Source organism: Meriones unguiculatus, chromosome 3 (genome assembly GCF_030254825.1).
Source record: "Meriones unguiculatus strain TT.TT164.6M chromosome 3, Bangor_MerUng_6.1, whole genome shotgun sequence".
NCBI lineage: Eukaryota > Metazoa > Chordata > Mammalia > Rodentia > Muridae > Meriones > Meriones unguiculatus.
This window is the reverse complement of record NC_083351.1, coordinates 166,633,784-166,705,037: the sequence shown is the minus strand read 5'-3', so window position 1 is coordinate 166,705,037 and position 71,254 is coordinate 166,633,784. Positions and strand designations below refer to the sequence as shown.

The window sequence follows — 71,254 nt, the reverse complement described above, 5'->3', positions numbered from 1 at the left end:
CAACCTGGTGCTTTCTCAGACAACTGGGAATAGTGCTACCTGAAGGACATTTAGATTTATTTGTGATAGTCAGAATCTGGAAACAACCCCAATGCCCCTCAGTTGAGGAATGGATACAGATATTGTGGTACATTTACACAATGGAATACTACCCAGCAATTAAACACAAGGAAATCAAGAAATTTGCAGGCATATGGTGGGAACTAGGAAAGATCATCCTCAGTGAGCTATCCCAGTAGCAGAAAGATACACATGGTATATACTTACTTATAAGTGGATAATAGACATATAATATAAGATAACCATACTAAAATCTGTACACCTAAAGAAGCTAAGGAAGGAGGACCCTAGGAAAGATGATTAATCCTCATTTAGAAAGGCAAATTGGATTGACATTGGAAGAGGGAGGAAAAAGGGAACAGGACAGGAGCGTTCCACAGAGGGCCTCTGAAAGATTCTACACAGCAGGGTATTAAAGAGATGCTGAGACTCATAGCCAAACTTTGGGCAGAGTGAAGGGGATTTTATGAAAGAAGGGGGAGATAGAAAGACCAGGAGGGAACTGGTGCTCCACAAGGAGAACAACAGAACCACAAAATCTGGGCCCAGAGGGCTTTTCTGAGACTTATACTCCAACCACAAACCATTCATGGAGATAATCTTAGAACCCTTGCACAGATATAGTCCATGGCATTTCAGTCCTCAAATGGGCCTCCTAGTAAGAGGAACAAGGGCTGTCTCTGACATAAACTCAGTACCTGACTCTATGACTACCTCCCCTGCTGGGTAGGGGGGCAGCCATACTAGGCCACAGAGGAAGAAAATGCTGGCAGTCCTGATGAGACCTAATAGGCTAGGGTCAGGTGGAAGGGGAGGCAGACCTCCCCTATCAGTGGACTAGGGAATGGGCAAGACAGGAGAAGAGGCAGGGAGGGTAGGATTGTGAGAGGACAAGGGGGAGAGCTACAGCTGGGATAAAAAGTGAAGAAATTGTAATAAATTAAAAAGTAATATTGAAAAGGGGGAAATATGGTTCCTATCATTCTGAGAAATAATCCATTGTATTTTATTTGACTTTCTTCTATAAATTCTTATGGATAACTATGGTAATAATTTTGAAAGGCACCCCTGACTCTGAAATAATTACAAACACATCATAGGTAAAACCACCTCAGAGTTCACTACCCACAATTCTTTTTCAACTATGGTTTTAATAAATGGTTGTTGCTGACGACAACAACAACAACAACAACAACAAAAACATGTTCTAGGTGTTCAATACATAATTCAATGGAGAAGAAAACAATTGAGAAATATATCATTTTATTGATATCTTATTATACAGAAAATACAGGGCATATAATGGCTAGAACAAGGGAGATTTTTCTTCTTATATACATCAATATAGAGACCACAACTGAAGACATAAAATAAACATCTTTTGTAAATAAAATATTTTCTGCAGGACAGGGACTTATGTGGTATCAGACACCTTTATATACACTATGGCTACTTCATAGAGTTTGGGAGTCCACAGGAATATGGTCCTAGAGACATGTGGCATGCGGGATGGATGTATTGGTTTATGGTTATAGTCTCACCCAAACAAGATCAAGGTTAGCCCGGAGTACATGAGGCTTTCAACTAAAAAGGAAACTAGGTTTTAAGACTGGAAGGAAAATAAGCATTGAAAAGCCTGTTCACTCTTTCCTGTATTGTCTTCTCCTTCTCTTCAGTCACCTCTCATGGGTCCATGGTGCCTTATGGCCTGAGTCTACTGGATATTAATTGTCTGTGATCCATTAATACCCCCTTCATATTCACAGGAGCTGTGTCTATGTTGCTCACTTTAGCTTTAAGTTTTAGAGCATGTGAAAGAACCACACAAGACATTTGTAACTATTGTGCAGGCAGGAAAAGGACATGAATGAAAGAAGTGTCACCGAAATTGTCATTTTTATGGATGCCAAATTGGCCAGGAACTTTGTCTCACTCAATCTATATATATATATCAGTGTTTTTCCATCCATTGTGTCATGGAACCCTCCAGATCATGGCAATGAGGGTGATAACTGAAACAATAGCCAGGAGGTAGAACATCCAGGTTTACAGTTGCAGGACAAGGCCGCTGGCTACCCCGTCCTGACAGAACTTACTTATAAAGGCAAAACTTTCTTTCTGACTCATCAAAACCCCTGTTCCCAAAGTCCCATTGTTCTCAATGTTCCCTGCTGTCTCCTATATCCAACTCAGCAAACATCATTTGGATTCTAAACTTGAACAGAGCCTGAAGCCACAAGCTCTGGACATCCAAAATGAGAGATGTGTCCCAAGCCTCCCACTGCTTCAAATGCAGAAGTTAGGTTTCTCTATTCACCGCTGCCTCCTCTGGCAAAGACACAGTCGGAATCCCACGCCATAGACACAGCGCTCTCCACATCTAGGGCACATATGTGTAGCAAAGGAGATGCACTTGGGCTGCCGTATGGCCCTGAGTCTATCTATTTGCTCAGCACATAGTTGGGCAAATCTTTCTGTGGAGACATAACCGAAGTCATCATAGCACTCAAGAGGGGCAGGGTACTTTTCCACATTCATCTTGCTCAAGTTGGCTGTGTGCTGCAAAAGGTTCCTCAGGATGGGCATGGAGAAGTCATTGCAATAGAAATTGACCTTGGCCAGCTGGGAGCTCTTGCTGAGGGCAGGTATGAGCACAGTGAGATGAGAGTCCTTCATCCTACAACATTTCAAGTCCAGGGACTGCAAAGTGTCTGCCACCTTCTCTAGGAGGACTCGGAGAGGCATAAGTTCCAAAGCCTTTAAGGGCACACCTTTCATGTCCAGATGTTTCAGCTCAAAGAGCTTTGAACACTCAGAGAAGTAGTTCAGGTCTACCTGTGAAATGTCACAGTAAGTCATGGACAGGGTCTCCAACGGGGTCATCAGGCATCTAGGGATATAGACCAGGAGGTTAGTTCTGGAAAATGATGTTGGAGAGTATAGGATGGGATTTACACAGAGGTAGAAGCAGCCCAGTGACCCGAGGTAGATTCAAGGGCATCATTTTAGATGCTTCCTGTTGGAATCTCCTCTATCAAAACAAACTGACATTTCTTCTCTTGGCCTTACTCTCAAGCACAAAACCATTTCAGCCCATAAGCCCTGAAAACACACATACGGAGTTCCAAACCATGAAAGTCCTGGCAGGCTCTAGGGACACTTCTTGTGTGCTCACTGCACTCTATATTCCATCAGTCTGCACAGTCACACTTGTAGTAATTTAACATCCTCACTATCCCCATTGTCCCAGGCACTCATCTCTACTTAAGCTCAAAACCTGTCACCCATGGGAAATTTGGGGAGGCTGATGCTGATCTCACAGACCTGAGTTCAGAGCTCGCCTCAACCACTGTGCTTGTGAGTCCACCAATTCCTCACTACACTCTCCCCTTCCTGTTCCCTTTCCATTGGATTGGGTGGGCACCATTCCAAGAATTACATCCCATCCTTACTGAAGCTGACCTTCAGTCTTCTGATTCTTGATAGCTTACTTGACACACTGATTCAATATACATAGAAACAACATATAACTTGTGTATTCTAGAGGCCTAAGTGTTTGTTCCCACTGATGTGCAGGCCTCATAAATGACTAATCCTTAAAACTAAATAGAAAGGTCAGCTCTGGTAGCTGACACAGCTCTCTATCCTTCCTTACCTGAGGAGCTGATTGATGCGGTCTCTGAGAAAGTAGACACTCTTTAAGGAGAGGTGCTGAAGACAGTTGAATCTGGAGAACTGAGAAATGAACTTGTGGATACACTTGTCTTCCCTGTCTGTTGTCCTGTTGCTAATCTTGAAGACATTCTTGGAGATGGGTGCCAGTAAGAGTTTGTGAAGATTTCTCATCTGGCCCAGGCAAGGAGCAAAGTCTGCCAGCATAAACACATTCCAGTGTGTGTTCAGTTCGAATTCTCGGATATGCTCTGGATGAAAAACATTCAGGACCTCTTTAATAACGTGGATAGGCTGAGCCCAGATAGTCATTTGTGGACAGCAGAACTGGATGGAGTCCTTTCTCTGCTGGGCCCACTGCAAGAAGCATGTTTGTTCTTCATCTACACGTGGCCTGAGGCAAAGGTCAGCTACCACCTTCAGGCACCGCCTCAGTGCATATCTGGGAAGGACCTTCACTACTTGCTGCTCATCTGGGGTCTCTGCTGAGCAGTCACCATCCTCTTCACCAGTCCATATGCTCCAGAATTCATGGTGCTTCTTCCTCAGGTCAAGAACCTGAAGTTTTCCCCTCCTGTGGGTAAAACATGTCAAGTGTCAGCTACATGGCAAGACCCCACACTGACTCAGCATTTCCTCCACATCTCTAAACTCAGCTCTAACTCCTGCCAAGGTGGGTGTTTTTTCATCAGCCACTTCCCACCCTGCAGAAGCTTTCCCTTTGCTGCACAGATAGCCCTGGTAACTTTCCTTGATCTAAGTAACTCAGTTTCCCCTTAGTCCCATTACTACTGATTGGGGCAGGCCAGGGATTGCTCATTTTCCTGTGTGGCTACATCTGCTCCAAGCTCTGATATAGGCAACAGTCCTTAGCACAAGCAAAGAACAGCTTCCAAACGCCCTGTATCTCTATCCAATGATCAATCAGGAGCCTCTGATACTCTCAAGAAGAAGCCATTCTCCCTGACCCCACAATATCTTCCCTCTTATCCATAGGCTCCATTCCACAGAACTTGCTTATTGCTTACCTGGGGTGAAACTTTCTTTGCAGCCATGTATCTACTCCTGATAGAACTGCCTTGAAGGTTTCCAAGTAAGGGGTCTTCATCAGTGCCCCCACAGGGAGACAGGGGAAAGGCCAGGCTGCCACCATTGCCTTCACAGTTGTAGTGTGTCTGCCAGTCAAGGCCTCCTTGAACAGTGCTGGCAAGAGCTCCATGGGCAGTTTGTCCAGAGCTGACATGTCCAAGGTCTCATCTCTCAGCAGAGCCTGCCTTGCCAGCTTCAGGAGTGTGGGTGGTGTCTGAGCACTCATCCTGGAAGGTCTTCAGTCAGAAGAATCCTGGGGAGGCATTTAGGGGAGAATACATTGTCACAATCCAGTTTAGAAAAGCCCCTCACTATTAGAAAAAACACTCAAAGTCAGAGTTACTGCTTTGATGATGGTGGAGACATCAGCTTAAGCCATTGTCCTCATAGGAGGTCTCAAAGTGAATCTCCCTCACTGAGAAGCACAGCCAAGATTACACATTCCCCAGTGTTCCATCCAACCCTTACCAATGCCCCACTCAATCACATCCCCATTGGGCAGGGGTCCCCTGTAGTCTGAAAGCTGAATACCATCTTTGTGTGCAAACCAGACATAGATCATGTCTCAAGTCCTGGGACAACAGAACATGGGAGGTTGACACACCCATCCTACCCATAATTTTTCTAAAACATGGAAACCGCCTGTGAAAAAACTAAGAAGATCCTGGAAATGGGGTTGATACTGCATCCTGTATTAATTAAAGTTGTGTCAAGAATATGAATTTAAATCTAAACCTTGTCTTTAGCAGGTTCATATGAGGAGACAGGAATGAAAAATACTGTCACAGAAAGCCATCAAAGAGAACTTTTCAACATCGCGTGGTAAGGATGCAGAAGTTTAACACTCTTCAGTGGATGGTTCCTGACTGGGGGCAGGTAGGGAAGAACTTGTGATTCTTCAAGAGGCTGGCCACCTGAACTTTGAGCATGTTCCAGTGAGTGTATTGGCCACACAAAGTGATTTTTTTTTTTGATTGGTGGGATTTGGGGAGGTTGACCTGTGTGAACTGGGAAGTGAGTGTGCTCAGGGTTCAATGACGTGAAATTGCCCAATAATCAATAAAAATATTGCAAATTTTAAAAGTAGTTTTAAATCATATACATCCAGAAAAAAAGGCTTTAGAAACTTAAGTAAGTAAATAAATAAACAAATGAATAAATAAATGACTTCCCCATCTTGGGCCTAATCTCTCTGTTTCAGGAGCCCTGGTCCTTTGGATCAAAGTGATTTACCTCTTCTGAGCACTGATAAGCACAGGGTCTCTGGATCCCAGCAGAGCCAGGCTGTCAGAACAGTCTTCAAGTCACTGAGGGAATGACTCCTCTGTCTCCCATTAAGCCTTTATATACCACCCTGCCAGCCCCTCCCTATTTCAGCCCCACTTCCAACCACAAGCTGCCATCTCCTTGCATATTTGAGTCCACACACTTAATCCCACCTTGGGTTTTCCCATTCTCTAGATTGAATCAAGCATCCAGTGTCAATGCAAACACAACCAAGAATAGGATAAAAATCATGAGAACACATACTAATTCCTGAACCTTGAATTTTGATTTGCTTGCTTATTCATTTACTCTTCTATTTGCTCTTGTTGTCCTTGTTTTTGAATTGTGTTCTGACAACATTGTTCTGTAAGTAAGGTTAATTTAGAATTCCAATTCACAGGGATCCTCCTGCCTCAGCCTTCCTGCTGGGAGGATTACTATATGAGCCAACTACCCTGGCTGTGTTTATACATTTGTGACCACCATGGTTCAGAGTGGGAGTCAGCAGGGTGCAGGAAGTGTTAACCTGTTCCTAAAATATACACTTACTTGTCTACTCTGCAATCGAGAGCTGAGCTTCATGCTTTGCCAATCTTTTTGTTTGGTAGCTACTCAGAGACTTACATCAATTAATAATGTTATTACTTCAGAAATAGCCACACAGTGACCATTCCAACACCACACTCAGATTACATCATTTTAACCAGATAAACATAATCGATTATGTCCCAAGTGTATGGCATTGTATCTAGGAGGCGAGGCAAAGCACTTTAAGCTAATTGGCTAGGATTAGGGTAGGGAATGTCATAAGTGCTTTCCAGCTGTGTGGAAATAAGGAATATAGCAAAATGTTGTGATCTTTAACACAAGCAGAACATGCATTTGTCATCTATTGTTTGATTCTAAACAGCAAGTAGGAACTATTGAATTGTATTCTGGTGTCAAGCATGGAGGGATTGAGAATTTGGTCTTAATTTCACCTTACAATCAAAATGGAGACTTGAAGATATAATGGCTTCTGATATGCTGAGAGACCAAAAGATTAAAAATTAACAGCTATTATTAATATTTAAGGCCTGAACTAAGTGGGTGGAGAGGTCTAGTAATACCTGCCATACTGCATTCTTTTCCCACTCACTAGAGATACAATTGCTAGGAAAGTGGACCATCCCCCCTAGGGAGGGACACCAGATCATTAATGGTTTGGGGACCTTCATATAGCTAATCAATTCAAAATACAGCATTTTGACCAATAGATGCTTGCCAGACAAGAATCACCCCTGCCTTGGGCATTCTGGGAGGAACCAGAATCTTTAAATCACCCAACTATCCTGAGCCCGGACTCTTGGCTCTCACCACTATGGTGGTGGGGGGTGTGAGCCCAAGCTGCAGCTTGTAATGATTTGCAATTTAAAAGATCCTCATATGGTATCAATGGACTCGGCTCCTGGTGGTGGTCTTACGGGATATCAAGATTCGGGCAAAACGGTGAAAAAGGTGACAGCAAGAGTTAACTGAGGAGCCACAATCATGCTAAGGACTAAAGTAGGTCTCTGCAGAGGGGCTTTAGAGTGTAAGCAGGTCATAACAATATTTGGCAGGGTGTTCTGTGCCAGGAATTCAGGTAGCACAATCCTTGCTTGGCATTCACAAAACCATAGGTGATATCTAGACTTGAACTACACAGGTTGGAACATGCCTATCCTCTGAGAATGTGAGAGTTTAAGTGTACAGGGCTCAAAAGTTCAATGTCTTCATTGACTATAATTGGAAATTTGGGGGTGCACTGCACTTTCTCACAACATTTCACAAAGTGTATCAGGGAGGTAAATGCCACCAGTGGTTCTGAGGAAGTTGGGTGTTATTTCAGAAAGGGAGGATCACCAGACATGGAGAGATGCTCCATGGTTAGGAGAGCACTCTGCCATTATAGAATGCCCAATTCATTGCCCAGCATGTATGGTGGTGCCTTGAAATATACTATAACTTGAGTGCAAAGGAATCTGCTGACTTTTCCTGGACTTAATGGGCACAATTATGTTCATGTGGACATGCACACAAGCACACACACACACACACACACACACACACACACACACACATACAAACACAAATGGAGAGAGAATTATGAGCCTGGAAAGAGAGAGAGACTTTGACACACTCTGTACTAATTGGAACATCTCTGTCAAATCCTCCCCTCAGGGATCAGGGAACCCTGTGGAAGAGGAGGAAGAAAGACTGTGAGAACCAGATGGAATGGAGGACACCAAGGAAACCAGGCCTTCTTAAACCAAGAAGAAGAATGCACATATGAACCAAGAGAGAATGAGGCAGCATGCACAGGACATGCAAGGGTCTGTACCACATGGGGTGTCAGTGTGGAGAGGAGTGGACAGCAGCTTCCATACCTAACCTAGAAGCAAGGGATAACCTATTGCAAATGGGAATTGAGTTCCTTCAAATGGAGTCTCCCCAAGAATACAAACCCCACTCTGACCAGCAGGCCCAGTGACAAACTATTGATGCCAACACAAAGTGAACTCAGTGGCATCTTTGGAGTTTCTTGGTCTCATAATGGTTTATCGGGACCTTCCTTTACTTTTTATATTACATTCCTTGTATATTATGTCTACCAATTTTGTGGTTTTCTGTTATTGTTGTTTATTGTTATTTATTTATTTATTGTTTTTGTATAAGGAGAAGAATTGGGAAGAAGAGTGAGTGGAGAGGAGAAATGGGAGAATGGTATGGTGCCCCACCCCCTGAGAGATAAACAACAAAGAGGAGGGAGGTGGAAAGAAACTGATGCAGAGAAAGCCAGTTTTATGTTTTCACGGGATTTGTTTATGTGCGAAAGTGTCCTCTATCTGCATCTATGTGACTCATACTTTTTTTAAGACACGGCTTCTCTGTGTAGCCTTGACTGCCCTGGATCAGACTGGCTTTAAACTCACAGGGATCTGCATGTCTCTGTCTCCCTGAGGGCTAGGATTACAAAAGAGTATCACTGTGCCCACCTCCTCAAGATCTATTCTAGAATTTTTTTCCTTTGTTGGTTTGTTTATTTTCTCCTATTCCAATTTGTTTGTTTTTGTTTTATTTTCTTATAATTCTTTTTCTGTTTCTATGTTTTTTGTTGGACTTTCAAAACATGGTTTCTCTCTGTAACTCTGGCTTTCCTGGAACTCACTTTGTAGCACATGCTGGACTCAACTCAGAGATCTCCTGACTCTGCCTCCTGAGTGCTGGGATTAAAGGTGTGTATCACCACACCTGGCTCCCTCCCTCTCTCTCCACTTTTTAAGATTTAATTATTGTGTATGTGAGTGCATCTCTGCATGTACATCTGCAGGATAGAAGAGGACAGCAGATCACATTATACATACGTTGGCTGGAAATTGAACCCAGGACTACCGGATAAACAAACAGTGCTCTTAACCAGTGAGCCATCTCTCCTTTGACCTGGATCCTTATTATTATTCTTCAAATACCTGTTTTTCTACTTAGGGAAGAAAAGAGAGTGTAAATTGGGATGGAAGGAAAGGTGGGGAGGATCACAGAGGACCTGGTTGACAAGACGCCATAATCAGAATGTATTGTATGAAAAAAAATCTATTTTCAATAAATGAAGAGCACTGAAAATACCTGAGGCAATGACTGAGCAGTCAAAAGCACTGGCTTTCTTAACAATGAGCCATTTCCATTTCCCAGCATCCACATGGCAGCTCTCAAATATCTGCAAATCAATTTTTTGAAGAAAACTTCTGACCTCCAGAAGACACAAAACTAATCTGTTTTGTTCCAAGTATATCTAGGAGGGTAGACAAAGCACTTTTAGCTAACTGGCTGGGATTTAGTATAGCTCTTGAGGGTTTTTCAGCTTTCAGAGAGTAAGAAACATACCAGGCTGTTGTGATCTTTAACACAAGCAGAACATGCATTTGTCATCTATTGTTTGATTCTAAACAGCAAGTAGGAACTGCTGAATTGTATTCTGGTGTCAGGCATGGAGGGCCTGAGAACTTGGTCTTAATTTCACCTTACAATCAAAATGGAGATTTAAAGACAACATGGCTTCTGATATGCTAAAGGTGACAGCAAGTGTTAACAGAGGAGACACAGTCATGCTATCAACGAGGGTAGGTTTCTAGAGAGGGGCTATAGAGTTCAAGCAGGTCATAACAATATTTGACAGAGCTTTCTGTAGCTGGAACTCAGGTAGTGCAATCCTTGCTTGGCATTCACAAAACCATAGGTGACATCGAGACACGTTCTATACTTGTGGGAACATGCCTGTATTCCCAGAATGTGAGAGTTTGAGTAGAAAAGGGTTCAGAAGTTCAGTGTCACCTTCAGCTACAATACGAAGTTTGAAACAGCCTGGATTGGACTACACTTTCTCACAACATTTCACAGGTGTATCAGGGAGGGAAATGCCACAGGACATTTTCAGGAAGTTGGGTTGGATTTCAGAAAGGGAGGATCACTGGACAGGGAGAGAAGTTCAGGGGTTAGGGGAACACCCTGGTATTGCAGAATGCCCAAGATCAGTGTCCAGCACATATGGTGGTAAGTTGAAATTTCAACAACAACTTGAATGCTGACCTTTCCTGGATTTAATGAGCACAATTACATTCATGTGAACAGGCACACAAACACACACACACACACATACAACACAAATGGAGAGAGAAAGATGAAGATAGAAAGAGGAAATCTTGACATACTCTGTAATAATTGGACATCTGTGTCAAATCCTCTCCTCAGGGATCAGGGAACCCTGTGGAAGAGGAGGAAGAAAGACTGTGAGAACCAGATGGAATGGAAGACACCAAGGAAACCAGGCCTTCTTAAACCCAGAAGAAGAATGCACATATGAATCCAGAGAGACTGAGGCAGCATGCACAGGGCCTGCATGGGTCTATACCACATGAGGTGTCAATGTGGAGAGGAGTGGACAGAAGCTCCCATCCTTAACCCAGAAGCTAGAGATAAGCTATGGCAAATGGGAATTGAGTTCCCTCAAATGGAGTCTCCCTGAGGATACAAACCCCACTCTGATCAACAGGCCCAGTGACCAAATGTCGATGCCTACACAAAATGAACGCAGTGGCATCGTTGGAGGTTGTTGGTCTCATAATGTTTTCTCAGAATTTTTCTTTACTTTTTATATTATTGGACCTTTGCTTGTTAGTTTGTCTACCAAGTCTGTGGGTGTTTTTTGTTGTTGTTGTTGTTTTATTTTTTATTTCTTTATTTAGTTTTTGTTTTTGAGTAAGGAGTGGAAAGGGGAAGAAGAGTGAGAAGAAAGAAGAAATAGTAGCATGGCGGGTGGCCTCCTTAAAAAGAAATATCAGAGATGAAGGAAGGGGAAAAAAAATGAAGCAGAGAAAGCCAATTTTGTGTTATTTCGGGATTCATGGTGTGTATGTGTGTGTGTGTGTAAGTGTCCTGCACCTACATGTATATGACTCATGCTTTTTTGTTTTCTTTGTTTTTCAAGACAGGGCTGCTTTTGTATACCCTTTTCTGTCCTGGCCTCAGGCTGACCTCAAACTCAAAGAGAACTGCCTGGCTCTGCACCCCTGAGTGCTGGGATTACAGAAGAGTACCAACTCCTCGTGCTTTATCCTTGGATTATGTGTTTGTTGGTTTCTTCTTCGTATTCTCCTATTCTGATTTGTTTTTGTTTTATTTTCTTATACTTCTATTCCTGTTAGTGTGTTTGTGTGTTGGTGTTTCAAGGCATGGTTTCTCTGTGTAACTCTAGCTGTCCTGGAACTCACTTTGTAGACCATGCTCCACTCAACTTACAGAGATCTCCTGAATCTGCCTCCTGGGTGCTGGGATTAAAGGTGTGTACCACCAAACCTGGTCTCTCTCTCTCTCCCTTTTTGAAGATTTAATTATTTTATGTATGTGAGTGCTCCTCTGCATGTACATCTGCATGAGAGAAGAGGACATCAGATCACATTATACTTGTGGTTGCTGGGAATTGAACCCAGGACCTCTGGAAGAACAAACAGTGCTCTTAACCACTGAGCCATCTCTCCAACCCCCTGGATCCTTTGTCTTCTTAGGGAAAAGAAGAGAGTGTTGATTGGAATGAAAGAGAATGTAGGGAGAGTCACAGAAGAGCTAGTGGACAAAAAGCCATAACCAGAATGTAGTGTACAAAAAATATATATATCTATTTTCAATAAATGAAGAGCAGTGAAAAAGGCCTGGAGCAATGACTAAGTGGTCCAGAGCACTGACAGCTCTTACAGAGGAGCCAGGTCCATTTCCCAGCATCCACATGGCAGCTCTCAAATGACTGCAACCCCATTTTCTGAAGCTAAGTTCTCACCTCCAGAAGATACATATAATTCTCCATGGTGCACAGACAATAACTGTTTGTTTTGTCTTTTTTTTTTCCTCTATTTTTTTGTGTTTTGTTTGAGACAGGGTTTCTTCTGTAGACCAAGCTATGCTCAGTCTCACAGAAATCTGTCTACCTTTGCCTCTCCCAGTGCTGGGATTAAAGGCACGCACCATCATACCAACTTAAAGCTGTTAAAAAGAAATAGTTTAAACATTACATAAATATGTTTTTGAATTTTTGATATAACTAATTACCTTGTATTTTATGTGCATTGGTGTTTTGCCAGTATGTAAGTCTCTGTGGAAGTGTTGGATCCCCTGGAACTGGATCACACACAGTTCTGGGCTGTCTTCTTGTGCTGGGAAGTGAACCTGGGGTCTCTGGAAGAGCAGCTAGTGCCCTTAAGTGCTGAGCCATTACTCCAGCCTCTACTATGTAAACCTTAAGAAGAAATTAGGAAGGACTAGCGTGGCACATTGTCTAGACATGATGCCACCAAGAATGGGAGCTTGACAGGGAGAAGCTTCATACTACAAAAGGAGGCAGGAGGCTGGAGAGATGACTCAGTGGTTAAGAGCACTGAATGCTCTTGAAGAGGACCTGAGTTCAATTCACTGCACTCATAGGACAGCTCACAACTGTCTGTAACTCCTGTTCCAGACTCCAACAACTTCACACAGACATACATGCAGTCAAAACAGCAATCTCACAAAATAAACATAAATAACTTCTATGAAAAAAAAAAAAACGAAAATCATGTTCTGCCTTGGCATGATTAACACAGTAAGAGTGGCCATCTTTCCAAAAGCAAACTAGAGATTCAATGCAATTCCCATCAAATTACCAACACAATTCTTTACAAACCTTGAAAGAAAAATTCTCAAATTCACATAGAATAGAAGAAAAGCAGAATAAAAAAAAAGTTCCTCTACAATAAAAGAGTGTCTGGAGGTGTCTCTATCCATGATCCTGACCTATACTGTAGGACATCAGTAATAAAAACTGCATGGTGCTGACAGAGAAAGATTGGAGGATCAATGGAATGGAATAAAAGGCTCAGAGACAAACCCACATACTTATGGAAACCTGATTTTTGACAAAGATGCAAAATCCATGCAAAGGAAAAAGACAGCGTCTTCAACACATGGTGCTGGCTTACCTGGATGTCTGCAGGCAGAAAAATAAAAATAGATCCATATATATCACCATGCACAAAACTAAAGTTGAAGTGGATCAAAGACTTCAACCTAAAACCAGACACACTAAATCAGTTACAAGAAAAGTGGGGAAGAGCCTAGAACTCATTGGCACAGGAGACAACTCCCTGAACAGAACACAAACAGCACAGGCTCTAAGACCAACAATCAATAAATGGGACCTCATGATATTGAAAAGCTGCTGTAAAGCAAAGGATACTGTCATCATAACAAAATGACAGCCTACAGATTGGGAAAAGATTTTCACCAACCTTAAATCTGACAGAGGGCTAGTATCCAGAATATATAAAGAACTCAAGAAGTTAAACAGCAAACAATCAAGTAATCCAATTATGAAATGGGGTACAGAGCTAAACAGAGAATTCTCAATAGAGGAATACTGAATGGCAGAGAAACACTTAAAGAAATGCTCGACATCCTTAGTCTTCAGGGAAATGCAAATCAAAACGACCCTGAGAGTTCACCTTACACCCATCAGAATAGTTAAGATGAAAAACTCAAGTGAGAACACATGCGGGAGACTTGTACAACCATTTTGGAAATCAACCTGGTGCTTTCTCAGACAACTGGGAATAGTGCTACCTGAAGGACATTTAGATTTATTTGTGATAGTCAGAATCTGGAAACAACCCCAATGCCCCTCAGTTGAGGAATGGATACAGATATTGTGGTACATTTACACAATGGAATACTACCCAGCAATTAAACACAAGGAAATCAAGAAATTTGCAGGCATATGGTGGGAACTAGGAAAGATCATCCTCAGTGAGCTATCCCAGTAGCAGAAAGATACACATGGTATATACTTACTTATAAGTGGATAATAGACATATAATATAAGATAACCATACTAAAATCTGTACACCTAAAGAAGCTAAGGAAGGAGGACCCTAGGAAAGATGATTAATCCTCATTTAGAAAGGCAAATTGGATTGACATTGGAAGAGGGAGGAAAAAGGGAACAGGACAGGAGCGTTCCACAGAGGGCCTCTGAAAGGTTCTACACAGCAGGGTATTAAAGAGATGCTGAGACTCATAGCCAAACTTTGGGCAGAGTGAAGGGGATTTTATGAAAGAAGGGGGAGATAGAAAGACCTGGAGGGAACTGGTGCTCCACAAGGAGAACAACAGAACCACAAAATCTGGGCCCAGAGGGCTTTTCTGAGACTTATACTCCAACCACAAACCATTCATGGAGATAATCTTAGAACCCTTGCACAGATATAGTCCATGGCATTTCAGTCTTCAAATGGGCCTCCTAGTAAGAGGAACAAGGGCTGTCTCTGACATAAACTCAGTACCTGACTCTATGACTACCTCCCCTGCTGGGTAGGGGGGCAGCCATACTAGGCCACAGAGGAAGAAAATGCTGGCAGTCCTGATGAGACCTAATAGGCTAGGGTCAGGTGGAAGGGGAGGCAGACCTCCCCTATCAGTGGACTAGGGAATGGGCAAGACAGGAGAAGAGGCAGGGAGGGTAGGATTGTGAGAGGACAAGGGGGAGAGCTACAGCTGGGATAAAAAGTGAAGAAATTGTAATAAATTAAAAAGTAATATTGAAAAGGGGGAAATATGGTTCCTATCATTCTGAGAAATAATCCATTGTATTTTATTTGACTTTCTTCTATAAATTCTTATGAATAACTATGGTAATAATTTTGAAAGGCACCCCTGACTCTGAAATAATTACAAACACATCATAGGTAAAACCACCTCAGAGTTCACTACCCACAATTCTTTTTCAACTATGGTTTTAATAAATGGTTGTTGCTGACGACAACAACAACAACAACAACAACAAAAACATGTTCTAGGTGTTCAATACATAATTCAATGGAGAAGAAAACAATTGAGAAATATATCATTTTATTGATATCTTATTATACAGAAAATACAGGGCATATAATGGCTAGAACAAGGGAGATTTTTCTTCTTATATACATCAATATAGAGACCACAACTGAAGACATAAAATAAACATCTTTTGTAAATAAAATATTTTCTGCAGGACAGGGACTTATGTGGTATCAGACACCTTTATATACACTATGGCTACTTCATAGAGTTTGGGAGTCCACAGGAATATGGTCCTAGAGACATGTGGCATGCGGGATGGATGTATTGGTTTATGGTTATAGTCTCACCCAAACAAGATCAAGGTTAGCCCGGAGTACATGAGGCTTTCAACTAAAAAGGAAACTAGGTTTTAAGACTGGAAGGAAAATAAGCATTGAAAAGCCTGTTCACTCTTTCCTGTATTGTCTTCTCCTTCTCTTCAGTCACCTCTCATGGGTCCATGGTGCCTTATGGCCTGAGTCTACTGGATATTAATTGTCTGTGATCCATTAATACCCCCTTCATATTCACAGGAGCTGTGTCTATGTTGCTCACTTTAGCTTTAAGTTTTAGAGCATGTGAAAGAACCACACAAGACATTTGTAACTCTTGTGCAGGCAGGAAAAGGACATGAATGAAAGAAGTGTCACCGAAATTGTCATTTTTATGGATGCCAAATTGGCCAGGAACTTTGTCTCACTCAATCTATATATATATATCAGTGTTTTTCCATCCATTGTGTCATGGAACCCTCCAGATCATGGCAATGAGGGTGATAACTGAAACAATAGCCAGGAGGTAGAACATCCAGGTTTACAGTTGCAGGACAAGGCCGCTGGCTACCCCGTCCTGACAGAACTTACTTATAAAGGCAAAACTTTCTTTCTGACTCATCAAAACCCCTGTTCCCAAAGTCCCATTGTTCTCAATGTTACCTGCTGTCTCCTATATCCAACTCAGCAAACATCATTTGGATTCTAAACTTGAACAGAGCCTGAAGCCACAAGCTCTGGACATCCAAAATGAGAGATGTGTCCCAAGCCTCCCACTGCTTCAAATGCAGAAGTTAGGTTTCTCTATTCACCGCTGCCTCCTCTGGCAAAGACACAGTCGGAATCCCACGCCATAGACACAGCGCTCTCCACATCTAGGGCACATATGTGTAGCAAAGGAGATGCACTTGGGCTGCCGTATGGCCCTGAGTCTATCTATTTGCTCAGCACATAGTTGGGCAAATCTTTCTGTGGAGACATAACCGAAGTCATCATAGCACTCAAGAGGGGCAGGGTACTTTTCCACATTCATCTTGCTCAAGTTGGCTGTGTGCTGCAAAAGGTTCCTCAGGATGGGCATGGAGAAGTCATTGCAATAGAAATTGACCTTGGCCAGCTGGGAGCTCTTGCTGAGGGCAGGTATGAGCACAGTGAGATGAGAGTCCTTCATCCTACAACATTTCAAGTCCAGGGACTGCAAAGTGTCTGCCACCTTCTCTAGGAGGACTCGGAGAGGCATAAGTTCCAAAGCCTTTAAGGGCACACCTTTCATGTCCAGATGTTTCAGCTCAAAGAGCTTTGAACACTCAGAGAAGTAGTTCAGGTCTACCTGTGAAATGTCACAGTAAGTCATGGACAGGGTCTCCAACGGGGTCATCAGGCATCTAGGGATATAGACCAGGAGGTTAGTTCTGGAAAATGATGTTGGAGAGTATAGGATGGGATTTACACAGAGGTAGAAGCAGCCCAGTGACCCGAGGTAGATTCAAGGGCATCATTTTAGATGCTTCCTGTTGGAATCTCCTCTATCAAAACAAACTGACATTTCTTCTCTTGGCCTTACTCTCAAGCACAAAACCATTTCAGCCCATAAGCCCTGAAAACACACATACGGAGTTCCAAACCATGAAAGTCCTGGCAGGCTCTAGGGACACTTCTTGTGTGCTCACTGCACTCTATATTCCATCAGTCTGCACAGTCACACTTGTAGTAATTTAACATCCTCACTATCCCCATTGTCCCAGGCACTCATCTCTACTTAAGCTCAAAACCTGTCACCCATGGGAAATTTGGGGAGGCTGATGCTGATCTCACAGACCTGAGTTCAGAGCTCGCCTCAACCACTGTGCTTGTGAGTCCACCAATTCCTCACTACACTCTCCCCTTCCTGTTCCCTTTCCATTGGATTGGGTGGGCACCATTCCAAGAATTACATCCCATCCTTACTGAAGCTGACCTTCAGTCTTCTGATTCTTGATAGCTTACTTGACACACTGATTCAATATACATAGAAACAACATATAACTTGTGTATTCTAGAGGCCTAAGTGTTTGTTCCCACTGATGTGCAGGCCTCATAAATGACTAATCCTTAAAACTAAATAGAAAGGTCAGCTCTGGTAGCTGACACAGCTCTCTATCCTTCCTTACCTGAGGAGCTGATTGATGCGGTCTCTGAGAAAGTAGACACTCTTTAAGGAGAGGTGCTGAAGACAGTTGAATCTGGAGAACTGAGAAATGAACTTGTGGATACACTTGTCTTCCCTGTCTGTTGTCCTGTTGCTAATCTTGAAGACATTCTTGGAGATGGGTGCCAGTAAGAGTTTGTGAAGATTTCTCATCTGGCCCAGGCAAGGAGCAAAGTCTGCCAGCATAAACACATTCCAGTGTGTGTTCAGTTCGAATTCTCGGATATGCTCTGGATGAAAAACATTCAGGACCTCTTTAATAACGTGGATAGGCTGAGCCCAGATAGTCATTTGTGGACAGCAGAACTGGATGGAGTCCTTTCTCTGCTGGGCCCACTGCAAGAAGCATGTTTGTTCTTCATCTACACGTGGCCTGAGGCAAAGGTCAGCTACCACCTTCAGGCACCGCCTCAGTGCATATCTGGGAAGGACCTTCACTACTTGCTGCTCATCTGGGGTCTCTGCTGAGCAGTCACCATCCTCTTCACCAGTCCATATGCTCCAGAATTCATGGTGCTTCTTCCTCAGGTCAAGAACCTGAAGTTTTCCCCTCCTGTGGGTAAAACATGTCAAGTGTCAGCTACATGGCAAGACCCCACACTGACTCAGCATTTCCTCCACATCTCTAAACTCAGCTCTAACTCCTGCCAAGGTGGGTGTTTTTTCATCAGCCACTTCCCACCCTGCAGAAGCTTTCCCTTTGCTGCACAGATAGCCCTGGTAACTTTCCTTGATCTAAGTAACTCAGTTTCCCCTTAGTCCCATTACTACTGATTGGGGCAGGCCAGGGATTGCTCATTTTCCTGTGTGGCTACATCTGCTCCAAGCTCTGATATAGGCAACAGTCCTTAGCACAAGCAAAGAACAGCTTCCAAACGCCCTGTATCTCTATCCAATGATCAATCAGGAGCCTCTGATACTCTCAAGAAGAAGCCATTCTCCCTGACCCCACAATATCTTCCCTCTTATCCATAGGCTCCATTCCACAGAACTTGCTTATTGCTTACCTGGGGTGAAACTTTCTTTGCAGCCATGTATCTACTCCTGATAGAACTGCCTTGAAGGTTTCCAAGTAAGGGGTCTTCATCAGTGCCCCCACAGGGAGACAGGGGAAAGGCCAGGCTGCCACCATTGCCTTCACAGTTGTAGTGTGTCTGCCAGTCAAGGCCTCCTTGAACAGTGCTGGCAAGAGCTCCATGGGCAGTTTGTCCAGAGCTGACATGTCCAAGGTCTCATCTCTCAGCAGAGCCTGCCTTGCCAGCTTCAGGAGTGTGGGTGGTGTCTGAGCACTCATCCTGGAAGGTCTTCAGTCAGAAGGATCCTGGGGAGGCATTTAGGGGAGAATACATTGTCACAATCCAGTTTAGAAAAGCCCCTCACTATTAGAAAAAACACTCAAAGTCAGAGTTACTGCTTTGATGATGGTGGAGACATCAGCTTAAGCCATTGTCCTCATAGGAGGTCTCAAAGTGAATCTCCCTCACTGAGAAGCACAGCCAAGATTACACATTCCCCAGTGTTCCATCCAACCCTTACCAATGCCCCACTCAATCACATCCCCATTGGGCAGGGGTCCCCTGTAGTCTGAAAGCTGAATACCATCTTTGTGTGCAAACCAGACATAGATCATGTCTCAAGTCCTGGGACAACAGAACATGGGAGGTTGACACACCCATCCTACCCATAATTTTTCTAAAACATGGAAACCGCCTGTGAAAAAACTGAGAAGATCCTGGAAATGGGGTTGATACTGCATCCTGTATTAATTAAAGTTGTGTCAAGAATATGAATTTAAATCTAAACCTTGTCTTTAGCAGGTTCATATGAGAAGACAGGAATGAAAAATACTGTCACAGAAAGCCATCAAAGAGAACTTTTCAGCATTGCGTGGTAAGGATGCAGAAGTTTAACACTCTTCAGTGGATGGTTCCTGACTGGGGGCAGGTAGGGAAGAACTTGTGATTCTTCAAGAGGCTGGCCACCTGAACTTTGAGCATGTTCCAGTGAGTGTATTGGCCACACAAAGTGATTTTTTTTTTTTTGATTGGTGGGATTTGGGGAGGTTGACCTGTGTGAACTGGGAAGTGAGTGTGCTCAGGGTTCAATGACGTGAAATTGCCCAATAATCAATAAAAATATTGCAAATTTTAAAAGTAGTTTTAAATCATATACATCCAGAAAAAAGGCTTTAGAAACTTAAGTAAGTAAATAAATAAACAAATGAATAAATAAATGACTTCCCCATCTTGGGCCTAATCTCTCTGTTTCAGGAGCCCTGGTCCTTTGGATCAAAGTGATTTACCTCTTCTGAGCACTGATAAGCACAGGGTCTCTGGATCCCAGCAGAGCCAGGCTGTCAGAACAGTCTTCAAGTCACTGAGGGAATGACTCCTCTGTCTCCCATTAAGCCTTTATATACCACCCTGCCAGCCCCTCCCTTTTTCAGCCCCACCTACCAACCACAAGCTGCCATCTCCTTGCATATTTGAGTCCACACACTTAATCCCACCTTGGGTTTTCCCATTCTCTAGATTGAATCAAGCATCCAGTGTCAATGCAAACACAACCAAGAATAGGATAAAAATCATGAGAACACATACTAATTCCTGAACCTTGAATTTTGATTTGCTTGCTTATTCATTTACTCTTCTATTTGCTCTTGTTGTCCTTGTTTTTGAATTGTGTTCTGACAACATTGTTCTGTAAGTAAAGTTAATTTAGAATTCCAATTCACAGGGATCCTCCTGCCTCAGCCTTCCTGCTGGGAGGATTACTATATGAGCCAACTACCCTGGCTGTGTTTATACATTTGTGACCACCATGGTTCAGAGTGGGAGTCAGCAGGGTGCAGGAAGTGTTAACCTGTTCCTAAAATATACACTTACTTGTCTACTCTGCAATCGAGAGCTGAGCTTCATGCTTTGCCAATCTTTTTGTTTGGTAGCTACTCAGAGACTTACATCAATTAATAATGTTATTACCTCAGAAATAGCCACACAGTGACCATTCCAACACCACACTCAGATTACATCATTTTGACCAGATAAACATAATCGATTATGTCCCAAGTGTATGGCATTGTATCTAGGAGGCGAGGCAAAGCACTTTAAGCTAATTGGCTAGGATTAGGGTAGGGAATGTCATAAGTGCTTTCCAGCTGTGTGGAAATAAGGAATATAGCAAAATGTTGTGATCTTTAACACAAGCAGAACATGCATTTGTCATCTATTGTTTGATTCTAAACAGCAAGTAGGAACTATTGAATTGTATTCTGGTGTCAAGCATGGAGGGATTGAGAATTTGGTCTTAATTTCACCTTACAATCAAAATGGAGACTTGAAGATAAAATGGCTTCTGATATGCTGAGAGACCAAAAGATTAAAAATTAACAGCTATTATTAATATTTAAGGCCTGAACTAAGTGGGTGGAGAGGTCTAGTAATACCTGCCATACTGCATTCTTTTCCCACTCACTAGAGATACAATTGCTAGGAAAGTGGACCATCCCCCCTAGGGAGGGACACCAGATCATTAATGGTTTGGGGACCTTCATATAGCTAATCAATTCAAAATACAGCATTTTGACCAATAGATGCTTGCCAGACAAGAATCACCCCTGCCTTGGGCATTCTGGGAGGAACCAGAATCTTTAAATCACCCAACTATCCTGAGCCCGGACTCTTGGCTCTCACCACTATGGTGGTGGGGGGTGTGAGCCCAAGCTGCAGCTTGTAATGATTTGCAATTTAAAAGATCCTCATATGGTATCAATGGACTCGGCTCCTGGTGGTGGTCTTACGGGATATCAAGATTCGGGCAAAACGGTGAAAAAGGTGACAGCAAGAGTTAACTGAGGAGCCACAATCATGCTAAGGACTAAAGTAGGTCTCTGCAGAGGGGCTTTAGAGTGTAAGCAGGTCATAACAATATTTGGCAGGGTGTTCTGTGCCAGGAATTCAGGTAGCACAATCCTTGCTTGGCATTCACAAAACCATAGGTGATATCTAGACTTGAACTACACAGGTTGGAACATGCCTATCCTCTGAGAATGTGAGAGTTTAAGTGTACAGGGCTCAAAAGTTCAATGTCTTCATTGACTATAATTGGAAATTTGGGGGTGCACTGCACTTTCTCACAACATTTCACAAAGTGTATCAGGGAGGTAAATGCCACCAGTGGTTCTGAGGAAGTTGGGTGTTATTTCAGAAAGGGAGGATCACTAGACATGGAGAGATGCTCCATGGTTAGGAGAGCACTCTGCCATTATAGAATGCCCAATTCATTGCCCAGCATGTATGGTGGTGCCTTGAAATATACTATAACTTGAGTGCAAAGGAATCTGCTGACTTTTCCTGGACTTAATGGGCACAATTATGTTCATGTGGACATGCACACAAGCACACACACACACACACACACACACACACACACATACAAACACAAATGGAGAGAGAATTATGAGCCTGGAAAGAGAGAGAGACTTTGACACACTCTGTACTAATTGGAACATCTCTGTCAAATCCTCCCCTCAGGGATCAGGGAACCCTGTGGAAGAGGAGGAAGAAAGACTGTGAGAACCAGATGGAATGGAGGACACCAAGGAAACCAGGCCTTCTTAAACCAAGAAGAAGAATGCACATATGAACCAAGAGAGAATGAGGCAGCATGCACAGGACATGCAAGGGTCTGTACCACATGGGGTGTCAGTGTGGAGAGGAGTGGACAGCAGCTTCCATACCTAACCTAGAAGCAAGGGATAACCTATTGCAAATGGGAATTGAGTTCCTTCAAATGGAGTCTCCCCAAGAATACAAACCCCACTCTGACCAGCAGGCCCAGTGACAAACTATTGATGCCAACACAAAGTGAACTCAGTGGCATCTTTGGAGTTTCTTGGTCTCATAATGGTTTATCGGGACCTTCCTTTACTTTTTATATTACATTCCTTGTATATTATGTCTACCAATTTTGTGGTTTTCTGTTATTGTTGTTTATTGTTATTTATTTATTTATTGTTTTTGTATAAGGAGAAGAATTGGGAAGAAGAGTGAGTGGAGAGGAGAAATGGGAGAATGGTATGGTGCCCCACCCCCTGAGAGATAAACAACAAAGAGGAGGGAGGTAGAAAGAAACTGATGCAGAGAAAGCCAGTTTTATGTTTTCACGGGATTTGTTTATGTGCGAAAGTGTCCTCTATCTGCATCTATGTGACTCATACTTTTTTTAAGACACGGCTTCTCTGTGTAGCCTTGACTGCCCTGGATCAGACTGGCTTTAAACTCACAGGGATCTGCATGTCTCTGTCTCCCTGAGGGCTAGGATTACAAAAGAGTATCACTGTGCCCACCTCCTCAAGATCTATTCTAGAATTTTTTTCCTTTGTTGGTTTGTTTATTTTCTCCTATTCCAATTTGTTTGTTTTTGTTTTATTTTCTTATAATTCTTTTTCTGTTTCTATGTTTTTTGTTGGACTTTCAAAACATGGTTTCTCTCTGTAACTCTGGCTTTCCTGGAACTCACTTTGTAGCACATGCTGGACTCAACTCAGAGATCTCCTGACTCTGCCTCCTGAGTGCTGGGATTAAAGGTGTGTATCACCACACCTGGCTCCCTCCCTCTCTCTCCACTTTTTAAGATTTAATTATTGTGTATGTGAGTGCATCTCTGCATGTACATCTGCAGGATAGAAGAGGACAGCAGATCACATTATACATACGTTGGCTGGAAATTGAACCCAGGACTACCGGATAAACAAACAGTGCTCTTAACCAGTGAGCCATCTCTCCTTTGACCTGGATCCTTATTATTATTCTTCAAATACCTGTTTTTCTACTTAGGGAAGAAAAGAGAGTGTAAATTGGGATGGAAGGAAAGGTGGGGAGGATCACAGAGGACCTGGTTGACAAGACGCCATAATCAGAATGTATTGTATGAAAAAAAATCTATTTTCAATAAATGAAGAGCACTGAAAATACCTGAGGCAATGACTGAGCAGTCAAAAGCACTGGCTTTCTTAACAATGAGCCATTTCCATTTCCCAGCATCCACATGGCAGCTCTCAAATATCTGCAAATCAATTTTTTGAAGAAAACTTCTGACCTCCAGAAGACACAAAACTAATCTGTTTTGTTCCAAGTATATCTAGGAGGGTAGACAAAGCACTTTTAGCTAACTGGCTGGGATTTAGTATAGCTCTTGAGGGTTTTTCAGCTTTCAGAGAGTAAGAAACATACCAGGCTGTTGTGATCTTTAACACAAGCAGAACATGCATTTGTCATCTATTGTTTGATTCTAAACAGCAAGTAGGAACTGCTGAATTGTATTCTGGTGTCAGGCATGGAGGGCCTGAGAACTTGGTCTTAATTTCACCTTACAATCAAAATGGAGATTTAAAGACAACATGGCTTCTGATATGCTAAAGGTGACAGCAAGTGTTAACAGAGGAGACACAGTCATGCTATCAACGAGGGTAGGTTTCTAGAGAGGGGCTATAGAGTTCAAGCAGGTCATAACAATATTTGACAGAGCTTTCTGTAGCTGGAACTCAGGTAGTGCAATCCTTGCTTGGCATTCACAAAACCATAGGTGACATCGAGACACGTTCTATACTTGTGGGAACATGCCTGTATTCCCAGAATGTGAGAGTTTGAGTAGAAAAGGGTTCAGAAGTTCAGTGTCACCTTCAGCTACAATACGAAGTTTGAAACAGCCTGGATTGGACTACACTTTCTCACAACATTTCACAGGTGTATCAGGGAGGGAAATGCCACAGGACATTTTCAGGAAGTTGGGTTGGATTTCAGAAAGGGAGGATCACTGGACAGGGAGAGAAGTTCAGGGGTTAGGGGAACACCCTGGTATTGCAGAATGCCCAAGATCAGTGTCCAGCACATATGGTGGTAAGTTGAAATTTCAACAACAACTTGAATGCTGACCTTTCCTGGATTTAATGAGCACAATTACATTCATGTGAACAGGCACACAAACACACACACACACACACATACAACACAAATGGAGAGAGAAAGATGAAGATAGAAAGAGGAAATCTTGACATACTCTGTAATAATTGGACATCTGTGTCAAATCCTCTCCTCAGGGATCAGGGAACCCTGTGGAAGAGGAGGAAGAAAGACTGTGAGAACCAGATGGAATGGAAGACACCAAGGAAACCAGGCCTTCTTAAACCCAGAAGAAGAATGCACATATGAATCCAGAGAGACTGAGGCAGCATGCACAGGGCCTGCATGGGTCTATACCACATGAGGTGTCAATGTGGAGAGGAGTGGACAGAAGCTCCCATCCTTAACCCAGAAGCTAGAGATAAGCTATGGCAAATGGGAATTGAGTTCCCTCAAATGGAGTCTCCCTGAGGATACAAACCCCACTCTGATCAACAGGCCCAGTGACCAAATGTCGATGCCTACACAAAATGAACACAGTGGCATCGTTGGAGGTTGTTGGTCTCATAATGTTTTCTCAGAATTTTTCTTTACTTTTTATATTATTGGACCTTTGCTTGTTAGTTTGTCTACCAAGTCTGTGGGTGTTTTTTGTTGTTGTTGTTGTTTTATTTTTTATTTCTTTATTTAGTTTTTGTTTTTGAGTAAGGAGTGGAAAGGGGAAGAAGAGTGAGAAGAAAGAAGAAATAGTAGCATGGCGGGTGGCCTCCTTAAAAAGAAATATCAGAGATGAAGGAAGGGGAAAAAAATGAAGCAGAGAAAGCCAATTTTGTGTTATTTCGGGATTCATGGTGTGTATGTGTGTGTGTGTGTAAGTGTCCTGCACCTACATGTATATGACTCATGCTTTTTTGTTTTCTTTGTTTTTCAAGACAGGGCTGCTTTTGTATACCCTTTTCTGTCCTGGCCTCAGGCTGACCTCAAACTCACAGAGAACTGCCTGGCTCTGCACCCCTGAGTGCTGGGATTACAGAAGAGTACCAACTCCTCGTGCTTTATCCTTGGATTATGTGTTTGTTGGTTTCTTCTTCGTATTCTCCTATTCTGATTTGTTTTTGTTTTATTTTCTTATACTTCTATTCCTGTTAGTGTGTTTGTGTGTTGGTGTTTCAAGGCATGGTTTCTCTGTGTAACTCTAGCTGTCCTGGAACTCACTTTGTAGACCATGCTCCACTCAACTTACAGAGATCTCCTGAATCTGCCTCCTGGGTGCTGGGATTAAAGGTGTGTACCACCAAACCTGGTCTCTCTCTCTCTCCCTTTTTGAAGATTTAATTATTTTATGTATGTGAGTGCTCCTCTGCATGTACATCTGCATGAGAGAAGAGGACATCAGATCACATTATACATGTGGTTGCTGGGAATTGAACCCAGGACCTCTGGAAGAACAAACAGTGCTCTTAACCACTGAGCCATCTCTCCAACCCCCTGGATCCTTTGTCTTCTTAGGGAAAAGAAGAGAGTGTTGATTGGAATGAAAGAGAATGTAGGGAGAGTCACAGAAGAGCTAGTGGACAAAAAGCCATAACCAGAATGTAGTGTACAAAAAATATATATATCTATTTTCAATAAAGGAAGAGCAGTGAAAAAGGCCTGGAGCAATGACTAAGTGGTCCAGAGCACTGACAGCTCTTACAGAGGAGCCAGGTCCATTTCCCAGCATCCACATGGCAGCTCTCAAATGACTGCAACCCCATTTTCTGAAGCTAAGTTCTCACCTCCAGAAGATACATATAATTCTCCATGGTGCACAGACAATAACTGTTTGTTTTGTCTTTTTTTTTTTCCTCTATTTTTTTGTGTTTTGTTTGAGACAGGGTTTCTTCTGTAGACCAAGCTATGCTCAGTCTCACAGAAATCTGTCTACCTTTGCCTCTCCCAGTGCTGGGATTAAAGGCACGCACCATCATACCAACTTAAAGCTGTTAAAAAGAAATAGTTTAAACATTACATAAATATGTTTTTGAATTTTTGATATAACTAATTACCTTGTATTTTATGTGCATTGGTGTTTTGCCAGTATGTAAGTCTCTGTGGAAGTGTTGGATCACCTGGAACTGGATCACACACAGTTCTGGGCTGTCTTCTTGTGCTGGGAAGTGAACCTGGGGTCTCTGGAAGAGCAGCTAGTGCCCTTAAGTGCTGAGCCATTACTCCAGCCTCTACTATGTAAACCTTAAGAAGAAATTAGGAAGGACTAGCGTGGCACATTGTCTAGACATGATGCCACCAAGAATGGGAGCTTGACAGGGAGAAGCTTCATACTACAAAAGGAGGCAGGAGGCTGGAGAGATGACTCAGTGGTTAAGAGCACTGAATGCTCTTGAAGAGGACCTGAGTTCAATTCACTGCACTCAAAGGACAGCTCACAACTGTCTGTAACTCCTGTTCCAGACTCCAACAACTTCACACAGACATACATGCAGTCAAAACAGCAATCTCACAAAATAAACATAAATAACTTCTATGAAAAAAAAAAAAAACGAAAATCATGTTCTGCCTTGGCATGATTAACACAGTAAGAGTGGCCATCTTTCCAAAAGCAAACTAGAGATTCAATGCAATTCCCATCAAATTACCAACACAATTCTTTACAAACCTTGAAAGAAAAATTCTCAAATTCACATAGAATAGAAGAAAAGCAGAATAAAAAAAAAAGTTCCTCTACAATAAAAGAGTGTCTGGAGGTGTCTCTATCCATGATCCTGACCTATACTGTAGGACATCAGTAATAAAAACTGCATGGTGCTGACAGAGAAAGATTGGAGGATCAATGGAATGGAATAAAAGGCTCAGAGACAAACCCACATACTTATGGAAACCTGATTTTTGACAAAGATGCAAAATCCATGCAAAGGAAAAAGACAGCGTCTTCAACACATGGTGCTGGCTTACCTGGATGTCTGCAGGCAGAAAAATAAAAATAGATCCATATATATCACCATGCACAAAACTAAAGTTGAAGTGGATCAAAGACTTCAACCTAAAACCAGACACACTAAATCAGTTACAAGAAAAGTGGGGAAGAGCCTAGAACTCATTGGCACAGGAGACAACTCCCTGAACAGAACACAAACAGCACAGGCTCTAAGACCAACAATCAATAAATGGGACCTCATGATATTGAAAAGCTGCTGTAAAGCAAAGGATACTGTCATCATAACAAAATGACAGCCTACAGATTGGGAAAAGATTTTCACCAACCTTAAATCTGACAGAGGGCTAGTATCCAGAATATATAAAGAACTCAAGAAGTTAAACAGCAAACAATCAAGTAATCCAATTATGAAATGGGGTACAGAGCTAAACAGAGAATTCTCAATAGAGGAATACTGAATGGCAGAGAAACACTTAAAGAAATGCTCGACATCCTTAGTCTTCAGGGAAATGCAAATCAAAACGACCCTGAGAGTTCACCTTACACCCATCAGAATAGTTAAGATGAAAAACTCAAGTGAGAACACATGCGGGAGACTTGTACAACCATTTTGGAAATCAACCTGGTGCTTTCTCAGACAACTGGGAATAGTGCTACCTGAAGGACATTTAGATTTATTTGTGATAGTCAGAATCTGGAAACAACCCCAATGCCCCTCAGTTGAGGAATGGATACAGATATTGTGGTACATTTACACAATGGAATACTACCCAGCAATTAAACACAAGGAAATCAAGAAATTTGCAGGCATATGGTGGGAACTAGGAAAGATCATCCTCAGTGAGCTATCCCAGTAGCAGAAAGATACACATGGTATATACTTACTTATAAGTGGATAATAGACATATAATATAAGATAACCATACTAAAATCTGTACACCTAAAGAAGCTAAGGAAGGAGGACCCTAGGAAAGATGATTAATCCTCATTTAGAAAGGCAAATTGGATTGACATTGGAAGAGGGAGGAAAAAGGGAACAGGACAGGAGCGTTCCACAGAGGGCCTCTGAAAGGTTCTACACAGCAGGGTATTAAAGAGATGCTGAGACTCATAGCCAAACTTTGGGCAGAGTGAAGGGGATTTTATGAAAGAAGGGGGAGATAGAAAGACCTGGAGGGAACTGGTGCTCCACAAGGAGAACAACAGAACCACAAAATCTGGGCCCAGAGGGCTTTTCTGAGACTTATACTCCAACCACAAACCATTCATGGAGATAATCTTAGAACCCTTGCACAGATATAGTCCATGGCATTTCAGTCTTCAAATGGGCCTCCTAGTAAGAGGAACAAGGGCTGTCTCTGACATAAACTCAGTACCTGACTCTATGACTACCTCCCCTGCTGGGTAGGGGGGCAGCCATACTAGGCCACAGAGGAAGAAAATGCTGGCAGTCCTGATGAGACCTAATAGGCTAGGGTCAGGTGGAAGGGGAGGCAGACCTCCCCTATCAGTGGACTAGGGAATGGGCAAGACAGGAGAAGAGGCAGGGAGGGTAGGATTGTGAGAGGACAAGGGGGAGAGCTACAGCTGGGATAAAAAGTGAAGAAATTGTAATAAATTAAAAAGTAATATTGAAAAGGGGGAAATATGGTTCCTATCATTCTGAGAAATAATCCATTGTATTTTATTTGACTTTCTTCTATAAATTCTTATGAATAACTATGGTAATAATTTTGAAAGGCACCCCTGACTCTGAAATAATTACAAACACATCATAGGTAAAACCACCTCAGAGTTCACTACCCACAATTCTTTTTCAACTATGGTTTTAATAAATGGTTGTTGCTGACGACAACAACAACAACAACAACAACAAAAACATGTTCTAGGTGTTCAATACATAATTCAATGGAGAAGAAAACAATTGAGAAATATATCATTTTATTGATATCTTATTATACAGAAAATACAGGGCATATAATGGCTAGAACAAGGGAGATTTTTCTTCTTATATACATCAATATAGAGACCACAACTGAAGACATAAAATAAACATCTTTTGTAAATAAAATATTTTCTGCAGGACAGGGACTTATGTGGTATCAGACACCTTTATATACACTATGGCTACTTCATAGAGTTTGGGAGTCCACAGGAATATGGTCCTAGAGACATGTGGCATGCGGGATGGATGTATTGGTTTATGGTTATAGTCTCACCCAAACAAGATCAAGGTTAGCCCGGAGTACATGAGGCTTTCAACTAAAAAGGAAACTAGGTTTTAAGACTGGAAGGAAAATAAGCATTGAAAAGCCTGTTCACTCTTTCCTGTATTGTCTTCTCCTTCTCTTCAGTCACCTCTCATGGGTCCATGGTGCCTTATGGCCTGAGTCTACTGGATATTAATTGTCTGTGATCCATTAATACCCCCTTCATATTCACAGGAGCTGTGTCTATGTTGCTCACTTTAGCTTTAAGTTTTAGAGCATGTGAAAGAACCACACAAGACATTTGTAACTCTTGTGCAGGCAGGAAAAGGACATGAATGAAAGAAGTGTCACCGAAATTGTCATTTTTATGGATGCCAAATTGGCCAGGAACTTTGTCTCACTCAATCTATATATATATATCAGTGTTTTTCCATCCATTGTGTCATGGAACCCTCCAGATCATGGCAATGAGGGTGATAACTGAAACAATAGCCAGGAGGTAGAACATCCAGGTTTACAGTTGCAGGACAAGGCCGCTGGCTACCCCGTCCTGACAGAACTTACTTATAAAGGCAAAACTTTCTTTCTGACTCATCAAAACCCCTGTTCCCAAAGTCCCATTGTTCTCAATGTTACCTGCTGTCTCCTATATCCAACTCAGCAAACATCATTTGGATTCTAAACTTGAACAGAGCCTGAAGCCACAAGCTCTGGACATCCAAAATGAGAGATGTGTCCCAAGCCTCCCACTGCTTCAAATGCAGAAGTTAGGTTTCTCTATTCACCGCTGCCTCCTCTGGCAAAGACACAGTCGGAATCCCACGCCATAGACACAGCGCTCTCCACATCTAGGGCACATATGTGTAGCAAAGGAGATGCACTTGGGCTGCCGTATGGCCCTGAGTCTATCTATTTGCTCAGCACATAGTTGGGCAAATCTTTCTGTGGAGACATAACCGAAGTCATCATAGCACTCAAGAGGGGCAGGGTACTTTTCCACATTCATCTTGCTCAAGTTGGCTGTGTGCTGCAAAAGGTTCCTCAGGATGGGCATGGAGAAGTCATTGCAATAGAAATTGACCTTGGCCAGCTGGGAGCTCTTGCTGAGGGCAGGTATGAGCACAGTGAGATGAGAGTCCTTCATCCTACAACATTTCAAGTCCAGGGACTGCAAAGTGTCTGCCACCTTCTCTAGGAGGACTCGGAGAGGCATAAGTTCCAAAGCCTTTAAGGGCACACCTTTCATGTCCAGATGTTTCAGCTCAAAGAGCTTTGAACACTCAGAGAAGTAGTTCAGGTCTACCTGTGAAATGTCACAGTAAGTCATGGACAGGGTCTCCAACGGGGTCATCAGGCATCTAGGGATATAGACCAGGAGGTTAGTTCTGGAAAATGATGTTGGAGAGTATAGGATGGGATTTACACAGAGGTAGAAGCAGCCCAGTGACCCGAGGTAGATTCAAGGGCATCATTTTAGATGCTTCCTGTTGGAATCTCCTCTATCAAAACAAACTGACATTTCTTCTCTTGGCCTTACTCTCAAGCACAAAACCATTTCAGCCCATAAGCCCTGAAAACACACATACGGAGTTCCAAACCATGAAAGTCCTGGCAGGCTCTAGGGACACTTCTTGTGTGCTCACTGCACTCTATATTCCATCAGTCTGCACAGTCACACTTGTAGTAATTTAACATCCTCACTATCCCCATTGTCCCAGGCACTCATCTCTACTTAAGCTCAAAACCTGTCACCCATGGGAAATTTGGGGAGGCTGATGCTGATCTCACAGACCTGAGTTCAGAGCTCGCCTCAACCACTGTGCTTGTGAGTCCACCAATTCCTCACTACACTCTCCCCTTCCTGTTCCCTTTCCATTGGATTGGGTGGGCACCATTCCAAGAATTACATCCCATCCTTACTGAAGCTGACCTTCAGTCTTCTGATTCTTGATAGCTTACTTGACACACTGATTCAATATACATAGAAACAACATATAACTTGTGTATTCTAGAGGCCTAAGTGTTTGTTCCCACTGATGTGCAGGCCTCATAAATGACTAATCCTTAAAACTAAATAGAAAGGTCAGCTCTGGTAGCTGACACAGCTCTCTATCCTTCCTTACCTGAGGAGCTGATTGATGCGGTCTCTGAGAAAGTAGACACTCTTTAAGGAGAGGTGCTGAAGACAGTTGAATCTGGAGAACTGAGAAATGAACTTGTGGATACACTTGTCTTCCCTGTCTGTTGTCCTGTTGCTAATCTTGAAGACATTCTTGGAGATGGGTGCCAGTAAGAGTTTGTGAAGATTTCTCATCTGGCCCAGGCAAGGAGCAAAGTCTGCCAGCATAAACACATTCCAGTGTGTGTTCAGTTCGAATTCTCGGATATGCTCTGGATGAAAAACATTCAGGACCTCTTTAATAACGTGGATAGGCTGAGCCCAGATAGTCATTTGTGGACAGCAGAACTGGATGGAGTCCTTTCTCTGCTGGGCCCACTGCAAGAAGCATGTTTGTTCTTCATCTACACGTGGCCTGAGGCAAAGGTCAGCTACCACCTTCAGGCACCGCCTCAGTGCATATCTGGGAAGGACCTTCACTACTTGCTGCTCATCTGGGGTCTCTGCTGAGCAGTCACCATCCTCTTCACCAGTCCATATGCTCCAGAATTCATGGTGCTTTTTCCTCAGGTCAAGAACCTGAAGTTTTCCCCTCCTGTGGGTAAAACATGTCAAGTGTCAGCTACATGGCAAGACCCCACACTGACTCAGCATTTCCTCCACATCTCTAAACTCAGCTCTAACTCCTGCCAAGGTGGGTGTTTTTTCATCAGCCACTTCCCACCCTGCAGAAGCTTTCCCTTTGCTGCACAGATAGCCCTGGTAACTTTCCTTGATCTAAGTAACTCAGTTTCCCCTTAGTCCCATTACTACTGATTGGGGCAGGCCAGGGATTGCTCATTTTCCTGTGTGGCTACATCTGCTCCAAGCTCTGATATAGGCAACAGTCCTTAGCACAAGCAAAGAACAGCTTCCAAACGCCCTGTATCTCTATCCAATGATCAATCAGGAGCCTCTGATACTCTCAAGAAGAAGCCATTCTCCCTGACCCCACAATATCTTCCCTCTTATCCATAGGCTCCATTCCACAGAACTTGCTTATTGCTTACCTGGGGTGAAACTTTCTTTGCAGCCATGTATCTACTCCTGATAGAACTGCCTTGAAGGTTTCCAAGTAAGGGGTCTTCATCAGTGCCCCCACAGGGAGACAGGGGAAAGGCCAGGCTGCCACCATTGCCTTCACAGTTGTAGTGTGTCTGCCAGTCAAGGCCTCCTTGAACAGTGCTGGCAAGAGCTCCATGGGCAGTTTGTCCAGAGCTGACATGTCCAAGGTCTCATCTCTCAGCAGAGCCTGCCTTGCCAGCTTCAGGAGTGTGGGTGGTGTCTGAGCACTCATCCTGGAAGGTCTTCAGTCAGAAGGATCCTGGGGAGGCATTTAGGGGAGAATACATTGTCACAATCCAGTTTAGAAAAGCCCCTCACTATTAGAAAAAACACTCAAAGTCAGAGTTACTGCTTTGATGATGGTGGAGACATCAGCTTAAGCCATTGTCCTCATAGGAGGTCTCAAAGTGAATCTCCCTCACTGAGAAGCACAGCCAAGATTACACATTCCCCAGTGTTCCATCCAACCCTTACCAATGCCCCACTCAATCACATCCCCATTGGGCAGGGGTCCCCTGTAGTCTGAAAGCTGAATACCATCTTTGTGTGCAAACCAGACATAGATCATGTCTCAAGTCCTGGGACAACAGAACATGGGAGGTTGACACACCCATCCTACCCATAATTTTTCTAAAACATGGAAACCGCCTGTGAAAAAACTGAGAAGATCCTGGAAATGGGGTTGATACTGCATCCTGTATTAATTAAAGTTGTGTCAAGAATATGAATTTAAATCTAAACCTTGTCTTTAGCAGGTTCATATGAGGAGACAGGAATGAAAAATACTGTCACAGAAAGCCATCAAAGAGAACTTTTCAGCATTGCGTGGTAAGGATGCAGAAGTTTAACACTCTTCAGTGGATGGTTCCTGACTGGGGGCAGGTAGGGAAGAACTTGTGATTCTTCAAGAGGCTGGCCACCTGAACTTTGAGCATGTTCCAGTGAGTGTATTGGCCACACAAAGTGATTTTTTTTTTTTTTGATTGGTGGGATTTGGGGAGGTTGACCTGTGTGAACTGGGAAGTGAGTGTGCTCAGGGTTCAATGACGTGAAATTGCCCAATAATCAATAAAAATATTGCAAATTTTAAAAGTAGTTTTAAATCATATACATCCAGAAAAAAGGCTTTAGAAACTTAAGTAAGTAAATAAATAAACAAATGAATAAATAAATGACTTCCCCATCTTGGGCCTAATCTCTCTGTTTCAGGAGCCCTGGTCCTTTGGATCAAAGTGATTTACCTCTTCTGAGCACTGATAAGCACAGGGTCTCTGGATCCCAGCAGAGCCAGGCTGTCAGAACAGTCTTCAAGTCACTGAGGGAATGACTCCTCTGTCTCCCATTAAGCCTTTATATACCACCCTGCCAGCCCCTCCCTTTTTCAGCCCCACCTACCAACCACAAGCTGCCATCTCCTTGCATATTTGAGTCCACACACTTAATCCCACCTTGGGTTTTCCCATTCTCTAGATTGAATCAAGCATCCAGTGTCAATGCAAACACAACCAAGAATAGGATAAAAATCATGAGAACACATACTAATTCCTGAACCTTGAATTTTGATTTGCTTGCTTATTCATTTACTCTTCTATTTGCTCTTGTTGTCCTTGTTTTTGAATTGTGTTCTGACAACATTGTTCTGTAAGTAAAGTTAATTTAGAATTCCAATTCACAGGGATCCTCCTGCCTCAGCCTTCCTGCTGGGAGGATTACTATATGAGCCAACTACCCTGGCTGTGTTTATACATTTGTGACCACCATGGTTCAGAGTGGGAGTCAGCAGGGTGCAGGAAGTGTTAACCTGTTCCTAAAATATACACTTACTTGTCTACTCTGCAATCGAGAGCTGAGCTTCATGCTTTGCCAATCTTTTTGTTTGGTAGCTACTCAGAGACTTACATCAATTAATAATGTTATTACCTCAGAAATAGCCACACAGTGACCATTCCAACACCACACTCAGATTACATCATTTTGACCAGATAAACATAATCGATTATGTTCCAAGTGTATGGCATTGTATCTAGGAGGCTAGGCAAAGCACTTTAAGCTAATTGGCTAGGATTAGGGTAGGGAATGTCATAAGTGCTTTCCAGCTGTGTGGAAATAAGGAATATAGCAAAATGTTGTGATCTTTAACACAAGCAGAACATGCATTTGTCATCTATTGTTTGATTCTAAACAGCAAGTAGGAACTATTGAATTGTATTCTGGTGTCAAGCATGGAGGGATTGAGAATTTGGTCTTAATTTCACCTTACAATCAAAATGGAGACTTGAAGATAAAATGGCTTCTGATATGCTGAGAGACCAAAAGATTAAAAATTAACAGCTATTATTAATATTTAAGGCCTGAACTAAGTGGGTGGAGAGGTCTAGTAATACCTGCCATACTGCATTCTTTTCCCACTCACTAGAGATACAATTGCTAGGAAAGTGGACCATCCCCCCTAGGGAGGGACACCAGATCATTAATGGTTTGGGGACCTTCATATAGCTAATCAATTCAAAATACAGCATTTTGACCAATAGATACTTGCCAGACAAGAATCACCCCTGCCTTGGGCATTCTGGGAGGAACCAGAATCTTTAAATCACCCAACTATCCTGAGCCCGGACTCTTGGCTCTCACCACTATGGTGGTGGGGGGTGTGAGCCCAAGCTGCAGCTTGTAATGATTTGCAATTTAAAAGATCCTCATATGGTATCAATGGACTCGGCTCCTGGTGGTGGTCTTACGGGATATCAAGATTCGGGCAAAACGGTGAGAAAGGTGACAGCAAGAGTTAACTGAGGAGCCACAATCATGCTAAGGACTAAAGTAGGTCTCTGCAGAGGGGCTTTAGAGTGTAAGCAGGTCATAACAATATTTGGCAGGGTGTTCTGTGCCAGGAATTCAGGTAGCACAATCCTTGCTTGGCATTCACAAAACCATAGGTGATATCTAGACTTGAACTACACAGGTTGGAACATGCCTATCCTCTGAGAATGTGAGAGTTTAAGTGTACAGGGCTCAAAAGTTCAATGTCTTCATTGACTATAATTGGAAATTTGGGGGTGCACTGCACTTTCTCACAACATTTCACAAAGTGTATCAGGGAGGTAAATGCCACCAGTGGTTCTGAGGAAGTTGGGTGTTATTTCAGAAAGGGAGGATCACTAGACATGGAGAGATGCTCCATGGTTAGGAGAGCACTCTGCCATTATAGAATGCCCAATTCATTGCCCAGCATGTATGGTGGTGCCTTGAAATATACTATAACTTGAGTGCAAAGGAATCTGCTGACTTTTCCTGGACTTAATGGGCACAATTATGTTCATGTGGACATGCACACAAGCACACACACACACACACACACACACACACACATACAAACACAAATGGAGAGAGAATTATGAGCCTGGAAAGAGAGAGAGACTTTGACACACTCTGTACTAATTGGAACATCTCTGTCAAATCCTCCCCTCAGGGATCAGGGAACCCTGTGGAAGAGGAGGAAGAAAGACTGTGAGAACCAGATGGAATGGAGGACACCAAGGAAACCAGGCCTTCTTAAACCAAGAAGAAGAATGCACATATGAACCAAGAGAGAATGAGGCAGCATGCACAGGACATGCAAGGGTCTGTACCACATGGGGTGTCAGTGTGGAGAGGAGTGGACAGCAGCTTCCATACCTAACCTAGAAGCAAGGGATAACCTATTGCAAATGGGAATTGAGTTCCTTCAAATGGAGTCTCCCCAAGAATACAAACCCCACTCTGACCAGCAGGCCCAGTGACAAACTATTGATGCCAACACAAAGTGAACTCAGTGGCATCTTTGGAGTTTCTTGGTCTCATAATGGTTTATCGGGACCTTCCTTTACTTTTTATATTACATTCCTTGTATATTATGTCTACCAATTTTGTGGTTTTCTGTTATTGTTGTTTATTGTTATTTATTTATTTATTGTTTTTGTATAAGGAGAAGAATTGGGAAGAAGAGTGAGTGGAGAGGAGAAATGGGAGAATGGTATGGTGCCCCACCCCCTGAGAGATAAACAACAAAGAGGAGGGAGGTGGAAAGAAACTGATGCAGAGAAAGCCAGTTTTATGTTTTCACGGGATTTGTTTATGTGCGAAAGTGTCCTCTATCTGCATCTATGTGACTCATACTTTTTTTAAGACACGGCTTCTCTGTGTAGCCTTGACTGCCCTGGATCAGACTGGCTTTAAACTCACAGGGATCTGCATGTCTCTGTCTCCCTGAGGGCTAGGATTACAAAAGAGTATCACTGTGCCCACCTCCTCAAGATCTATTCTAGAATTTTTTTCCTTTGTTGGTTTGTTTATTTTCTCCTATTCCAATTTGTTTGTTTTTGTTTTATTTTCTTATAATTCTTTTTCTGTTTCTATGTTTTTTGTTGGACTTTCAAAACATGGTTTCTCTCTGTAACTCTGGCTTTCCTGGAACTCACTTTGTAGCACATGCTGGACTCAACTCAGAGATCTCCTGACTCTGCCTCCTGAGTGCTGGGATTAAAGGTGTGTATCACCACACCTGGCTCCCTCCCTCTCTCTCCACTTTTTAAGATTTAATTATTGTGTATGTGAGTGCATCTCTGCATGTACATCTGCAGGATAGAAGAGGACAGCAGATCACATTATACATACGTTGGCTGGAAATTGAACCCAGGACTACCGGATAAACAAACAGTGCTCTTAACCAGTGAGCCATCTCTCCTTTGACCTGGATCCTTATTATTATTCTTCAAATACCTGTTTTTCTACTTAGGGAAGAAAAGAGAGTGTAAATTGGGATGGAAGGAAAGGTGGGGAGGATCACAGAGGACCTGGTTGACAAGACGCCATAATCAGAATGTATTGTATGAAAAAAAATCTATTTTCAATAAATGAAGAGCACTGAAAATACCTGAGGCAATGACTGAGCAGTCAAAAGCACTGGCTTTCTTAACAATGAGCCATTTCCATTTCCCAGCATCCACATGGCAGCTCTCAAATATCTGCAAATCAATTTTTTGAAGAAAACTTCTGACCTCCAGAAGACACAAAACTAATCTGTTTTGTTCCAAGTATATCTAGGAGGGTAGACAAAGCACTTTTAGCTAACTGGCTGGGATTTAGTATAGCTCTTGAGGGTTTTTCAGCTTTCAGAGAGTAAGAAACATACCAGGCTGTTGTGATCTTTAACACAAGCAGAACATGCATTTGTCATCTATTGTTTGATTCTAAACAGCAAGTAGGAACTGCTGAATTGTATTCTGGTGTCAGGCATGGAGGGCCTGAGAACTTGGTCTTAATTTCACCTTACAATCAAAATGGAGATTTAAAGACAACATGGCTTCTGATATGCTAAAGGTGACAGCAAGTGTTAACAGAGGAGACACAGTCATGCTATCAACGAGGGTAGGTTTCTAGAGAGGGGCTATAGAGTTCAAGCAGGTCATAACAATATTTGACAGAGCTTTCTGTAGCTGGAACTCAGGTAGTGCAATCCTTGCTTGGCATTCACAAAACCATAGGTGACATCGAGACACGTTCTATACTTGTGGGAACATGCCTGTATTCCCAGAATGTGAGAGTTTGAGTAGAAAAGGGTTCAGAAGTTCAGTGTCACCTTCAGCTACAATACGAAGTTTGAAACAGCCTGGATTGGACTACACTTTCTCACAACATTTCACAGGTGTATCAGGGAGGGAAATGCCACAGGACATTTTCAGGAAGTTGGGTTGGATTTCAGAAAGGGAGGATCACTGGACAGGGAGAGAAGTTCAGGGGTTAGGGGAACACCCTGGTATTGCAGAATGCCCAAGATCAGTGTCCAGCACATATGGTGGTAAGTTGAAATTTCAACAACAACTTGAATGCTGACCTTTCCTGGATTTAATGAGCACAATTACATTCATGTGAACAGGCACACAAACACACACACACACACATACAACACAAATGGAGAGAGAAAGATGAAGATAGAAAGAGGAAATCTTGACATACTCTGTAATAATTGGACATCTGTGTCAAATCCTCTCCTCAGGGATCAGGGAACCCTGTGGAAGAGGAGGAAGAAAGACTGTGAGAACCAGATGGAATGGAAGACACCAAGGAAACCAGGCCTTCTTAAACCCAGAAGAAGAATGCACATATGAATCCAGAGAGACTGAGGCAGCATGAACAGGGCCTGCATGGGTCTATACCACATGAGGTGTCAATGTGGAGAGGAGTGGACAGAAGCTCCCATCCTTAACCCAGAAGCTAGAGATAAGCTATGGCAAATGGGAATTGAGTTCCCTCAAATGGAGTCTCCCTGAGGATACAAACCCCACTCTGATCAACAGGCCCAGTGACCAAATGTCGATGCCTACACAAAATGAACGCAGTGGCATCGTTGGAGGTTGTTGGTCTCATAATGTTTTCTCAGAATTTTTCTTTACTTTTTATATTATTGGACCTTTGCTTGTTAGTTTGTCTACCAAGTCTGTGGGTGTTTTTTGTTGTTGTTGTTGTTTTATTTTTTATTTCTTTATTTAGTTTTTGTTTTTGAGTAAGGAGTGGAAAGGGGAAGAAGAGTGAGAAGAAAGAAGAAATAGTAGCATGGCGGGTGGCCTCCTTAAAAAGAAATATCAGAGATGAAGGAAGGGGAAAAAAATGAAGCAGAGAAAGCCAATTTTGTGTTATTTCGGGATTCATGGTGTGTATGTGTGTGTGTGTGTGTAAGTGTCCTGCACCTACATGTATATGACTTATGCTTTTTTGTTTTCTTTGTTTTTCAAGACAGGGCTGCTTTTGTATACCCTTTTCTGTCCTGGCCTCAGGCTGACCTCAAACTCACAGAGAACTGCCTGGTTCTGCACCCCTGAGTGCTGGGATTACATAAGAGTACCAACTCCTCGTGCTTTATCCTTGGATTATGTGTTTGTTGGTTTCTTCGTATTCTCCTATTCTGATTTGTTTTTGTTTTATTTTCTTATACTTCTATTCCTGTTAGTGTGTTTGTGTGTTGGTGTTTCAAGGCATGGTTTCTCTGTGTAACTCTAGCTGTCCTGGAACTCACTTTGTAGACCATGCTCCACTCAACTTACAGAGATCTCCTGAATCTGCCTCCTGGGTGCTGGGATTAAAGGTGTGTACCACCAAACCTGGTCTCTCTCTCTCTCCCTTTTTGAAGATTTAATTATTTTATGTATGTGAGTGCTCCTCTGCATGTACATCTGCATGAGAGAAGAGGACATCAGATCACATTATACATGTGGTTGCTGGGAATTGAACCCAGGACCTCTGGAAGAATAAACAGTGCTCTTAACCACTGAGCCATCTCTCCAACCCCCTGGATCCTTTGTCTTCTTAGGGAAAAGAAGAGAGTGTTGATTGGAATGAAAGAGAATGTAGGGAGAGTCACAGAAGAGCTAGTGGACAAAAAGCCATAACCAGAATGTAGTGTACAAAAAATATATATATCTATTTTCAATAAATGAAGAGCAGTGAAAAAGGCCTGGAGCAATGACTAAGTGGTCCAGAGCACTGACAGCTCTTACAGAGGAGCCAGGTCCATTTCCCAGCATCCACATGGCAGCTCTCAAATGACTGCAACCCCATTTTCTGAAGCTAAGTTCTCACCTCCAGAAGATACATATAATTCTCCATGGTGCACAGACAATAACTGTTTGTTTTGTCTTTTTTTTTTTTCCTCTATTTTTTTGTGTTTTGTTTGAGACAGGGTTTCTTCTGTAGACCAAGCTATGCTCAGTCTCACAGAAATCTGTCTACCTTTGCCTCTCCCAGTGCTGGGATTAAAGGCACGCACCATCATACCAACTTAAAGCTGTTAAAAAGAAATAGTTTAAACATTACATAAATATGTTTTTGAATTTTTGATATAACTAATTACCTTGTATTTTATGTGCATTGGTGTTTTGCCAGTATGTAAGTCTCTGTGGAAGTGTTGGATCCCCTGGAACTGGATCACACACAGTTCTGGGCTGTCTTCTTGTGCTGGGAAGTGAACCTGGGGTCTCTGGAAGAGCAGCTAGTGCCCTTAAGTGCTGAGCCATTACTCCAGCCTCTACTATGTAAACCTTAAGAAGAAATTAGGAAGGACTAGCGTGGCACATTGTCTAGACATGATGCCACCAAGAATGGGAGCTTGACAGGGAGAAGCTTCATACTACAAAAGGAGGCAGGAGGCTGGAGAGATGACTCAGTGGTTAAGAGCACTGAATGCTCTTGAAGAGGACCTGAGTTCAATTCACTGCACTCAAAGGACAGCTCACAACTGTCTGTAACTCCTGTTCCAGACTCCAACAACTTCACACAGACATACATGCAGTCAAAACAGCAATCTCACAAAATAAACATAAATAACTTCTATGAAAAAAAAAAAAAACGAAAATCATGTTCTGCCTTGGCATGATTAACACAGTAAGAGTGGCCATCTTTCCAAAAGCAAACTAGAGATTCAATGCAATTCCCATCAAATTACCAACACAATTCTTTACAAACCTTGAAAGAAAAATTCTCAAATTCACATAGAATAGAAGAAAAGCAGAATAAAAAAAAAAAGTTCCTCTACAATAAAAGAGTGTCTGGAGGTGTCTCTATCCATGATCCTGACCTATACTGTAGGACATCAGTAATAAAAACTGCATGGTGCTGACAGAGAAAGATTGGAGGATCAATGGAATGGAATAAAAGGCTCAGAGACAAACCCACATACTTATGGAAACCTGATTTTTGACAAAGATGCAAAATCCATGCAAAGGAAAAAGACAGCATCTTCAACACATGGTGCTGGCTTACCTGGATGTCTGCAGGCAGAAAAATAAAAATAGATCCATATATATCACCATGCACAAAACTAAAGTTGAAGTGGATCAAAGACTTCAACCTAAAACCAGACACACTAAATCAGTTACAAGAAAAGTGGGGAAGAGCCTAGAACTCATTGGCACAGGAGACAACTCCCTGAACAGAACACAAACAGCACAGGCTCTAAGACCAACAATCAATAAATGGGACCTCATGATATTGAAAAGCTGCTGTAAAGCAAAGGATACTGTCATCATAACAAAATGACAGCCTACAGATTGGGAAAAGATTTTCACCAACCTTAAATCTGACAGAGGGCTAGTATCCAGAATATATAAAGAACTCTCAAGAAGTTAAACAGCAAACAATCAAGTAATCCAATTATGAAATGGGGTACAGAGCTAAACAGAGAATTCTCAATAGAGGAATACTGAATGGCAGAGAAACACTTAAAGAAATGCTCGACATCCTTAGTCTTCAGGGAAATGCAAATCAAAACGACCCTGAGAGTTCACCTTACACCCATCAGAATAGTTAAGATGAAAAACTCAAGTGAGAACACATGCGGGAGACTTGTACAACCATTTTGGAAATCAACCTGGTGCTTTCTCAGACAACTGGGAATAGTGCTACCTGAAGGACATTTAGATTTATTTGTGATAGTCAGAATCTGGAAACAACCCCAATGCCCCTCAGTTGAGGAATGGATACAGATATTGTGGTACATTTACACAATGGAATACTACCCAGCAATTAAACACAAGGAAATCAAGAAATTTGCAGGCATATGGTGGGAACTAGGAAAGATCATCCTCAGTGAGCTATCCCAGTAGCAGAAAGATACACATGGTATATACTTACTTATAAGTGGATAATAGACATATAATATAAGATAACCATACTAAAATCTGTACACCTAAAGAAGCTAAGGAAGGAGGACCCTAGGAAAGATGATTAATCCTCATTTAGAAAGGCAAATTGGATTGACATTGGAAGAGGGAGGAAAAAGGGAACAGGACAGGAGCGTTCCACAGAGGGCCTCTGAAAGGTTCTACACAGCAGGGTATTAAAGAGATGCTGAGACTCATAGCCAAACTTTGGGCAGAGTGAAGGGGATTTTATGAAAGAAGGGGGAGATAGAAAGACCTGGAGGGAACTGGTGCTCCACAAGGAGAACAACAGAACCACAAAATCTGGGCCCAGAGGGCTTTTCTGAGACTTATACTCCAACCACAAACCATTCATGGAGATAATCTTAGAACCCTTGCACAGATATAGTCCATGGCATTTCAGTCTTCAAATGGGCCTCCTAGTAAGAGGAACAAGGGCTGTCTCTGACATAAACTCAGTACCTGACTCTATGACTACCTCCCCTGCTGGGTAGGGGGGCAGCCATACTAGGCCACAGAGGAAGAAAATGCTGGCAGTCCTGATGAGACCTAATAGGCTAGGGTCAGGTGGAAGGGGAGGCAGACCTCCCCTATCAGTGGACTAGGGAATGGGCAAGACAGGAGAAGAGGCAGGGAGGGTAGGATTGTGAGAGGACAAGGGGGAGAGCTACAGCTGGGATAAAAAGTGAAGAAATTGTAATAAATTAAAAAGTAATATTGAAAAGGGGGAAATATGGTTCCTATCATTCTGAGAAATAATCCATTGTATTTTATTTGACTTTCTTCTATAAATTCTTATGAATAACTATGGTAATAATTTTGAAAGGCACCCCTGACTCTGAAATAATTACAAACACATCATAGGTAAAACCACCTCAGAGTTCACTACCCACAATTCTTTTTCAACTATGGTTTTAATAAATGGTTGTTGCTGACGACAACAACAACAACAACAACAACAAAAACATGTTCTAGGTGTTCAATACATAATTCAATGGAGAAGAAAACAATTGAGAAATATATCATTTTATTGATATCTTATTATACAGAAAATACAGGGCATATAATGGCTAGAACAAGGGAGATTTTTCTTCTTATATACATCAATATAGAGACCACAACTGAAGACATAAAATAAACATCTTTTGTAAATAAAATATTTTCTGCAGGACAGGGACTTATGTGGTATCAGACACCTTTATATACACTATGGCTACTTCATAGAGTTTGGGAGTCCACAGGAATATGGTCCTAGAGACATGTGGCATGCGGGATGGATGTATTGGTTTATGGTTATAGTCTCACCCAAACAAGATCAAGGTTAGCCCGGAGTACATGAGGCTTTCAACTAAAAAGGAAACTAGGTTTTAAGACTGGAAGGAAAATAAGCATTGAAAAGCCTGTTCACTCTTTCCTGTATTGTCTTCTCCTTCTCTTCAGTCACCTCTCATGGGTCCATGGTGCCTTATGGCCTGAGTGTACTGGATATTAATTGTCTGTGATCCATTAATACCCCCTTCATATTCACAGGAGCTGTGTCTATGTTGCTCACTTTAGCTTTAAGTTTTAGAGCATGTGAAAGAACCACACAAGACATTTGTAACTCTTGTGCAGGCAGGAAAAGGACATGAATGAAAGAAGTGTCACCGAAATTGTCATTTTTATGGATGCCAAATTGGCCAGGAACTTTGTCTCACTCAATCTATATATATATATCAGTGTTTTTCCATCCATTGTGTCATGGAACCCTCCAGATCATGGCAATGAGGGTGATAACTGAAACAATAGCCAGGAGGTAGAACATCCAGGTTTACAGTTGCAGGACAAGGCCGCTGGCTACCCCGTCCTGACAGAACTTACTTATAAAGGCAAAACTTTCTTTCTGACTCATCAAAACCCCTGTTCCCAAAGTCCCATTGTTCTCAATGTTACCTGCTGTCTCCTATATCCAACTCAGCAAACATCATTTGGATTCTAAACTTGAACAGAGCCTGAAGCCACAAGCTCTGGACATCCAAAATGAGAGATGTGTCCCAAGCCTCCCACTGCTTCAAATGCAGAAGTTAGGTTTCTCTATTCACCGCTGCCTCCTCTGGCAAAGACACAGTCGGAATCCCACGCCATAGACACAGCGCTCTCCACATCTAGGGCACATATGTGTAGCAAAGGAGATGCACTTGGGCTGCCGTATGGCCCTGAGTCTATCTATTTGCTCAGCACATAGTTGGGCAAATCTTTCTGTGGAGACATAACCGAAGTCATCATAGCACTCAAGAGGGGCAGGGTACTTTTCCACATTCATCTTGCTCAAGTTGGCTGTGTGCTGCAAAAGGTTCCTCAGGATGGGCATGGAGAAGTCATTGCAATAGAAATTGACCTTGGCCAGCTGGGAGCTCTTGCTGAGGGCAGGTATGAGCACAGTGAGATGAGAGTCCTTCATCCTACAACATTTCAAGTCCAGGGACTGCAAAGTGTCTGCCACCTTCTCTAGGAGGACTCGGAGAGGCATAAGTTCCAAAGCCTTTAAGGGCACACCTTTCATGTCCAGATGTTTCAGCTCAAAGAGCTTTGAACACTCAGAGAAGTAGTTCAGGTCTACCTGTGAAATGTCACAGTAAGTCATGGACAGGGTCTCCAACGGGGTCATCAGGCATCTAGGGATATAGACCAGGAGGTTAGTTCTGGAAAATGATGTTGGAGAGTATAGGATGGGATTTACACAGAGGTAGAAGCAGCCCAGTGACCCGAGGTAGATTCAAGGGCATCATTTTAGATGCTTCCTGTTGGAATCTCCTCTATCAAAACAAACTGACATTTCTTCTCTTGGCCTTACTCTCAAGCACAAAACCATTTCAGCCCATAAGCCCTGAAAACACACATACGGAGTTCCAAACCATGAAAGTCCTGGCAGGCTCTAGGGACACTTCTTGTGTGCTCACTGCACTCTATATTCCATCAGTCTGCACAGTCACACTTGTAGTAATTTAACATCCTCACTATCCCCATTGTCCCAGGCACTCATCTCTACTTAAGCTCAAAACCTGTCACCCATGGGAAATTTGGGGAGGCTGATGCTGATCTCACAGACCTGAGTTCAGAGCTCGCCTCAACCACTGTGCTTGTGAGTCCACCAATTCCTCACTACACTCTCCCCTTCCTGTTCCCTTTCCATTGGATTGGGTGGGCACCATTCCAAGAATTACATCCCATCCTTACTGAAGCTGACCTTCAGTCTTCTGATTCTTGATAGCTTACTTGACACACTGATTCAATATACATAGAAACAACATATAACTTGTGTATTCTAGAGGCCTAAGTGTTTGTTCCCACTGATGTGCAGGCCTCATAAATGACTAATCCTTAAAACTAAATAGAAAGGTCAGCTCTGGTAGCTGACACAGCTCTCTATCCTTCCTTACCTGAGGAGCTGATTGATGCGGTCTCTGAGAAAGTAGACACTCTTTAAGGAGAGGTGCTGAAGACAGTTGAATCTGGAGAACTGAGAAATGAACTTGTGGATACACTTGTCTTCCCTGTCTGTTGTCCTGTTGCTAATCTTGAAGACATTCTTGGAGATGGGTGACAGTAAGAGTTTGTGAAGATTTCTCATCTGGCCCAGGCAAGGAGCAAAGTCTGCCAGCATAAACACATTCCAGTGTGTGTTCAGTTCGAATTCTCGGATATGCTCTGGATGAAAAACATTCAGGACCTCTTTAATAACGTGGATAGGCTGAGCCCAGATAGTCATTTGTGGACAGCAGAACTGGATGGAGTCCTTTCTCTGCTGGGCCCACTGCAAGAAGCATGTTTGTTCTTCATCTACACGTGGCCTGAGGCAAAGGTCAGCTACCACCTTCAGGCACCGCCTCAGTGCATATCTGGGAAGGACCTTCACTACTTGCTGCTCATCTGGGGTCTCTGCTGAGCAGTCACCATCCTCTTCACCAGTCCATATGCTCCAGAATTCATGGTGCTTCTTCCTCAGGTCAAGAACCTGAAGTTTTCCCCTCCTGTGGGTAAAACATGTCAAGTGTCAGCTACATGGCAAGACCCCACACTGACTCAGCATTTCCTCCACATCTCTAAACTCAGCTCTAACTCCTGCCAAGGTGGGTGTTTTTTCATCAGCCACTTCCCACCCTGCAGAAGCTTTCCCTTTGCTGCACAGATAGCCCTGGTAACTTTCCTTGATCTAAGTAACTCAGTTTCCCCTTAGTCCCATTACTACTGATTGGGGCAGGCCAGGGATTGCTCATTTTCCTGTGTGGCTACATCTGCTCCAAGCTCTGATATAGGCAACAGTCCTTAGCACAAGCAAAGAACAGCTTCCAAACGCCCTGTATCTCTATCCAATGATCAATCAGGAGCCTCTGATACTCTCAAGAAGAAGCCATTCTCCCTGACCCCACAATATCTTCCCTCTTATCCATAGGCTCCATTCCACAGAACTTGCTTATTGCTTACCTGGGGTGAAACTTTCTTTGCAGCCATGTATCTACTCCTGATAGAACTGCCTTGAAGGTTTCCAAGTAAGGGGTCTTCATCAGTGCCCCCACAGGGAGACAGGGGAAAGGCCAGGCTGCCACCATTGCCTTCACAGTTGTAGTGTGTCTGCCAGTCAAGGCCTCCTTGAACAGTGCTGGCAAGAGCTCCATGGGCAGTTTGTCCAGAGCTGACATGTCCAAGGTCTCATCTCTCAGCAGAGCCTGCCTTGCCAGCTTCAGGAGTGTGGGTGGTGTCTGAGCACTCATCCTGGAAGGTCTTCAGTCAGAAGGATCCTGGGGAGGCATTTAGGGGAGAATACATTGTCACAATCCAGTTTAGAAAAGCCCCTCACTATTAGAAAAAACACTCAAAGTCAGAGTTACTGCTTTGATGATGGTGGAGACATCAGCTTAAGCCATTGTCCTCATAGGAGGTCTCAAAGTGAATCTCCCTCACTGAGAAGCACAGCCAAGATTACACATTCCCCAGTGTTCCATCCAACCCTTACCAATGCCCCACTCAATCACATCCCCATTGGGCAGGGGTCCCCTGTAGTCTGAAAGCTGAATACCATCTTTGTGTGCAAACCAGACATAGATCATGTCTCAAGACCTGGGACAACAGAACATGGGAGGTTGACACACCCATCCTACCCATAATTTTTCTAAAACATGGAAACCGCCTGTGAAAAAACTGAGAAGATCCTGGAAATGGGGTTGATACTGCATCCTGTATTAATTAAAGTTGTGTCAAGAATATGAATTTAAATCTAAACCTTGTCTTTAGCAGGTTCATATGAGGAGACAGGAATGAAAAATACTGTCACAGAAAGCCATCAAAGAGAACTTTTCAACATCGCGTGGTAAGGATGCAGAAGTTTAACACTCTTCAGTGGATGGTTCCTGACTGGGGGCAGGTAGGGAAGAACTTGTGATTCTTCAAGAGGCTGGCCACCTGAACTTTGAGCATGTTCCAGTAAGTGTATTGGCCACACAAAGTGATTTTTTTTTTTGATTGGTGGAATTTGGGGAGGTTGACCTGTGTGAACTGGGAAGTGAGTGTGCTCAGGGTTCAATGACGTGAAATTGCCCAATAATCAATAAAAATATTGCAAATTTTAAAAGTAGTTTTAAATCATATACATCCAGAAAAAAGGCTTTAGAAACTTAAGTAAGTAAATAAATAAACAAATGAATAAATAAATGACTTCCCCATCTTGGGCCTAATCTCTCTGTTTCAGGAGCCCTGGTCCTTTGGATCAAAGTGATTTACCTCTTCTGAGCACTGATAAGCACAGGGTCTCTGGATCCCAGCAGAGCCAGGCTGTCAGAACAGTCTTCAAGTCACTGAGGGAATGACTCCTCTGTCTCCCATTAAGCCTTTATATACCACCCTGCCAGCCCCTCCCTATTTCAGCCCCACCTACCAACCACAAGCTGCCATCTGCTTGCATATTTGAGTCCACACACTTAATCCCACCTTGGGTTTTCCCATTCTCTAGATTGTATCAAGCATCCAGTGTCAATGCAAACACAACCAAGAATAGGATAAAAATCATGAGAACACATACTAATTCCTGAACCTTGAATTTTGATTTGCTTGCTTATTCATTTACTCTTCTATTTGCTCTTGTTGTCCTTGTTTTTGAATTGTGTTCTGACAACATTGTTCTGTAAGTAAGGTTAATTTAGAATTCCAATTCACAGGGATCCTCCTGCCTCAGCCTTCCTGCTGGGAGGATTACTATATGAGCCAACTACCCTGGCTGTGTTTATACATTTGTGACCACCATGGTTCAGAGTGGGAGTCAGCAGGGTGCAGGAAGTGTTAACCTGTTCCTAAAATATACACTTACTTGTCTACTCTGCAATCAAGAGCTTAGCTTCATGCTTTGCCAATCTTTTTGTTTGGTAGCTACTCAGAGACTTACATCAATTAATAATGTTATTACCTCAGATATAGCCACACAGTGACCATTCCAACACCACACTCAGATTACATCATTTTGACCAGATAAACATAATCGATTATGTCCCAAGTGTATGGCATTGTATCTAGGAGGCGAGGCAAAGCACTTTAAGCTAATTGGCTAGGATTAGGGTAGGGAATGTCATAAGTGCTTTCCAGCTGTGTGGAAATAAGGAATATAGCAAAATGTTGTGATCTTTAACACAAGCAGAACATGCATTTGTCATCTATTGTTTGATTCTAAACAGCAAGTAGGAACTATTGAATTGTATTCTGGTGTCAAGCATGGAGGGATTGAGAATTTGGTCTTAATTTCACCTTACAATCAAAATGGAGACTTGAAGATAAAATGGCTTCTGATATGCTGAGAGACCAAAAGATTAAAAATTAACAGCTATTATTAATATTTAAGGCCTGAACTAAGTGGGTGGAGAGGTCTAGTAATACCTGCCATACTGCATTCTTTTCCCACTCACTAGAGATACAATTGCTAGGAAAGTGGACCATCCCCCCTAGGGAGGGACACCAGATCATTAATGGTTTGGGGACCTTCATATAGCTAATCAATTCAAAATACAGCATTTTGACCAATAGATGCTTGCCAGACAAGAATCACCCCTGCCTTGGGCATTCTGGGAGGAACCAGAATCTTTAAATCACCCAACTATCCTGAGCCCGGACTCTTGGCTCTCACCACTATGGTGGTGGGGGGTGTGAGCCCAAGCTGCAGCTTGTAATGATTTGCAATTTAAAAGATCCTCATATGGTATCAATGGACTCGGCTCCTGGTGGTGGTCTTACGGGATATCAAGATTCGGGCAAAACGGTGAGAAAGGTGACAGCAAGAGTTAACTGAGGAGCCACAATCATGCTAAGGACTAAAGTAGGTCTCTGCAGAGGGGCTTTAGAGTGTAAGCAGGTCATAACAATATTTGGCAGGGTGTTCTGTGCCAGGAATTCAGGTAGCACAATCCTTGCTTGGCATTCACAAAACCATAGGTGATATCTAGACTTGAACTACACAGGTTGGAACATGCCTATCCTCTGAGAATGTGAGAGTTTAAGTGTACAGGGCTCAAAAGTTCAATGTCTTCATTGACTATAATTGGAAATTTGGGGGTGCACTGCACTTTCTCACAACATTTCACAAAGTGTATCAGGGAGGTAAATGCCACCAGTGGTTCTGAGGAAGTTGGGTGTTATTTCAGAAAGGGAGGATCACCAGACATGGAGAGATGCTCCATGGTTAGGAGAGCACTCTGCCATTATAGAATGCCCAATTCATTGCCCAGCATGTATGGTGGTGCCTTGAAATATACTATAACTTGAGTGCAAAGGAATCTGCTGACTTTTCCTGGACTTAATGGGCACAATTATGTTCATGTGGACATGCACACAAGCACACACACAAACACACACACATACAAACACAAATGGAGAGAGAATTATGAGCCTGGAAAGAGAGAGAGACTTTGACACACTCTGTACTAATTGGAACATCTCTGTCAAATCCTCCCCTCAGGGATCAGGGAACCCTGTGGAAGAGGAGGAAGAAAGACTGTGAGAACCAGATGGAATGGAGGACACCAAGGAAACCAGGCCTTCTTAAACCAAGAAGAAGAATGCACATATGAACCAAGAGAGAATGAGGCAGCATGCACAGGACATGCAAGGGTCTGTACCACATGGGGTGTCAGTGTGGAGAGGAGTGGACAGCAGCTTCCATACCTAACCTAGAAGCAAGGGATAACCTATTGCAAATGGGAATTGAGTTCCTTCAAATGGAGTCTCCCCAAGAATACAAACCCCACTCTGACCAGCAGGCCCAGTGACAAACTATTGATGCCAACACAAAGTGAACTCAGTGGCATCTTTGGAGTTTCTTGGTCTCATAATGGTTTATCGGGACCTTCCTTTACTTTTTATATTACATTCCTTGTATATTATGTCTACCAATTTTGTGGTTTTCTGTTATTGTTGTTTATTGTTATTTATTTATTTATTGTTTTTGTATAAGGAGAAGAATTGGGAAGAAGAGTGAGTGGAGAGGAGAAATGGGAGAATGGTATGGTGCCCCACCCCCTGAGAGATAAACAACAAAGAGGAGGGAGGTGGAAAGAAACTGATGCAGAGAAAGCCAGTTTTATGTTTTCACGGGATTTGTTTATGTGCGAAAGTGTCCTCTATCTGCATCTATGTGACTCATACTTTTTTTAAGACACGGCTTCTCTGTGTAGCCTTGACTGCCCTGGATCAGACTGGCTTTAAACTCACAGGGATCTGCATGTCTCTGTCTCCCTGAGGGCTAGGATTACAAAAGAGTATCACTGTGCCCACCTCCTCAAGATCTATTCTAGAATTTTTTTCCTTTGTTGGTTTGTTTATTTTCTCCTATTCCAATTTGTTTGTTTTTGTTTTATTTTCTTATAATTCTTTTTCTGTTTCTATGTTTTTTGTTGGACTTTCAAAACATGGTTTCTCTCTGTAACTCTGGCTTTCCTGGAACTCACTTTGTAGCACATGCTGGACTCAACTCAGAGATCTCCTGACTCTGCCTCCTGAGTGCTGGGATTAAAGGTGTGTATCACCACACCTGGCTCCCTCCCTCTCTCTCCACTTTTTAAGATTTAATTATTGTGTATGTGAGTGCATCTCTGCATGTACATCTGCAGGATAGAAGAGGACAGCAGATCACATTATACATACGTTGGCTGGAAATTGAACCCAGGACTACCGGATAAACAAACAGTGCTCTTAACCAGTGAGCCATCTCTCCTTTGACCTGGATCCTTATTATTATTCTTCAAATACCTGTTTTTCTACTTAGGGAAGAAAAGAGAGTGTAAATTGGGATGGAAGGAAAGGTGGGGAGGATCACAGAGGACCTGGTTGACAAGACGCCATAATCAGAATGTATTGTATGAAAAAAAATCTATTTTCAATAAATGAAGAGCACTGAAAATACCTGAGGCAATGACTGAGCAGTCAAAAGCACTGGCTTTCTTAACAATGAGCCATTTCCATTTCCCAGCATCCACATGGCAGCTCTCAAATATCTGCAAATCAATTTTTTGAAGAAAACTTCTGACCTCCAGAAGACACAAAACTAATCTGTTTTGTTCCAAGTATATCTAGGAGGGTAGACAAAGCACTTTTAGCTAACTGGCTGGGATTTAGTATAGCTCTTGAGGGTTTTTCAGCTTTCAGAGAGTAAGAAACATACCAGGCTGTTGTGATCTTTAACACAAGCAGAACATGCATTTGTCATCTATTGTTTGATTCTAAACAGCAAGTAGGAACTGCTGAATTGTATTCTGGTGTCAGGCATGGAGGGCCTGAGAACTTGGTCTTAATTTCACCTTACAATCAAAATGGAGATTTAAAGACAACATGGCTTCTGATATGCTAAAGGTGACAGCAAGTGTTAACAGAGGAGACACAGTCATGCTATCAACGAGGGTAGGTTTCTAGAGAGGGGCTATAGAGTTCAAGCAGGTCATAACAATATTTGACAGAGCTTTCTGTAGCTGGAACTCAGGTAGTGCAATCCTTGCTTGGCATTCACAAAACCATAGGTGACATCGAGACACGTTCTATACTTGTGGGAACATGCCTGTATTCCCAGAATGTGAGAGTTTGAGTAGAAAAGGGTTCAGAAGTTCAGTGTCACCTTCAGCTACAATACGAAGTTTGAAACAGCCTGGATTGGACTACACTTTCTCACAACATTTCACAGGTGTATCAGGGAGGGAAATGCCACAGGACATTTTCAGGAAGTTGGGTTGGATTTCAGAAAGGGAGGATCACTGGACAGGGAGAGAAGTTCAGGGGTTAGGGGAACACCCTGGTATTGCAGAATGCCCAAGATCAGTGTCCAGCACATATGGTGGTAAGTTGAAATTTCAACAACAACTTGAATGCTGACCTTTCCTGGATTTAATGAGCACAATTACATTCATGTGAACAGGCACACAAACACACACACACACACACATACAACACAAATGGAGAGAGAAAGATGAAGATAGAAAGAGGAAATCTTGACATACTCTGTAATAATTGGACATCTGTGTCAAATCCTCTCCTCAGGGATCAGGGAACCCTGTGGAAGAGGAGGAAGAAAGACTGTGAGAACCAGATGGAATGGAAGACACCAAGGAAACCAGGCCTTCTTAAACCCAGAAGAAGAATGCACATATGAATCCAGAGAGACTGAGGCAGCATGCACAGGGCCTGCATGGGTCTATACCACATGAGGTGTCAATGTGGAGAGGAGTGGACAGAAGCTCCCATCCTTAACCCAGAAGCTAGAGATAAGCTATGGCAAATGGGAATTGAGTTCCCTCAAATGGAGTCTCCCTGAGGATACAAACCCCACTCTGATCAACAGGCCCAGTGACCAAATGTCGATGCCTACACAAAATGAACGCAGTGGCATCGTTGGAGGTTGTTGGTCTCATAATGTTTTCTCAGAATTTTTCTTTACTTTTTATATTATTGGACCTTTGCTTGTTAGTTTGTCTACCAAGTCTGTGGGTGTTTTTTGTTGTTGTTGTTGTTTTATTTTTTATTTCTTTATTTAGTTTTTGTTTTTGAGTAAGGAGTGGAAAGGGGAAGAAGAGTGAGAAGAAAGAAGAAATAGTAGCATGGCGGGTGGCCTCCTTAAAAAGAAATATCAGAGATGAAGGAAGGGGAAAAAAATGAAGCAGAGAAAGCCAATTTTGTGTTATTTCGGGATTCATGGTGTGTATGTGTGTGTGTGTGTAAGTGTCCTGCACCTACATGTATATGACTCATGCTTTTTTGTTTTCTTTGTTTTTCAAGACAGGGCTGCTTTTGTATACCCTTTTCTGTCCTGGCCTCAGGCTGACCTCAAACTCACAGAGAACTGCCTGGCTCTGCACCCCTGAGTGCTGGGATTACAGAAGAGTACCAACTCCTCGTGCTTTATCCTTGGATTATGTGTTTGTTGGTTTCTTCTTCGTATTCTCCTATTCTGATTTGTTTTTGTTTTATTTTCTTATACTTCTATTCCTGTTAGTGTGTTTGTGTGTTGGTGTTTCAAGGCATGGTTTCTCTGTGTAACTCTAGCTGTCCTGGAACTCACTTTGTAGACCATGCTCCACTCAACTTACAGAGATCTCCTGAATCTGCCTCCTGGGTGCTGGGATTAAAGGTGTGTACCACCAAACCTGGTCTCTCTCTCTCTCTCCCTTTTTGAAGATTTAATTATTTTATGTATGTGAGTGCTCCTCTGCATGTACATCTGCATGAGAGAAGAGGACATCAGATCACATTATACATGTGGTTGCTGGGAATTGAACCCAGGACCTCTGGAAGAACAAACAGTGCTCTTAACCACTGAGCCATCTCTCCAACCCCCTGGATCCTTTGTCTTCTTAGGGAAAAGAAGAGAGTGTTGATTGGAATGAAAGAGAATGTAGGGAGAGTCACAGAAGAGCTAGTGGACAAAAAGCCATAACCAGAATGTAGTGTACAAAAAATATATATATCTATTTTCAATAAAGGAAGAGCAGTGAAAAAGGCCTGGAGCAATGACTAAGTGGTCCAGAGCACTGACAGCTCTTACAGAGGAGCCAGGTCCATTTCCCAGCATCCACATGGCAGCTCTCAAATGACTGCAACCCCATTTTCTGAAGCTAAGTTCTCACCTCCAGAAGATACATATAATTCTCCATGGTGCACAGACAATAACTGTTTGTTTTGTCTTTTTTTTTTTCCTCTATTTTTTTGTGTTTTGTTTGAGACAGGGTTTCTTCTGTAGACCAAGCTATGCTCAGTCTCACAGAAATCTGTCTACCTTTGCCTCTCCCAGTGCTGGGATTAAAGGCACGCACCATCATACCAACTTAAAGCTGTTAAAAAGAAATAGTTTAAACATTACATAAATATGTTTTTGAATTTTTGATATAACTAATTACCTTGTATTTTATGTGCATTGGTGTTTTGCCAGTATGTAAGTCTCTGTGGAAGTGTTGGATCACCTGGAACTGGATCACACACAGTTCTGGGCTGTCTTCTTGTGCTGGGAAGTGAACCTGGGGTCTCTGGAAGAGCAGCTAGTGCCCTTAAGTGCTGAGCCATTACTCCAGCCTCTACTATGTAAACCTTAAGAAGAAATTAGGAAGGACTAGCGTGGCACATTGTCTAGACATGATGCCACCAAGAATGGGAGCTTGACAGGGAGAAGCTTCATACTACAAAAGGAGGCAGGAGGCTGGAGAGATGACTCAGTGGTTAAGAGCACTGAATGCTCTTGAAGAGGACCTGAGTTCAATTCACTGCACTCAAAGGACAGCTCACAACTGTCTGTAACTCCTGTTCCAGACTCCAACAACTTCACACAGACATACATGCAGTCAAAACAGCAATCTCACAAAATAAACATAAATAACTTCTATGAAAAAAAAAAAAAACGAAAATCATGTTCTGCCTTGGCATGATTAACACAGTAAGAGTGGCCATCTTTCCAAAAGCAAACTAGAGATTCAATGCAATTCCCATCAAATTACCAACACAATTCTTTACAAACCTTGAAAGAAAAATTCTCAAATTCACATAGAATAGAAGAAAAGCAGAATAAAAAAAAAAGTTCCTCTACAATAAAAGAGTGTCTGGAGGTGTCTCTATCCATGATCCTGACCTATACTGTAGGACATCAGTAATAAAAACTGCATGGTGCTGACAGAGAAAGATTGGAGGATCAATGGAATGGAATAAAAGGCTCAGAGACAAACCCACATACTTATGGAAACCTGATTTTTGACAAAGATGCAAAATCCATGCAAAGGAAAAAGACAGCGTCTTCAACACATGGTGCTGGCTTACCTGGATGTCTGCAGGCAGAAAAATAAAAATAGATCCATATATATCACCATGCACAAAACTAAAGTTGAAGTGGATCAAAGACTTCAACCTAAAACCAGACACACTAAATCAGTTACAAGAAAAGTGGGGAAGAGCCTAGAACTCATTGGCACAGGAGACAACTCCCTGAACAGAACACAAACAGCACAGGCTCTAAGACCAACAATCAATAAATGGGACCTCATGATATTGAAAAGCTGCTGTAAAGCAAAGGATACTGTCATCATAACAAAATGACAGCCTACAGATTGGGAAAAGATTTTCACCAACCTTAAATCTGACAGAGGGCTAGTATCCAGAATATATAAAGAACTCAAGAAGTTAAACAGCAAACAATCAAGTAATCCAATTATGAAATGGGGTACAGAGCTAAACAGAGAATTCTCAATAGAGGAATACTGAATGGCAGAGAAACACTTAAAGAAATGCTCGACATCCTTAGTCTTCAGGGAAATGCAAATCAAAACGACCCTGAGAGTTCACCTTACACCCATCAGAATAGTTAAGATGAAAAACTCAAGTGAGAACACATGCGGGAGACTTGTACAACCATTTTGGAAATCAACCTGGTGCTTTCTCAGACAACTGGGAATAGTGCTACCTGAAGGACATTTAGATTTATTTGTGATAGTCAGAATCTGGAAACAACCCCAATGCCCCTCAGTTGAGGAATGGATACAGATATTGTGGTACATTTACACAATGGAATACTACCCAGCAATTAAACACAAGGAAATCAAGAAATTTGCAGGCATATGGTGGGAACTAGGAAAGATCATCCTCAGTGAGCTATCCCAGTAGCAGAAAGATACACATGGTATATACTTACTTATAAGTGGATAATAGACATATAATATAAGATAACCATACTAAAATCTGTACACCTAAAGAAGCTAAGGAAGGAGGACCCTAGGAAAGATGATTAATCCTCATTTAGAAAGGCAAATTGGATTGACATTGGAAGAGGGAGGAAAAAGGGAACAGGACAGGAGCGTTCCACAGAGGGCCTCTGAAAGGTTCTACACAGCAGGGTATTAAAGAGATGCTGAGACTCATAGCCAAACTTTGGGCAGAGTGAAGGGGATTTTATGAAAGAAGGGGGAGATAGAAAGACCTGGAGGGAACTGGTGCTCCACAAGGAGAACAACAGAACCACAAAATCTGGGCCCAGAGGGCTTTTCTGAGACTTATACTCCAACCACAAACCATTCATGGAGATAATCTTAGAACCCTTGCACAGATATAGTCCATGGCATTTCAGTCTTCAAATGGGCCTCCTAGTAAGAGGAACAAGGGCTGTCTCTGACATAAACTCAGTACCTGACTCTATGACTACCTCCCCTGCTGGGTAGGGGGGCAGCCATACTAGGCCACAGAGGAAGAAAATGCTGGCAGTCCTGATGAGACCTAATAGGCTAGGGTCAGGTGGAAGGGGAGGCAGACCTCCCCTATCAGTGGACTAGGGAATGGGCAAGACAGGAGAAGAGGCAGGGAGGGTAGGATTGTGAGAGGACAAGGGGGAGAGCTACAGCTGGGATAAAAAGTGAAGAAATTGTAATAAATTAAAAAGTAATATTGAAAAGGGGGAAATATGGTTCCTATCATTCTGAGAAATAATCCATTGTATTTTATTTGACTTTCTTCTATAAATTCTTATGAATAACTATGGTAATAATTTTGAAAGGCACCCCTGACTCTGAAATAATTACAAACACATCATAGGTAAAACCACCTCAGAGTTCACTACCCACAATTCTTTTTCAACTATGGTTTTAATAAATGGTTGTTGCTGACGACAACAACAACAACAACAACAACAAAAACATGTTCTAGGTGTTCAATACATAATTCAATGGAGAAGAAAACAATTGAGAAATATATCATTTTATTGATATCTTATTATACAGAAAATACAGGGCATATAATGGCTAGAACAAGGGAGATTTTTCTTCTTATATACATCAATATAGAGACCACAACTGAAGACATAAAATAAACATCTTTTGTAAATAAAATATTTTCTGCAGGACAGGGACTTATGTGGTATCAGACACCTTTATATACACTATGGCTACTTCATAGAGTTTGGGAGTCCACAGGAATATGGTCCTAGAGACATGTGGCATGCGGGATGGATGTATTGGTTTATGGTTATAGTCTCACCCAAACAAGATCAAGGTTAGCCCGGAGTACATGAGGCTTTCAACTAAAAAGGAAACTAGGTTTTAAGACTGGAAGGAAAATAAGCATTGAAAAGCCTGTTCACTCTTTCCTGTATTGTCTTCTCCTTCTCTTCAGTCACCTCTCATGGGTCCATGGTGCCTTATGGCCTGAGTGTACTGGATATTAATTGTCTGTGATCCATTAATACCCCCTTCATATTCACAGGAGCTGTGTCTATGTTGCTCACTTTAGCTTTAAGTTTTAGAGCATGTGAAAGAACCACACAAGACATTTGTAACTCTTGTGCAGGCAGGAAAAGGACATGAATGAAAGAAGTGTCACCGAAATTGTCATTTTTATGGATGCCAAATTGGCCAGGAACTTTGTCTCACTCAATCTATATATATATATCAGTGTTTTTCCATCCATTGTGTCATGGAACCCTCCAGATCATGGCAATGAGGGTGATAACTGAAACAATAGCCAGGAGGTAGAACATCCAGGTTTACAGTTGCAGGACAAGGCCGCTGGCTACCCCGTCCTGACAGAACTTACTTATAAAGGCAAAACTTTCTTTCTGACTCATCAAAACCCCTGTTCCCAAAGTCCCATTGTTCTCAATGTTACCTGCTGTCTCCTATATCCAACTCAGCAAACATCATTTGGATTCTAAACTTGAACAGAGCCTGAAGCCACAAGCTCTGGACATCCAAAATGAGAGATGTGTCCCAAGCCTCCCACTGCTTCAAATGCAGAAGTTAGGTTTCTCTATTCACCGCTGCCTCCTCTGGCAAAGACACAGTCGGAATCCCACGCCATAGACACAGCGCTCTCCACATCTAGGGCACATATGTGTAGCAAAGGAGATGCACTTGGGCTGCCGTATGGCCCTGAGTCTATCTATTTGCTCAGCACATAGTTGGGCAAATCTTTCTGTGGAGACATAACCGAAGTCATCATAGCACTCAAGAGGGGCAGGGTACTTTTCCACATTCATCTTGCTCAAGTTGGCTGTGTGCTGCAAAAGGTTCCTCAGGATGGGCATGGAGAAGTCATTGCAATAGAAATTGACCTTGGCCAGCTGGGAGCTCTTGCTGAGGGCAGGTATGAGCACAGTGAGATGAGAGTCCTTCATCCTACAACATTTCAAGTCCAGGGACTGCAAAGTGTCTGCCACCTTCTCTAGGAGGACTCGGAGAGGCATAAGTTCCAAAGCCTTTAAGGGCACACCTTTCATGTCCAGATGTTTCAGCTCAAAGAGCTTTGAACACTCAGAGAAGTAGTTCAGGTCTACCTGTGAAATGTCACAGTAAGTCATGGACAGGGTCTCCAACGGGGTCATCAGGCATCTAGGGATATGGACCAGGAGGTTAGTTCTGGAAAATGATGTTGGAGAGTATAGGATGGGATTTACACAGAGGTAGAAGCAGCCCAGTGACCCGAGGTAGATTCAAGGGCATCATTTTAGATGCTTCCTGTTGGAATCTCCTCTATCAAAACAAACTGACATTTCTTCTCTTGGCCTTACTCTCAAGCACAAAACCATTTCAGCCCATAAGCCCTGAAAACACACATACGGAGTTCCAAACCATGAAAGTCCTGGCAGGCTCTAGGGACACTTCTTGTGTGCTCACTGCACTCTATATTCCATCAGTCTGCACAGTCACACTTGTAGTAATTTAACATCCTCACTATCCCCATTGTCCCAGGCACTCATCTCTACTTAAGCTCAAAACCTGTCACCCATGGGAAATTTGGGGAGGCTGATGCTGATCTCACAGACCTGAGTTCAGAGCTCGCCTCAACCACTGTGCTTGTGAGTCCACCAATTCCTCACTACACTCTCCCCTTCCTGTTCCCTTTCCATTGGATTGGGTGGGCACCATTCCAAGAATTACATCCCATCCTTACTGAAGCTGACCTTCAGTCTTCTGATTCTTGATAGCTTACTTGACACACTGATTCAATATACATAGAAACAACATATAACTTGTGTATTCTAGAGGCCTAAGTGTTTGTTCCCACTGATGTGCAGGCCTCATAAATGACTAATCCTTAAAACTAAATAGAAAGGTCAGCTCTGGTAGCTGACACAGCTCTCTATCCTTCCTTACCTGAGGAGCTGATTGATGCGGTCTCTGAGAAAGTAGACACTCTTTAAGGAGAGGTGCTGAAGACAGTTGAATCTGGAGAACTGAGAAATGAACTTGTGGATACACTTGTCTTCCCTGTCTGTTGTCCTGTTGCTAATCTTGAAGACATTCTTGGAGATGGGTGCCAGTAAGAGTTTGTGAAGATTTCTCATCTGGCCCAGGCAAGGAGCAAAGTCTGCCAGCATAAACACATTCCAGTGTGTGTTCAGTTCGAATTCTCGGATATGCTCTGGATGAAAAACATTCAGGACCTCTTTAATAACGTGGATAGGCTGAGCCCAGATAGTCATTTGTGGACAGCAGAACTGGATGGAGTCCTTTCTCTGCTGGGCCCACTGCAAGAAGCATGTTTGTTCTTCATCTACACGTGGCCTGAGGCAAAGGTCAGCTACCACCTTCAGGCACCGCCTCAGTGCATATCTGGGAAGGACCTTCACTACTTGCTGCTCATCTGGGGTCTCTGCTGAGCAGTCACCATCCTCTTCACCAGTCCATATGCTCCAGAATTCATGGTGCTTCTTCCTCAGGTCAAGAACCTGAAGTTTTCCCCTCCTGTGGGTAAAACATGTCAAGTGTCAGCTACATGGCAAGACCCCACACTGACTCAGCATTTCCTCCACATCTCTAAACTCAGCTCTAACTCCTGCCAAGGTGGGTGTTTTTTCATCAGCCACTTCCCACCCTGCAGAAGCTTTCCCTTTGCTGCACAGATAGCCCTGGTAACTTTCCTTGATCTAAGTAACTCAGTTTCCCCTTAGTCCCATTACTACTGATTGGGGCAGGCCAGGGATTGCTCATTTTCCTGTGTGGCTACATCTGCTCCAAGCTCTGATATAGGCAACAGTCCTTAGCACAAGCAAAGAACAGCTTCCAAACGCCCTGTATCTCTATCCAATGATCAATCAGGAGCCTCTGATACTCTCAAGAAGAAGCCATTCTCCCTGACCCCACAATATCTTCCCTCTTATCCATAGGCTCCATTCCACAGAACTTGCTTATTGCTTACCTGGGGTGAAACTTTCTTTGCAGCCATGTATCTACTCCTGATAGAACTGCCTTGAAGGTTTCCAAGTAAGGGGTCTTCATCAGTGCCCCCACAGGGAGACAGGGGAAAGGCCAGGCTGCCACCATTGCCTTCACAGTTGTAGTGTGTCTGCCAGTCAAGGCCTCCTTGAACAGTGCTGGCAAGAGCTCCATGGGCAGTTTGTCCAGAGCTGACATGTCCAAGGTCTCATCTCTCAGCAGAGCCTGCCTTGCCAGCTTCAGGAGTGTGGGTGGTGTCTGAGCACTCATCCTGGAAGGTCTTCAGTCAGAAGGATCCTGGGGAGGCATTTAGGGGAGAATACATTGTCACAATCCAGTTTAGAAAAGCCCCTCACTATTAGAAAAAACACTCAAAGTCAGAGTTACTGCTTTGATGATGGTGGAGACATCAGCTTAAGCCATTGTCCTCATAGGAGGTCTCAAAGTGAATCTCCCTCACTGAGAAGCACAGCCAAGATTACACATTCCCCAGTGTTCCATCCAACCCTTACCAATGCCCCACTCAATCACATCCCCATTGGGCAGGGGTCCCCTGTAGTCTGAAAGCTGAATACCATCTTTGTGTGCAAACCAGACATAGATCATGTCTCAAGACCTGGGACAACAGAACATGGGAGGTTGACACACCCATCCTACCCATAATTTTTCTAAAACATGGAAACCGCCTGTGAAAAAACTGAGAAGATCCTGGAAATGGGGTTGATACTGCATCCTGTATTAATTAAAGTTGTGTCAAGAATATGAATTTAAATCTAAACCTTGTCTTTAGCAGGTTCATATGAGGAGACAGGAATGAAAAATACTGTCACAGAAAGCCATCAAAGAGAACTTTTCAACATCGCGTGGTAAGGATGCAGAAGTTTAACACTCTTCAGTGGATGGTTCCTGACTGGGGGCAGGTAGGGAAGAACTTGTGATTCTTCAAGAGGCTGGCCACCTGAACTTTGAGCATGTTCCAGTAAGTGTATTGGCCACACAAAGTGATTTTTTTTTTTGATTGGTGGAATTTGGGGAGGTTGACCTGTGTGAACTGGGAAGTGAGTGTGCTCAGGGTTCAATGACGTGAAATTGCCCAATAATCAATAAAAATATTGCAAATTTTAAAAGTAGTTTTAAATCATATACATCCAGAAAAAAGGCTTTAGAAACTTAAGTAAGTAAATAAATAAACAAATGAATAAATAAATGACTTCCCCATCTTGGGCCTAATCTCTCTGTTTCAGGAGCCCTGGTCCTTTGGATCAAAGTGATTTACCTCTTCTGAGCACTGATAAGCACAGGGTCTCTGGATCCCAGCAGAGCCAGGCTGTCAGAACAGTCTTCAAGTCACTGAGGGAATGACTCCTCTGTCTCCCATTAAGCCTTTATATACCACCCTGCCAGCCCCTCCCTATTTCAGCCCCACCTACCAACCACAAGCTGCCATCTGCTTGCATATTTGAGTCCACACACTTAATCCCACCTTGGGTTTTCCCATTCTCTAGATTGTATCAAGCATCCAGTGTCAATGCAAACACAACCAAGAATAGGATAAAAATCATGAGAACACATACTAATTCCTGAACCTTGAATTTTGATTTGCTTGCTTATTCATTTACTCTTCTATTTGCTCTTGTTGTCCTTGTTTTTGAATTGTGTTCTGACAACATTGTTCTGTAAGTAAGGTTAATTTAGAATTCCAATTCACAGGGATCCTCCTGCCTCAGCCTTCCTGCTGGGAGGATTACTATATGAGCCAACTACCCTGGCTGTGTTTATACATTTGTGACCACCATGGTTCAGAGTGGGAGTCAGCAGGGTGCAGGAAGTGTTAACCTGTTCCTAAAATATACACTTACTTGTCTACTCTGCAATCAAGAGCTGAGCTTCATGCTTTGCCAATCTTTTTGTTTGGTAGCTACTCAGAGACTTACATCAATTAATAATGTTATTACCTCAGATATAGCCACACAGTGACCATTCCAACACCACACTCAGATTACATCATTTTGACCAGATAAACATAATCGATTATGTCCCAAGTGTATGGCATTGTATCTAGGAGGCGAGGCAAAGCACTTTAAGCTAATTGGCTAGGATTAGGGTAGGGAATGTCATAAGTGCTTTCCAGCTGTGTGGAAATAAGGAATATAGCAAAATGTTGTGATCTTTAACACAAGCAGAACATGCATTTGTCATCTATTGTTTGATTCTAAACAGCAAGTAGGAACTATTGAATTGTATTCTGGTGTCAAGCATGGAGGGATTGAGAATTTGGTCTTAATTTCACCTTACAATCAAAATGGAGACTTGAAGATAAAATGGCTTCTGATATGCTGAGAGACCAAAAGATTAAAAATTAACAGCTATTATTAATATTTAAGGCCTGAACTAAGTGGGTGGAGAGGTCTAGTAATACCTGCCATACTGCATTCTTTTCCCACTCACTAGAGATACAATTGCTAGGAAAGTGGACCATCCCCCCTAGGGAGGGACACCAGATCATTAATGGTTTGGGGACCTTCATATAGCTAATCAATTCAAAATACAGCATTTTGACCAATAGATGCTTGCCAGACAAGAATCACCCCTGCCTTGGGCATTCTGGGAGGAACCAGAATCTTTAAATCACCCAACTATCCTGAGCCCGGACTCTTGGCTCTCACCACTATGGTGGTGGGGGGTGTGAGCCCAAGCTGCAGCTTGTAATGATTTGCAATTTAAAAGATCCTCATATGGTATCAATGGACTCGGCTCCTGGTGGTGGTCTTACGGGATATCAAGATTCGGGCAAAACGGTGAGAAAGGTGACAGCAAGAGTTAACTGAGGAGCCACAATCATGCTAAGGACTAAAGTAGGTCTCTGCAGAGGGGCTTTAGAGTGTAAGCAGGTCATAACAATATTTGGCAGGGTGTTCTGTGCCAGGAATTCAGGTAGCACAATCCTTGCTTGGCATTCACAAAACCATAGGTGATATCTAGACTTGAACTACACAGGTTGGAACATGCCTATCCTCTGAGAATGTGAGAGTTTAAGTGTACAGGGCTCAAAAGTTCAATGTCTTCATTGACTATAATTGGAAATTTGGGGGTGCACTGCACTTTCTCACAACATTTCACAAAGTGTATCAGGGAGGTAAATGCCACCAGTGGTTCTGAGGAAGTTGGGTGTTATTTCAGAAAGGGAGGATCACCAGACATGGAGAGATGCTCCATGGTTAGGAGAGCACTCTGCCATTATAGAATGCCCAATTCATTGCCCAGCATGTATGGTGGTGCCTTGAAATATACTATAACTTGAGTGCAAAGGAATCTGCTGACTTTTCCTGGACTTAATGGGCACAATTATGTTCATGTGGACATGCACACAAGCACACACACAAACACACACACATACAAACACAAATGGAGAGAGAATTATGAGCCTGGAAAGAGAGAGAGACTTTGACACACTCTGTACTAATTGGAACATCTCTGTCAAATCCTCCCCTCAGGGATCAGGGAACCCTGTGGAAGAGGAGGAAGAAAGACTGTGAGAACCAGATGGAATGGAGGACACCAAGGAAACCAGGCCTTCTTAAACCAAGAAGAAGAATGCACATATGAACCAAGAGAGAATGAGGCAGCATGCACAGGACATGCAAGGGTCTGTACCACATGGGGTGTCAGTGTGGAGAGGAGTGGACAGCAGCTTCCATACCTAACCTAGAAGCAAGGGATAACCTATTGCAAATGGGAATTGAGTTCCTTCAAATGGAGTCTCCCCAAGAATACAAACCCCACTCTGACCAGCAGGCCCAGTGACAAACTATTGATGCCAACACAAAGTGAACTCAGTGGCATCTTTGGAGTTTCTTGGTCTCATAATGGTTTATCGGGACCTTCCTTTACTTTTTATATTACATTCCTTGTATATTATGTCTACCAATTTTGTGGTTTTCTGTTATTGTTGTTTATTGTTATTTATTTATTTATTGTTTTTGTATAAGGAGAAGAATTGGGAAGAAGAGTGAGTGGAGAGGAGAAATGGGAGAATGGTATGGTGCCCCACCCCCTGAGAGATAAACAACAAAGAGGAGGGAGGTGGAAAGAAACTGATGCAGAGAAAGCCAGTTTTATGTTTTCACGGGATTTGTTTATGTGCGAAAGTGTCCTCTATCTGCATCTATGTGACTCATACTTTTTTTAAGACACGGCTTCTCTGTGTAGCCTTGACTGCCCTGGATCAGACTGGCTTTAAACTCACAGGGATCTGCATGTCTCTGTCTCCCTGAGGGCTAGGATTACAAAAGAGTATCACTGTGCCCACCTCCTCAAGATCTATTCTAGAATTTTTTTCCTTTGTTGGTTTATTTTCTCCTATTCCAATTTGTTTGTTTTTGTTTTATTTTCTTATAATTCTTTTTCTGTTTCTATGTTTTTTGTTGGACTTTCAAAACATGGTTTCTCTCTGTAACTCTGGCTTTCCTGGAACTCACTTTGTAGCACATGCTGGACTCAACTCAGAGATCTCCTGACTCTGCCTCCTGAGTGCTGGGATTAAAGGTGTGTATCACCACACCTGGCTCCCTCCCTCTCTCTCCACTTTTTAAGATTTAATTATTGTGTATGTGAGTGCATCTCTGCATGTACATCTGCAGGATAGAAGAGGACAGCAGATCACATTATACATATGTTGGCTGGAAATTGAACCCAGGACTACCGGATAAACAAACAGTGCTCTTAACCAGTGAGCCATCTCTCCTTTGACCTGGATCCTTATTATTATTCTTCAAATACCTGTTTTTCTACTTAGGGAAGAAAAGAGAGTGTAAATTGGGATGGAAGGAAAGGTGGGGAGGATCACAGAGGACCTGGTTGACAAGACGCCATAATCAGAATGTATTGTATGAAAAAAAATCTATTTTCAATAAATGAAGAGCACTGAAAATACCTGAGGCAATGACTGAGCAGTCAAAAGCACTGGCTTTCTTAACAATGAGCCATTTCTATTTCCCAGCATCCACATGGCAGCTCTCAAATATCTGCAAATCAATTTTTTGAAGAAAACTTCTGACCTCCAGAAGACACAAAACTAATCTGTTTTGTTCCAAGTATATCTAGGAGGGTAGACAAAGCACTTTTAGCTAACTGGCTGGGATTTAGTATAGCTCTTGAGGGTTTTTCAGCTTTCAGAGAGTAAGAAACATACCAGGCTGTTGTGATCTTTAACACAAGCAGAACATGCATTTGTCATCTATTGTTTGATTCTAAACAGCAAGTAGGAACTGCTGAATTGTACTCTGGTGTCAGGCATGGAGGGCCTGAGAACTTGGTCTTAATTTCACCTTACAATCAAAATGGAGATTTAAGGACAACATGGCTTCTGATATGCTAAAGGTGACAGCAAGTGTTAACAGAGGAGACACAGTCATGCTATCAACGAGGGTAGGTTTCTAAAGAGGGGCTATAGAGTTCAAGCAGGTCATAACAATATTTGACAGAGCTTTCTGTAGCTGGAACTCAGGTAGTGCAATCCTTGCTTGGCATTCACAATACCATAGGTGACATCGAGACACGTTCTATACTTGTGGGAACATGCCTGTATTCCCAGAATGTGAGAGTTTGAGTAGAAAAGGGTTCAGAAGTTCAGTGTCACCTTCAGCTACAATACGAAGTTTGAAACAGCCTGGATTGGACTACACTTTCTCACAACATTTCACAGGTGTATCAGGGAGGGAAATGCCACAGGACATTTTCAGGAAGTTGGGTTGGATTTCAGAAAGGGAGGATCACTGGACAGGGAGAGAAGTTCAGGGGTTAGGGGAACACCCTGGTATTGCAGAATGCCCAAGATCAGTGTCCAGCACATATGGTGGTAAGTTGAAATTTCAACAACAACTTGAATGCTGACCTTTCCTGGATTTAATGAGCACAATTACATTCATGTGAACAGGCACACAAACACACACACACACACACACACACATACAACACAAATGGAGAGAGAAAGATGAAGATAGAAAGAGGAAATCTTGACATACTCTGTAATAATTGGACATCTGTGTCAAATCCTCTCCTCAGGGATCAGGGAACCCTGTGGAAGAGGAGGAAGAAAGACTGTGAGAACCAGATGGAATGGAAGACACCAAGGAAACCAGGCCTTCTTAAACCCAGAAGAAGAATGCACATATGAATCCAGAGAGACTGAGGCAGCATGCACAGGGCCTGCATGGGTCTATACCACATGAGGTGTCAATGTGGAGAGGAGTGGACAGAAGCTCCCATCCTTAACCCAGAAGCTAGAGATAAGCTATGGCAAATGGGAATTGAGTTCCCTCAAATGGAGTCTCCCTGAGGATACAAACCCCACTCTGATCAACAGGCCCAGTGACCAAATGTCGATGCCTACACAAAATGAATGCAGTGGCATCGTTGGAGGTTGTTGGTCTCATAATGTTTTCTCAGAATTTTTCTTTACTTTTTATATTATTGTACCTTTGCTTGTTAGTTTGTCTACCAAGTCTGTGGGTGTTTTTTTGTTGTTGTTGTTGTTTTATTTTTTATTTCTTTATTTAGTTTTTGTTTTTGAGTAAGGAGTGGAAAGGGGAAGAAGAGTGAGAAGAAAGAAGAAATAGTAGCATGGCGGGTGGCCTCCTTAAAAAGAAATATCAGAGATGAAGGAAGGGGAAAAAATGAAGCAGAGAAAGCCAATTTTGTGTTATTTCGGGATTCATGGTGTGTATGTGTGTGTGTGTGTGTAAGTGTCCTGCACCTACATGTATATGACTCATGCTTTTTTGTTTTCTTTGTTTTTCAAGACAGGGCTGCTTTTGTATACCCTTTTCTGTCCTGGCCTCAGGCTGACCTCAAACTCACAGAGAACTGCCTGGCTCTGCACCCCTGAGTGCTGGGATTACAGAAGAGTACCAACTCCTCGTGCTTTATCCTTGGATTATGTGTTTGTTGGTTTCTTCTTCGTATTCTCCTATTCTGATTTGTTTTTGTTTTATTTTCTTATACTTCTATTCCTGTTAGTGTGTTTGTGTGTTGGTGTTTCAAGGCATGGTTTCTCTGTGTAACTCTAGCTGTCCTGGAACTCACTTTGTAGACCATGCTCCACTCAACTTACAGAGATCTCCTGAATCTGCCTCCTGGGTGCTGGGATTAAAGGTGTGTACCACCAAACCTGGTCTCTCTCTCTCTCTCCCTTTTTGAAGATTTAATTATTTTATGTATGTGAGTGCTCCTCTGCATGTACATCTGCATGAGAGAAGAGGACATCAGATCACATTATACATGTGGTTGCTGGGAATTGAACCCAGGACCTCTGGAAGAACAAACAGTGCTCTTAACCACTGAGCCATCTCTCCAACCCCCTGGATCCTTTGTCTTCTTAGGGAAAAGAAGAGAGTGTTGATTGGAATGAAAGAGAATGTAGGGAGAGTCACAGAAGAGCTAGTGGACAAAAAGCCATAACCAGAATGTAGTGTACAAAAAATATATATATCTATTTTCAATAAATGAAGAGCAGTGAAAAAGGCCTGGAGCAATGACTAAGTGGTCCAGAGCACTGACAGCTCTTACAGAGGAGCCAGGTCCATTTCCCAGCATCCACATGGCAGCTCTCAAATGACTGCAACCCCATTTTCTGAAGCTAAGTTCTCACCTCCAGAAGATACATATAATTCTCCATGGTGCACAGACAATAACTGTTTGTTTTGTCTTTTTTTTTTTTCCTCTATTTTTTTGTGTTTTGTTTGAGACAGGGTTTCTTCTGTAGACCAAGCTATGCTCAGTCTCACAGAAATCTGTCTACCTTTGCCTCTCCCAGTGCTGGGATTAAAGGCACGCACCATCATACCAACTTAAAGCTGTTAAAAAGAAATAGTTTAAACATTACATAAATATGTTTTTGAATTTTTGATATAACTAATTACCTTGTATTTTATGTGCATTGGTGTTTTGCCAGTATGTAAGTCTCTGTGGAAGTGTTGGATCCCCTGGAACTGGATCACACACAGTTCTGGGCTGTCTTCTTGTGCTGGGAAGTGAACCTGGGGTCTCTGGAAGAGCAGCTAGTGCCCTTAAGTGCTGAGCCATTACTCCAGCCTCTACTATGTAAACCTTAAGAAGAAATTAGGAAGGACTAGCGTGGCACATTGTCTAGACATGATGCCACCAAGAATGGGAGCTTGACAGGGAGAAGCTTCATACTACAAAAGGAGGCAGGAGGCTGGAGAGATGACTCAGTGGTTAAGAGCACTGAATGCTCTTGAAGAGGACCTGAGTTCAATTCACTGCACTCAAAGGACAGCTCACAACTGTCTGTAACTCCTGTTCCAGACTCCAACAACTTCACACAGACATACATGCAGTCAAAACAGCAATCTCACAAAATAAACATAAATAACTTCTTTGAAAAAAAAAAAACGAAAATCATGTTCTGCCTTGGCATGATTAACACAGTAAGAGTGGCCATCTTTCCAAAAGCAAACTAGAGATTCAATGCAATTCCCATCAAATTACCAACACAATTCTTTACAAACCTTGAAAGAAAAATTCTCAAATTCACATAGAATAGAAGAAAAGCAGAATAAAAAAAAAAAGTTCCTCTACAATAAAAGAGTGTCTGGAGGTGTCTCTATCCATGATCCTGACCTATACTGTAGGACATCAGTAATAAAAACTGCATGGTGCTGACAGAGAAAGATTGGAGGATCAATGGAATGGAATAAAAGGCTCAGAGACAAACCCACATACTTATGGAAACCTGATTTTTGACAAAGATGCAAAATCCATGCAAAGGAAAAAGACAGCATCTTCAACACATGGTGCTGGCTTACCTGGATGTCTGCAGGCAGAAAAATAAAAATAGATCCATATATATCACCATGCACAAAACTAAAGTTGAAGTGGATCAAAGACTTCAACCTAAAACCAGACACACTAAATCAGTTACAAGAAAAGTGGGGAAGAGCCTAGAACTCATTGGCACAGGAGACAACTCCCTGAACAGAACACAAACAGCACAGGCTCTAAGACCAACAATCAATAAATGGGACCTCATGATATTGAAAAGCTGCTGTAAAGCAAAGGATACTGTCATCATAACAAAATGACAGCCTACAGATTGGGAAAAGATTTTCACCAACCTTAAATCTGACAGAGGGCTAGTATCCAGAATATATAAAGAACTCTCAAGAAGTTAAACAGCAAACAATCAAGTAATCCAATTATGAAATGGGGTACAGAGCTAAACAGAGAATTCTCAATAGAGGAATACTGAATGGCAGAGAAACACTTAAAGAAATGCTCGACATCCTTAGTCTTCAGGGAAATGCAAATCAAAACGACCCTGAGAGTTCACCTTACACCCATCAGAATAGTTAAGATGAAAAACTCAAGTGAGAACACATGCGGGAGACTTGTACAACCATTTTGGAAATCAACCTGGTGCTTTCTCAGACAACTGGGAATAGTGCTACCTGAAGGACATTTAGATTTATTTGTGATAGTCAGAATCTGGAAACAACCCCAATGCCCCTCAGTTGAGGAATGGATACAGATATTGTGGTACATTTACACAATGGAATACTACCCAGCAATTAAACACAAGGAAATCAAGAAATTTGCAGGCATATGGTGGGAACTAGGAAAGATCAT

General features: G+C 42.5%; 5 protein-coding genes across 5 annotated transcripts; all 5 read right to left on the bottom strand.

Moving 5' to 3' along the window:
- Window positions 1-2,373: 2,373 nt before the first annotated feature.
- On the bottom strand, window positions 2,374-5,047 carry LOC132652888 (PRAME family member 8-like). The gene is made up of 3 exons (XM_060378826.1): window positions 4,761-5,047; window positions 3,716-4,306; window positions 2,374-2,950 (listed from the first exon to the last, which is right to left on the bottom strand). Exons 1-3 carry the CDS (start codon window positions 5,045-5,047, stop codon window positions 2,374-2,376), a joined length of 1,455 nt encoding a protein of 484 aa, XP_060234809.1.
- An 11,537-nt stretch (window positions 5,048-16,584) lies between these two features.
- Window positions 16,585-19,258, bottom strand: LOC132652887 (PRAME family member 8-like). Its single transcript, XM_060378824.1, has 3 exons — window positions 18,972-19,258; window positions 17,927-18,517; window positions 16,585-17,161 (listed from the first exon to the last, which is right to left on the bottom strand). The coding sequence occupies exons 1-3, from the start codon at window positions 19,256-19,258 to the stop codon at window positions 16,585-16,587; spliced, it is 1,455 nt and encodes a 484-aa protein (XP_060234807.1).
- Window positions 19,259-30,795: 11,537 nt separating this feature from the next.
- Window positions 30,796-33,469, bottom strand: LOC132652886 (PRAME family member 8-like). Its single transcript, XM_060378823.1, has 3 exons — window positions 33,183-33,469; window positions 32,138-32,728; window positions 30,796-31,372 (listed from the first exon to the last, which is right to left on the bottom strand). The coding sequence occupies exons 1-3, from the start codon at window positions 33,467-33,469 to the stop codon at window positions 30,796-30,798; spliced, it is 1,455 nt and encodes a 484-aa protein (XP_060234806.1).
- An 11,537-nt stretch (window positions 33,470-45,006) lies between these two features.
- Window positions 45,007-47,680, bottom strand: LOC132652885 (PRAME family member 8-like). The gene is made up of 3 exons (XM_060378822.1): window positions 47,394-47,680; window positions 46,349-46,939; window positions 45,007-45,583 (listed from the first exon to the last, which is right to left on the bottom strand). The coding sequence occupies exons 1-3, from the start codon at window positions 47,678-47,680 to the stop codon at window positions 45,007-45,009; spliced, it is 1,455 nt and encodes a 484-aa protein (XP_060234805.1).
- An 11,525-nt stretch (window positions 47,681-59,205) lies between these two features.
- On the bottom strand, window positions 59,206-61,879 carry LOC132652884 (PRAME family member 8-like). Its single transcript, XM_060378821.1, has 3 exons — window positions 61,593-61,879; window positions 60,548-61,138; window positions 59,206-59,782 (listed from the first exon to the last, which is right to left on the bottom strand). The coding sequence occupies exons 1-3, from the start codon at window positions 61,877-61,879 to the stop codon at window positions 59,206-59,208; spliced, it is 1,455 nt and encodes a 484-aa protein (XP_060234804.1).
- Between the last annotated feature and the right edge of the window lie 9,375 nt (window positions 61,880-71,254).

Bases quoted from the DNA above. Each gene is read 5' to 3' on its own strand.
- LOC132652887 (XM_060378824.1), bottom strand. From the start codon at position 19,258: ATGAGTGCTCAGACACCACCCACACTCCTGAAGCTGGCAAGGCAGGCT. The intron at 18,518-18,971 runs GTAAGCAATAAG...TTTTACCCACAG, and splicing joins CAAAGAAAGTTTCACCCCAG to GAGGGGAAAACTTCAGGTTC. The intron at 17,162-17,926 runs GTAAGGAAGGAT...CTATATCCCTAG, and splicing joins CGCATCAATCAGCTCCTCAG to ATGCCTGATGACCCCGTTGG.
- LOC132652888 (XM_060378826.1), bottom strand. From the start codon at position 5,047: ATGAGTGCTCAGACACCACCCACACTCCTGAAGCTGGCAAGGCAGGCT. The intron at 4,307-4,760 runs GTAAGCAATAAG...TTTTACCCACAG, and splicing joins CAAAGAAAGTTTCACCCCAG to GAGGGGAAAACTTCAGGTTC. The intron at 2,951-3,715 runs GTAAGGAAGGAT...CTATATCCCTAG, and splicing joins CGCATCAATCAGCTCCTCAG to ATGCCTGATGACCCCGTTGG.
- LOC132652884 (XM_060378821.1), bottom strand. From the start codon at position 61,879: ATGAGTGCTCAGACACCACCCACACTCCTGAAGCTGGCAAGGCAGGCT. The intron at 61,139-61,592 runs GTAAGCAATAAG...TTTTACCCACAG, and splicing joins CAAAGAAAGTTTCACCCCAG to GAGGGGAAAACTTCAGGTTC. The intron at 59,783-60,547 runs GTAAGGAAGGAT...CCATATCCCTAG, and splicing joins CGCATCAATCAGCTCCTCAG to ATGCCTGATGACCCCGTTGG.
- LOC132652885 (XM_060378822.1), bottom strand. From the start codon at position 47,680: ATGAGTGCTCAGACACCACCCACACTCCTGAAGCTGGCAAGGCAGGCT. The intron at 46,940-47,393 runs GTAAGCAATAAG...TTTTACCCACAG, and splicing joins CAAAGAAAGTTTCACCCCAG to GAGGGGAAAACTTCAGGTTC. The intron at 45,584-46,348 runs GTAAGGAAGGAT...CTATATCCCTAG, and splicing joins CGCATCAATCAGCTCCTCAG to ATGCCTGATGACCCCGTTGG.
- LOC132652886 (XM_060378823.1), bottom strand. From the start codon at position 33,469: ATGAGTGCTCAGACACCACCCACACTCCTGAAGCTGGCAAGGCAGGCT. The intron at 32,729-33,182 runs GTAAGCAATAAG...TTTTACCCACAG, and splicing joins CAAAGAAAGTTTCACCCCAG to GAGGGGAAAACTTCAGGTTC. The intron at 31,373-32,137 runs GTAAGGAAGGAT...CTATATCCCTAG, and splicing joins CGCATCAATCAGCTCCTCAG to ATGCCTGATGACCCCGTTGG.